Below are 72089 nucleotides of genomic sequence, written 5' to 3' on the forward strand. Positions count from 1 at the left end.
GCCTAAGAATTTCATAAATTAGTTGTTTTTAATAGCTGAGTAGTACTCGATTGTGTAAATATAACATGTTTTCTATATCCATCCCTCAGTTAAGGGACATCTGGGTTCTGTTCAACTTCTGGCTATTATAAATAAGGCTTCTATGAACATAGTGGAGCATGTGTTATTACCAGTTGGAACATATTCTGGACATATGCCCACGAAAGGTATTGCTGGATCTTATGGTAGTACTATGTCCAATTTTCTGAGGAACCACAAGTCTGATTTCCAGAGTGGTTGTACAAGCTTTCAATCCCACCAACAAGAGAAGAGTGTTCCTCTTTCTCTACATCCTCACCAGCATCTGCTGTCACCTCAATTTTTGATCCTAGCATTTCTGACTGGTGTGAGGTGGAATCTCAGGGTTGTTTTGATTTGCATTTTCCTGATGAATAAGGATGTTGAACATTTTTTCAGGATGTTGAACATTTTTCAGGTGCATCTCAGCCATTCGGTATTCCCCAGTTGAGAATTCTTTGTTTAGCCCTGTGCCCTATTTTTTAATGGGGTTATTAGATTTTCTGAAGTCCAGTTTTGTATATAAATTTGTATGTAAATTAGTTACCTATTAGATTTAGGATTGGTAAAAATCCTTTCAAAATCTGTTGGTGTTCTTTTTGTCTTATTGACAGTGTCTTTTGCTTTACAGAAGCTTTGCAATTTTATGAGGTCCCATTTGTTGATTCTCCATCTTACAGCACAAGCCATTGCTCTTCTGTTCAGGAATTTTTCCCCTGTGCCCATATCTTCGAGGTTTTCCCCAAATTTCTCCTCAAGAACTTTCAGAATCTCTGGTTTTATGTGGAGTTCTTTGATCCACTTAGACTTGAGCTTTGTATAAGGAGATAAAAACGGATCAATTCGCATTCTTCTACACAATAGCCACCAGTTAAGCCAGCACCATTTTTTGAAAATGCTGTCTTTTTTCCACTGGATGTTTTTATCTCCTTTGTCAAAGATCAAGTGAACATAGGTGTGTGGGTTCATTTCTGGGTCTTCAGTTCTATTCCATTGATCTACCTGTTGCTGTACAAATATCATGAAGTTTTTATCACAATTGCTCTGTAGTACAGCTTGATTCCACCAGAGGATCTTTACTTGTTGAGAATAGTTTTTGCTATCCTAGGTTTTTTTGTTATTCCAGATGAATTTGCAAATTGCCCTTTCTAACTCAGTAAAGAATTGAGTTGGAATTTCGATGGAGATTGCATTGAATCTCTAAATTGCTTTTGGTAGGATAGCCATTTTTAGTATATAAATCTTGCCAATCCACGAGCATGGGAGATCTTTCCATCTTCTGAGATCTCCTTTGATTTCTTTCTTCAGAAACTTGAAGTTCTTATCATACAGGTCTTTTACTTCCTTACTTAGAGTCACACCCAGGTATTTTGTATTATTTGTGACTATTTTGAAGGGTATTGTTCCCCTAATTTCTGTCTCAGCCTGTTTATCCTTTGTGTAGAGAAAGGCTATTGATTTGTTTGATTTAATTTTACATCCAGCTACATCACTGAAGCTGTTTATCAGGTTTAGGAGTTCTCTGTTGGAAGTTTTAGGGTTACTTTTATATAGTATCATATCATTTGCAAATAGTGATATTCCGACTTCTTCCCTTTCAATTTGTATCCCCTTTATCTCCTTTTGTTGTCTAATTGCTCTGGCTAGGTCTTCAAGTACTATATTGACTAGTTAGGGACAAAGTGGGCACACTTGTCTTGTTCCTGATTTGAGTAGTATTGCTTCAGGTTTCTGTTCATTTAGTTTGATAATGGCTCCTGGTTTGCTGTACATTGCTTTTCTTATGTTTAGGTCTGGGTCTTGAATTCCTGATCTTTTCAAGACATTTTATCATGAATGGGCATTGGGTTTTGTCAAATACTTTCTCAGCATCTAATGAGATGATCACGTGGTTTTTGTCTATGAGTTTGTTTATATAGTGAATTACATTGATGGATTTCTGTATGTTAAACCATTCCTGCATCCCTGGGATGAAGTCTACTTGATCATGGTGGATGATCATTTTCGTGTGTTTTTGGATTCAGTTTGGGAGGTTTTTATTGAGTATTTTTGCATCAAAGTTCATAAGGGAAATTGGTCTGAAGTTCTCTTTCTTTTTTGGGTCTTTGTGTGGTGTAGTATCAGAGTAATTGTGGCTTCATAGAATGAATTGGGTCGAGTACTTTCTGTTTCTATTTTGTGGAATAGTTTCAGGAGAGTTTGGATTAGGTCTTAGTTGAAGGTCTGATAACACTCTGCACTAAACCCAACTGGTCATGTGCTTTTTTTGGTTGGAAGACTACTAATGACTGCTTCTATTTCTTTAGGAGATATGGGGCTGCTTAGATTTAACTTTGGTGCCTGGTATCTGTCTAGAAATTTGTCCATTTCATGCATGGTTTTCAGTTCTGTTGAGTATAGCCTTTTGTACTAGGATCTGATGATGTTTTGGATTTCCTCAGGTTCTGTTGTTATGTCTCCTTTTTCATTTCTGATTTTGTTAATTAAGATACTGTCTCTGTGCCCTCTAGTTAGCCTGGCTAAGGCTTTATCTATCTTGCTGATTTATCTCAAGGAATCTGTTCCTGGTTTGGTTGATTCTTTGTATAGTTCTTTTTGTTTCTACTTGATCTATTTCAGCCCTAAGTTTGATTAGTACCTGCTGTCTACTCCTCTTGGTGAATTTGCTTTCTTCTGTTCTAGGGTTTTTAGGTGTGCTGTTAAACTGTTAGTGTATGCTCTCTCTAGTTTCTTTTGGAGGCATTCAGGGCTATGAGTTTTCCTTTAGGACTGCTGCTTTCATTGTGTCCCATAAGTTTGGGTATGTTGTGGCTTCATTTTTATTAAACTCTAAAAAGTCTTTAGTTTCTTTCTTTATTTTTTCCTTGACCAAATTATCATTGATTAGAGTGTTTTTCAGCTTCCATGTCAATGTTGGATTTCTATTATTTATGATGTTATTGAAGATCAGCCTTAGTCTTTGGCGATCTGATAGGATGCATTGGATTATTTCAATATTTTTGTATCTGTTGAGGCCTGTTTTTTGACCAATTATATGGTCAATTTTCAAAAAGGTACCATGAGGTGCTAAGAAGTAGTTATATCTTTTTGTTTTAGGATAAAATGTTCTGTTGATATCTGTAAATCCATTTCTTTCTTAACTTCTGTTATTTGTACTGTGTCTTTGATTGGTTTCTCTTTCCAGGATCTGTCCATTGATGAGAGTGGGGTGTTAAAGTCTTCCACTATTAATGTGTGTGTTACAATGTGTGCTTTGAGCTTTACTAAAGTTTCTTTAATGAATGTGAATGCCCTTGCATTTGGAGAATAGATATTCAGAACTGTGAGTTCATCGTGGGATGACTTTACCCTATTAAAGGATGGGACAGGATATTAAATCAGCAAGAGTCCTATCATTATGAAGGAAAGTCCTCACCTGTGCAAATAATTGTGTATCACCTCTTAGATTTTTGAAAACAGTATCAGACTTACAGAATCTAAAACTGGGTGTGCTTCATTTGTCTTCACATGTCCTTAGTGTCAACTCTCCAGAAGTGGGACACAGGAATCCTTAATTCAAAGTTAGAATGGACTCCATACTGAGCACTGTAAATTATAACTAACCCTGCAACTTGTAAAGGAGGAAAATTGGGAGTTCCAGGTTACCTCTGGGACCCTGAACTTGTAGATCCTGTAATTCCAGTATTCACAAGGTGGAAGCAATAAGATCACGGGGGATTTGAAATTAGCCTGGACCAATAAAGTACCAATAAAGGCTTGGCAAGTAAGGGAGATTCTGTCTTACCACGAAATAGCAATAGAGACCAAGGAAAATGAAAAATGTTATCCTTAGTTACATATCAAGTTGAAGGACAACTTGTGCTACAAAAAACACTATCTCCAAAAATTAAATTCATTAGGAATAGTACCCATGATTTTTATCCCCGTATTCAATATGTAGGGACAAGTGGATCAGGAGTTTACATGGAAAATTGTAGGTTACTATGGGCTATAGAATTAAAGAAAGCAATAGACAAGGTTGGCATGGGACTTCTGTTACCAAGCATAAGGACCTGAGTTCAATCCCAGATACCCAAAATGTATTCTAATAATTGTTGTCAGACCTCTACATGATTTGATGTATACACACACGCACACACACACACACACACACACACATACACACACACACACACACACTCACACACACACACATACACACACACACACACACAAATTCAAAAGTCCCAACTAAGAAAATTAATAAATAAAAACAATAAAGAACGTTAATCTAAATAGGGTCAGATGATGAATCCAGTTTTAGTTTGTCTGTAGGAGTGTCTGGCAATGTGCTCAGGTTAGTGTGACCTGAACTCATAGTCTTCCTGCTTCTCCCTCCCCACTTCTGGGATGACTGGCTTGCAACAATTTGTTTTGTTTAAAAGAATAATCTTTCCTCTGTGTCTCTGTGTCTCTGTGTCTCTGTCTCTGTATCTCTCTCTCTCCCTCCCTCTACCCTCCCCTCCCCTCCCCTCTCTCTCTCTCTCTCTCTCTCTCTCTCTCTGTCTCTGTATCTCTCTCTCCCTCTCCCTCCCTCTACCCTCCTCTCTCTCTCTCTCTCTCTCTCTCTCTCTGTCTCTCTCTCTGTCTCTGTATCTCTCTCTCCCTCTCCCTCCCTCTACCCTCCTCTCTCTCTCTCTCTCTCTCTCTCTCTGTTTGTCTCCCTCCATCATTCCTTCCATGTCTCTCCCACTTCCCTCTCTTGCTCTCCTTCTCTCTCTCTCTCTCTCTCTCTCTCTCTCTCTCTCTCTCTCTCTCTCTCTCTCTCTCTCTCTGTGTTTGTCTCCATCCATCATTCCTTCCATGTTTCTCCCACTTCCCTCTCTTGCTCTCCTTCTCTCTCTCTCTCTCTCTCTCTCTCTCTCTCTCTCTCTCTCTCTCTCTCTCTCTCCCTTCTTCTGTCCTTGCACTTTGGCCCTATGTACCTACCCCTCTCTGCTCTCTCTTATACTCACACCAATTACTCTTCAGATGTGCTCACCATCCAAACTACCCATCTTGGTATAAAAGATTTTCACTTTCTATTTGTCCAAGCCAACTCTTATATGTTAGGCCATTTTTGCCTCCTTTGTCTCTCAGGCCATATCTGAATATGTGATGTCACCCTCACATATGTCAAAGTTCCACCATTCTCCACACTTCATATTACCTCATGGCTATTACTATAGTGACACTGTCACAATATAGGGACAGCTCTGAGCCACAGTCATCTCTGGGGTTCAGTGACTGCTGTTGCCCCTCTCAGGTCCTGTGACATCTAAAATTTATTCTCAACATAGCAATTAAAACAAAATGACACTTGTGGAAGAAGACATACAGGTTCTTATGCCTTTAATCATTATGCTTGATCCACTAGAGTCACTCTTCTTCCTTTCTACTGTCCACGGAATTTACTTGGCATGGATCCCTCTTCACTTTATCACAAGTGAAAAGAAAACTACAGGATGAAGCCAGAGAATATCAGGACAGACAACTGAGCTCAATCTTATTCTGAGAACCTTTTAAAGAAGATTTTATTTCAAGCAATTTTATAGCTAACACATCCAGTCCCATCAAGATCCCTAGGTTCTTTCCAGCTTATGGCTATTATAAATAAGATATCAATGAACAGAGTGGGGCTTGTGTCCTTACTACATCTTCTGGGTATATGTTGAGGAGTGGTATATCTGGGTCCTCAATTAGAACTATGCCCAATTTTTGCCATGTGGGTGGAATGAGTTGGGTGGTAAGTTTTAACCACTTACTTGGTTTGCCCCTCTCCCTACCCCCCTACTGCTATCATCTGGATTCAATTGCCAAAATCCACCCGCTTTTGACTGCAGAATAACAAGAGAGGTTTGAATAAACAGAAAATTAGCTTCTGATGCTGTACCCCACCTCAGTACCTGAATGTCATGGAGGACTTTGTCATCATGTCAAATGGTGATGTGAGCAATGGATACAGACATGGCAACTTTAAGAAGATAGAACCTGAACTGTGAGCTTGTAATAATTAGGACATAATTCACAGAGAAAAGTGACAACTGAGTCATGAACAGAGCTAAAGTAGACGAGGGAAGATACCATGTGGGTGTGTGGTCAAAGGAACAGTAGATGCAATGGCCCTAAGTCAGGCATATAAGTGTCCAGATCAGTTTACTTGGGCATAGGAAGAAAGGAAAGTGAGGGTGGACAAATGTTTGGGCATTTTAGGCTGGTGTAAGGACTTGGAATTGGACGAGGAACTTGCAAGGAGATGAGTAGCAGACTGCATACTTTACATAAGTGAAGAATTATTTTGAACATATAATTAAGTGCTTCTCAGCCATTTGGTATCTCTCTTTTGAGAATTCTTTGTTTAGCTCTGTACCCCCTTTTTTGTTTTCTGTTTTGTTTTGTTTTTGTTTTTTGGTTTTTTGAGACAAGGATAATCTGTACAGTCCTGGCTGTCCTGGAACTCACTTTGTAGAGCAGGCTGGCCTTGAACTCAGAAATCCACCTGCCTCTGCATCCTGAGTGCTGGAATTAAAGTCATGTGCCACCATGCATGGCTCTGTACCCCATTTTTAACAGGGTTATTTGATTCTCTAGAGTGTAACTTCTTGAGTTTTTTTTTTTTTTTTATTTCGATATAGTATGTTTCCTCATGGAAAACAAGTTCCCAAAGGAAGAAGTATTCATTTTGGTACAAACTGAGGTGGACCAGATATTGTGAGGTAACTGTATGGAGGACATGCTTGTACCTGGAAGATCTCTATTCAGATGTGAAAGAATGAAAGTATCACTCAGTTCTGCAGATAAAGACTGAGGTGGTATGAGATGCTTCATTCTGATGCCACAGCTTTTATGATTTTAACAAAGATTGCATAAACCCCAGCAGTGCACAGCTCTCCCTGAGTGTTCATCAGAGACACCTGGTTATATTCTCTTCAGGGCATAATGGTCCCAAAATACCAAATCTTTGCCATTACAATTCTGGCTTTGCAGATATGGAGATAAAGAAAGAGTGTTGCCCCTCTTGTATCCATCTACCCCTCACTCAACTATCTCATACAACTGGTAGCAATGGAAACTCTGATTGTGAATTCAGACTTGGTGGTGTCAAGGCATCATCACACCAGGACAGAAAACACACAGACAGGATCCACCAGGAGTCAGGCAACACCATCTTAGCTCAGTGACAGCAACAAGTTCTTGTATCTGTTGGAGGCAACTGGGTGGCTTGTAGGGACCAAGGTGGCAATGCCTCCACCCATGACACAACATGAATATTCTATGCAACAAAAGCATTGCTGACACAAATTATTCAGTACTGATCACAGACTAGAACCTGGTTTTCTGTCCTTTAACCTATCTTATGGAATGTTCTCATTTTATACATAAAGATATTGGGATACCAATTTAATTGTTTTCAAGAAATTGTACTGTGTGCCCTCTCTTAGAGGTGGAAAATTCTATGTTGCCAAGTGCCCTGCATACCTGCTTGACCAAGTTCTAGGAAACTCACTCATTGGTCTCCAACATTTACCTAAACTAAGTCAGTCAGTCAGTCAGTCAGTCTGTCTCTCTCTCTCTCTCTCTCTCTCTCTCTCTCTCTCTCTCTCTCTCTCTTCCTTGTATCTCTGTTTCCCTCTTCCTCTCTTCTATCTCTATCCATCTCTCTGTGTGTCCCTGACTGGCCTGAATCTAGGCATGTACACAGGCTTTCCTCAAAGGCATAGAGATACACCTACATCAGCTTCCTGAATTCTTGAATCACTCAGTAGATCATTAGCAATTGACACTTTAAAAGACTTTATATTTTGATCACTTATTAGCCTATGAAATGAGCTTCTTGTCTTTAACTTTACCCTGAATTTCTATATTCTCCCTGAAGCTGCAAAGAATTTCCTTTGCCCGTCTACTGATGATTAGCAGCCAACTGCAACAGCCAAAGCCTTTTCAATGACTCTAACAGAGGGAATATCCAGCTACAAGGTGTGTACTAGGTATGTCTTATTGTCTGCTTCATGCATCCTTCACAGAGCTTTGAACACTGGATGATTCTCCTCATTCTTATCACAAGCTCTTTAACCAGGTGTGTTACCCACAGTTCTCTGACTACTGAGTTTGTCTGTTTACCAAAACCTAAAAGTCCACATCTTTCCCTACTCTCCAGGCTACCAAGATACTCTCCACAATGAGACTTGACAAAATCCATTATTTTCCAGTACATGTTCTCTCTCTGACTTCCACAGATGCCTTAAACTTCCCTTCACCTCTCTTTCCTTGTTCTCTCTCCAGCTCAGATCTGCAGGTTAAAGCCTTCTTTTATAGCTCATTCACTCTGCTAACAACATTCCCATTCCTACATGCCTCAGAGTGCTCAAGTACATGGAACTTCTCAATAGCTGTATAGTATCATCTCCAGTTCCTCTTTAGGACCATCTCTGAACAAATTATCCTGTCCTCTGAATGCCTGCTTTGCACTCCATCCTTCTGCTAAAATCCTTCAAAATCTTTTTGAAAAATCTAGTCTCAACTGAGTGTGGTGGTTCATGGATTTTATCATAGCACTTGAAAGGCATAGGCATGTAACTCTGAGTTTCAGGCCATCCTGGTCTAAATAATGAGTTCTAAGATAAGCCAGCACTATAGAGAGAGACCCTATCTCCAAAAATACCAAAAGCAAACCAAGAATGAGTTGGGTTTAGTGGCCCTCTCTATAATGTCTGCATTTTCTTGGCAGAGGCAAGAGGAGCAAGAGTTGAAGGTGATGGACATCTGCAGAGATTTCCTAGACAACATGGGATGCTAAGATTTATTTGGTTCTTTTTTATTTTTTTTTTATTAGATATTTCTTTATTTACATTTCAAATGCTATCCCCAAAGCCCCCTTTTTTTCTTCCCGTATGGGTCTGCATTACCTCAGTCAGGCTTTGTGGAATGTTTTCTCAGTTATTGATGAGAGGCCAGGGATTGTTCCTGCCCTTTTCAAACTTGGCAATCTCATCACCTATGGATTGATTTAGTAGTCTTACATTTCACAAAACATATTCCCATGAGAACAGTGAATGTTTTAGAGAGCTGTCATCTGGAACTAGATGCAACTTTGGATCTTGCTTGTAATCAGAAAGTCAGTTGTCCCCAGCAGCAGAAAGTCACTGCTCCCCAATGCCTCCCACTCCAGCTTCCTGACCCTGGAATTCCCCTGTACTGGGGCATATAATCTTCACAGACAAAGGGCCTCTCCTTCCATAATGGTAAACTAAGCCATCCTCTGCTACATATGCAACTAGAGACACAAGCTCTGGGGATGGTACTGGTTAGTTTATATTGTTGTTCCTCCCATAGGGATGCAGAACCCTTTAGCTCCTTGGTTACTTTCTCTAGCTCCTACTTTAGGGGACCTGTTTTTCATCCAATAGATGACTGTGAGCTTCCACTTCTGTATTTTCCAGGCACTGGAATAGCCTTACAAGAGATAGCTATATCAGGGTTCTGTCAGCAAAATATTTCTGGCATATGTAATAGGGTCTGGGTTTGGTGACACAACATCTGTTCCAAAAAATCCAGAGGGTCTTGTGCTAGCAGAAACAGGTTCTTTTTTCAATTCCTCTCTACCTTATATCTTACATAGAGGCTCCCAGTAAACCCAGAATTTGGTCATTTGATAACACTGTCTAGCCATCAAGCCCCAGGGATCCCCTCTCTTTGCCTCTTCTGCACTAGGATTACAGGTTTACTTCCTACATGCGTGGATGTAGGGATCCAATTCAGGTTCTCAGGCTTAGGCAGAAAGTACTTAATGACAGAGCTACTTACCTCTGTGAAGCAGCTGGGCACTGTATATTTTAGGGCTCACTTTATGACCTCTTTAAGGATTCTACTTGTAAAACCAGTTACAATATGACGTTTTAGGATTAGGATTACAACATATAAACCTTGATAATACAGTGACTGAGAGGAATTCAGGTATGACAGCATGCTAGGCACAGACCATTTTATTGAGAAGATGTGTGAATGTTGGCGGTCAGGAACCTATTTTCCTTTTATTTGTTTTTATTACACTTTAAATTTTATTTATTTGTTGCTTTGTATTTGCAAGTTTGCATACATGTATGTATAAGCACCACATGAAAGCTTTATATCCACAAGGATAGAAGAGAGGGTTGGCTCTTCAAGAACTCAAGTTACAGATGGCTATGGGTTGTGGCAGTCAAAGTATTCTGGGAAAGCAATGACAGTGCTTGTCATGGTTTAAATATTCTTGGCCCAGAGAGTGACTATTGGATATGTGGTCATGTTGGAGTGGGTGAGTCACCATGATGTGGATTTAAGATCCTTGTCCTAACTGCCTGGAAGTAGGTATTCTTATAGAATCTTTCAGATGAAAATGTAGAAACCTCAGCTCCTCCTGCACCATGGCTCACAGGATGCTGCTGTCTTCCTGCCTTGATGATAATTGACTGAACCTCTGAATCTGTAAGCCAGCTTCAACTAAATACTGTCATTATAAGAGTTTCCTTGGTCATAGTGTCTGTTCAAGGCAGTAAAACTCTAACACAGTGCTTAGCCAATGAACCACCTCTTAGTCCTATATTTTTATTATATTTTATGTATTTATTTTGTGTGCATACGACCATGTGTGGGGCCGTGCATGTATCAGGGTAGATGTATTTGGTGAGAGGACAACATTCATGAGTAGGTTCAGTCTTCCTATAATCTCTCCAGAAAGGATGAGATTCAGGTCCTCAGGCTTGGCATCCATTTTCTTATCCCCTGATCCATTCCATTGTGCTGAACTGACCTCATAATTTTCTTTCTTTCTTAGTTTTTTCTTTTTTTGGTTTAGTTTTATGTTTGTTTATTTTTTCCTTGTTTGTTTGTTTACTTAGGGTTTATCTATGTAGACCAGACTGCCTCCAACTCACAGTGATCCACTTGCCTCTGCCTCATGGATAAAGCTGTATGCTATCCTTTGTGTGTATGTGTGTGTATATGTCATCTTTTATTTTGCATTAGATATTTTCATTATTTACATTTCAAATGTTGTCCTCTTTCCTTCTTTGCCTTCTGAAAATCCCCTATACACTCCCCCTCCCCCTGCTCAACAACCCATCCACAACTGCTTCCTGGCTCTGGAATTTCCCTACTCTAACTAGGGCATAGAACTTTCACAGGACCAAGAACCTCTCCTCCACTGATGAAAGACTAGGCCGTTCTCTGTTACATATACAGCTGGAGCCACGAAGCCCACCATGTGTACTTTTAGGTTGGTGATTTATTCCCTGGGAGCTTTGGGGTGTGTGCCATCCTGACAGGCCTTCACTACTTCCTTCCTTATAAAAGCTGTGTAGCAGGATCCCACTGTACCATGAATACATCCTCTTTGCAGATTCACTTAAATATCTTCAAGAAAAAAATGTGATTAGGTAACTGAAACAATGACTCTAGAATGAGAGAATCTGGCCACAAAATACACAATGTAATAAGGAGGTAAAGCATCGGGGACAAGAGTCTCTGGCTGTAAACCAGATTATAGTGTGCTTAAAAAGAAGCCATTTTTCCACTTGTCTCTGCTATACTTAAGATATGCTTGTCTATAATAGTCTGAAAACCCTGCCTGGATCTCTTATAAAATACCTTTTTCTTCTTCTTCTCCCTAGCTAAAGCTACATTCTTTGTAATTTCATCTTTACTCATTGGAATGCTATCTTCTCTTCAAGATACAGAGCAAAAACCCTTCCAGGACAGGTCCTAGAGGGAAATCCAGTCTTCTTTCCCCAGTTGCAATACAAGGTGGAGTCTTGTCTTCCTTCCACACAGCCTTTTCTTCTAAGTACAGCACAGTGCTGAAGACATGTTGTCTCTGTGGACCAGACCTAATGTCTCACATGGACATACCCTGAAATGAAAATGCTTAGTGATTTAAAAAGCACTATGTCCTGACTTAAATCCACAGAACTGTGAAATTTGAGAAGCCAGAAGAGGTGAGAAGTTAAGGTATCTGTTAAAGGATGAGGCTCTCTCAGCCTTTACCAGAGACTGCCAATCCTCCTCTGGAGAAAATGGTTGAAAACAGAGACGATTAGGACGTTCTAAGGAAATCTTCCAGACAAAAGACACTCATCACCTTACAAGCAAGAAGCTAGCCTCATGTTGGATGTCTGACTGGAAGACTTGAAATATGTTTAGTTTTTCTGGAACAAACTATGTAGAGAAAGCTATGGAGAAGATGGAAATGGAGAGAAAGAGGGAGGGATGTAGGAAAAGGCTGAGGGCAGAAGGGAAGGAAGGTGAGCAAGAGAAAAGGGGAAGCCAAGTGGATTGACTAGGGGGTAGGTGGATGAACAAGTTCAAAAAGTATTTGCAGTGTTACCCTAGCCAGAGCCAAGTAGTCTGCAGGAACAGGTCTTGGGCCCTAGGGAATTGGAAATCTTCTATAGAGAGGACTGACAGAAGGCTGAGCAGGAGAAAATAGGGTATGTTCAGATACAGGATTGAATTAACTCAGAAACACTTTAGGTGGGATCCAAAGGTTATCTGTAGATGCATTGCCACTGCACATGCTTCCTGGCATGCAAGAGCTTGATCCAAGCTCCTGCTCTGATATTGAATGACATGATAGGAAATCATATGGGAAAAGACACCAGGAAACTTTACTCAAAAAAATGTATGTAGGTTTATTTCAGAGAGCCTGATAAGAACTAAGCAAGCATGCCTCTCTTATAGACTAGGAACCTTTCCCAAGCTAGGAGCTGGGGAAAGCAGGAGAGGGGCTATGTGCATGAGCAGGAGACTAAAGAGTTCTTTGCAAACAGGTTTGGCTTTTTGCAGTCAGATTTTGTCTGATGAGTACAAAATGGGTGCAGAGCATGCCTTGTTCTTGATGTTTGCACAAATTATGGGTTCGTATAGAGAGTTTTTTTTATTTAGGTATTTATTTCATTTACATTTCCAATGCTATCACAAATTTCCCCCACCCACTCCTCCACCCACTCCCCCACCCTCCCACACCCACTTCTTGGCCCTGGCGTTCCCCTGTACTGAGGCATATAATGTTTGCACGACCAATGAGCCTCTCTTTCCACAGATGGCCGACTAGGCCATCTTCTGATACATATGCAGTTAGAAACATGAGCTCCGGAGGGTACTGGTTAGTTCATACTGTTGTTCCACTTATAGGGATGCTGATTCCCCACAGCGCCTTGGGTCCTTTCTCTAGCTCCTCCATTGGGGACCCTGTGATCCATCCAATAGCTGACTGTGAGCATCCACTTATGTGTTTGCTAGGCCCCAGCTTAGTTTCACAAGGGACAGCTATATCTGGGTCCTTTCAGCAAAATCTTGCTAGTGTATGCAATGGTGTCAGCATTTGGAAGCTGATTGTGGGATGGATCCACGGATATAGCAGTATCTAGATGGTCCATCCTTTCATCTCAGCTCCAAACTTTGTCTCTGTAACTCCTTCCATGGGTGTTTTGTTCCCAATTCTATGAAGGGTCAAAGTGTCCACACTTTGGTCTTCGTTCTTCTTGAGTTTCATGTGTTTGCAAATTGTATCTTATATCTTGGTTATTCTAAGTTTCTGAGCTAATATCCACTTATCAGTGAGTACATATCATTTGAGTTCTTTTGTGAATGGGTTACCTCACTCAGGATAATGCCCTCCAGGTCCAACCATTTGCCTAGGAATTTTATAAATCCATTCTTTTTAATAGCTGAGTCGTACTCCATTGTGTAAATGTACCACTTTTTTGTATCCATTCCTCTGTTGAGGGGCATCTGGGTTCTTTCCAGCTTCTGGCTATTACAAATAAGGCTGCTATGAAGAGAGTGGAGCATGTTTCTTTCTTACTAGTTGGAACATCTTCTGGATATATGCCCAGGAGAGGTATTGCAGGATCCTCAGGTAGTACCATGTCTAATTTACTGAGGAACCACCAGACAGATTTCCAGAGTGGTTGTACCAGCTGGCAATTCCACCAACAATGGAGGAGTGTTCCCATTTCTCCACATCCTCGCTAGCATCTGCTGTCACCTGATTTTTGATGTTAGCCATTCTGACTTGTGTGTGGTGGAATCTCAGGGTTGTTTTGATTTGCATTTCCCTGATGATTAAGGATGTTGAACATTTTTTCAGGTGCTTCTCAGCCATTTGGTATTCCTCAGGTGAGAATTCTTTGTTTAGCCCTAAGCCCCAATGTTTAATGGGGTTATTTAATTTTCTGGAGTCCACCTCCTTGAGTTCTTTATATATATTGGATATTAGTCCCCTATCTGATTTAATAGGTAAAGATCCTTTCCCAATCTGTTGGTGGCCTTTTTGTCTTATTGACAGTGTCCTTTGCCTTGCAGAAGCTTTGCAATTTTATGAAGTGCCATTTGTTGTTTCTCGATCTTACAGCACAAGCCACTGCTGATATATATATATATATATATATATATATATATATATATATATATATATATATATACATCTTTTCCTCAATTACATTTCCAATGCTATCCCAAAAGTCCCCCATACCTTCCCCCCCTACTTCCCTACCCACCCATTCCCATTTTTTTGGCCCCGGCGTTCCCCTGTACTGGGGCATATAAAGTTTGCGTGTTCAATGGGCCTTTCTTTCCAGTGATGGCCGACTACACCTCTTTTGATACATATGCAGCTAGAGTCAAGAGCTCCGGGGTACTGGTTAGTTCATATTGTTGTTCCACCCATAGGGTTGCGGATCCCTTCAGCTCCTTGGGTACTTTCTCCAGCTCCTCCATTGGGGGCCCTGTGATCCATTCACTAGCTGACTGGGAGCATCCACTTCTGTGTTTGCCAGGCCCCGGCATAGTCTCACAAGAGACAGCTATATCTCAGTCCTTTCAGCAAAATCTTGCTAGTGAATGCAATGGTGTCAGCGTTTGGATGCTGATCATGGGATGGATCTCTGGATATGGCAGTCTCTAGATGGCCCATCCTTTCGTCACAGCTCACTGCTGTTCTATTCAGGAATTTTTCCACTGTGCCCATATCTTCGAGATTTTTTCCTACATTCTCCTCTATAAATTTCAGTTTCTCTGGTTTTATGTGGAGTTACTTAATCCACTTAGATTTGACCTAAGTACAAGGAGATAGGAAAGGATTGACTCGCATTCTTCTACGTAATAACCACCAGTTGAGGGAGCACTGTTTGTTGAAAATGTTCCCCACACACACACTGGATGGTTTTAACTCCCTTGTAAAAGATCAAGTGACCATAGGTGTGTTAGTTCATTTCTGGGTCTTCAATCCTATTCCATTGGTCTACTTGTCTGTTGATATACCTGTACCATACACTTTTTATCACAATTGCTCTGTACTACAGCTTTAGGTCAGGCATGGTAATTTTGTTATTCCAGTTGAATTTGCAGCTTGCCCTTTGTAATTTGTTGAAGAATTGAGTGGGAAATTTGATGGAGATTGCATTGAATCTGTATATTGCTTTTGGCAAGATAACCATTTTTACTATATTTATCCTGCCAATCCATGAGCATGGGAGATCTTTCCATCTTCTGAGATCTTCTTTAATTTCTTTCTTCAGAGACTTGAAGTTCTTATCATACAGATCTTTCACTTCCTTAGTTAGAGTCACGCAAAGGTATTTTATATTATTTGTGACGATTGAGAACGGTGTTGTTTCCCTAATTTCTTTATCAGACTATTTATCCTTTGTGTACAGAAGGCCTTTGACTTGTTTGAGTTAATTTTATATACAGCTACTTCACCGAAACTGTTTATCAGGTTTAGGAGTTCTCTGGTGGAATTTTTAGGGTCACTTCTATATACTATCATATCATCTGCAAAAAGTGATATTTTGACTTCTTCCTTTCAAATTTGTATTCCCTTGATCTCCTTTGGTTGTTGAATTGCTCAGAATAGGACTTCAAGTACAATGTTGAATAGGTAGGGAGAAAGTGGGCAGCCTTGTCTAGTCCCTGATTTTAGTGGGATTGCTTCCAGCTTCTCACCATTACTTTGATGTTGGCTACTGGTTTGCTGTAGATTGCTTTTATCATGTTTAGGTATGGGCCTTGAATTCCTGATCTTTCCAAGACTTTTATCATGAATGGGTGTTGGATTTTGTCAAATGCTTTCTCAGCATCTAACGAGATGATCATGTGGTTTTTGTCTTTGAGTTTGTTTATATAGTGGATTACAATGATGGATTTCCCTATATTAAACCATCCCTTCATCCCTGGAATGAAAACTAATTGGTCAGGATATATGGTTGTTTTGATGTGTTCTTGAATTCGGTTAGCAAGAACTTTATTGAGTATTTCTGAGTCAATATTTATAAGGGAAATTGGTCTGAATTTCTCTATCTTTGTTGGTTCTTTCTATGGTTTAGGTATCAGAGTAATTGTGGCTTCATAGAATGAGTTGCGTAGAGTTTTGCTTCCATTTTGTAGAATAGTTTGTGAAGAACTACAATTACATCTTCTTTGAAGGTCTGATAGAACTCTGGACTAAACCCATCTGGTCCTGGGCTTTTGTTGGTTGGGAGACTACTAATGACTGGTTCTATTTCTTTAGGGTATATAGGACTGTTAAGATCATTAATCTGATCCTGATTTAACTTGATACCTGGTATTTGTCTACAAACTTGTACATTTCATCCAGGTTCTCCAGTTCTGTTGAGTATGCTCTTTGTAGAAGGGTCTGATGGTGTTTTGAATTTCTTCAGGATCTGTTGTTATATCTTCCTTATCATTTCTGATTTTGTTAATTAAGATGTTGTCCCTGTGCCCTCTAGTGAGTCTGGCGAAGGGTTTATCTATCTTGTTGATTTTTTCAAAGAACCAGTTCCTCCTTTGGTTGATTCTTTGAATACTTCTTGTTTCCACTTGGTTGATGTCGCCCCTGAGTTTGATTATTTCCTGCCGTCTACTCCTCTTGGGTGAATGTGCTTTGTTTTGTTCTAGAGCTTTTAGGTGTGCTGTCAAGCTGCTAGTGTGTGCTCTCTCTATTTTCTTTTTGGAGGCACTCAGAGCTATGAGTTTTTCTCTTAGAAATGCTTTCATTGTGTCCCATAGGTTCGGGTATGTTGTGACTTCATTTTCATTAAACTCTAAAAAGTCCTTAATTTCTTTCTTTATTTGTTCCTTGACCAAAGTATCATTGATAAGAGTGTTGTCCAGTTTCCATGTGAATGTTGGCTTTCTATAATTTATTTTGTCTTTGAAGATCAGCCTTAGTCCTTGATCTGATAGGATGCATGGGACAATATCAATATTTTTGTATCTGTTGAGGCTTGTTTTGTGACCAATTATATGGTCAATTTTGGAGAAACCATGAGGTGCTGAGAAGAAGGCATATCCTTTTGTTTTAGGATAAAATGTTTTGTAGATATCTGTTAGATCCATTTGTTTCATAACTTCTGTTAGTTTCACTGTGTCCCTATTTAGTTTCTGTTTCCATGATCTGTCCATTGATGAAAGTGGTGTGTTGAAGTCTCCCATTATTATTGTGTGGGGTGCAATGTGTACTTTTAGCTTTACTAAAGTTTCTTTAATGAATATGGCTGCCCTTGTATTTGGAGCATAGATATTCAGAATGGAGAGTTCCTTTTGGAAGGCTTTACCTTTGATGAATATGAAGTACTCCTCCTTGTATTTTTGTTAACTTTGTGTTGGAAGTCAATTTTATTAGATATTAGAATGGCTACTCCAGCTTGTTTCTTCAGACCATTTGCTTGGAAAATTGTTTTCCAGCCTTTCATTCTGAGGTAGTTTCTGTCTTTTTCCCTGAGATGTAAGCAGCAAAATGTTGGGTCCTGTTTGTGTAGCCAGTCCGTTAGTCTATGTCTTTTTATTGGGGAGTTGGGTCCATATATATTAAGAGATATAAAGGAAAAGTAATTGTTGCTTGCTGTTATTTTTGTTATTAAAGTTAGCATTCTGTTCTTGTGGCTGTCTTCTTGTAGGTTAGTTGAAGGATGATTACTTTCTGCTTTTTCTAGGGCTTTTTTTCTGTCATTGTATTTTTTTTTTGCTTGTTTGTTTGTTTGTTTTTTGGGTTTTTTTTTCTGTTATTATCCTTTGAAGGGCTGGATTAGTGGAAAGATAATGTGTGAATTTGGTTTTGTGGTGGAATACTATGGTTTCTCCATTTATGGTAACTGAAAGTTTAGCAGGCTATGGTAGCCTGTGCTGGCATTTCTGTTCTCTTAGTGTCTGTATAACATCTGTCCAGGATCTTCTACCTTTCATAGTCTCTGGTGAAAGATCTTGTATAATTCTGATAGGCCTGCCTTTATATGTTACTTGACCTTTTTCCCTTACTGCTTTTAGTATTATATCTTTATTTAGTGCATTTGTTGTTCTGATTATTATATGTCGGGATGAATTTCTTTTCTGGTCCAGTCTATTTGGAGTTCTATAGGCTTCTTGTATGTTCATGGACATCTTTTTCTTTAGGTTTGGGAAGTTTTCTTCTATAATTTTGTTGAAGATATTTGCTGGCCCTTCAAGTTGAAAATCTTCATTCTCATCTACTCCTATTATCTGTAGGTTTGGTCTTCTCATTGTGTCCTGGATTTCCTGGATGTTTTGAGTTAGGACCTTTTTGTATTTTGCATTTTCTTTGATTGTTGTGCCTATGTTCTCTATGGGATCTTCTGCACCTGAGATTTTCTCTTCCATCTCTTGTATTCTGTTGCTGATGCTCACATCTATGGTTCCAGATTTCTTTCCTAGGGTTTCTATCTCCAGCGTTGCCTCACTTTGGGTTTTCTTTATTGTGTCTACTTCCCTTTTTAGGTTTAGTATGGTTTTGTTCATTTCCATCACCTGTTTGAATGTGTTTTCCTGTTTTTCTTTAAGGACTTGCAACTCTTTAGCATTGTTCTCCTGTATTTCTTTAAGTGAGTTTTTAAAGTCCTTCTTGACGTCTTCTACCATCATCATGAGATATGCCTTTAAATCCGGGTCTAGGTTTTCAGGTGTGTTGGGGTGCCCAGGATTGGCTGAGGTGGGAGTGCTGGGTTCTGATGATGGTGAGTGATCTTAGTTTCTGTTAGTAAGATTCTTACATCTGCCTTTCACCATCTGGTAATCTCTAGAGTCAGTTGTTATAGTTGTCTCTGGTTAGAGCTTGTTCCTCTCATGATTCTTTTATTCTCTTCCAGCAGACCTGGGAGACTAGCTCTCTCCTGAGTTCCGGTGGTCAGAGTACTCTCTGCAGGCAGACTCTTCTCTTTCAGGGAAGGTGCACAGATATCTGGAGTTTGGACTTGCCTCCTGGCAGAAGATGAAGGCCCAAAACAGGATCTGTCCCAGAAGCTGTTAACTTCTGTAGTCTACACTTGCACCTGTACAGACTAGTCTCAGTGGGACCCAGTGACCAATATGGCTCCCTCAGGTACTCTGGCAAAGTCCTCCCAGGTAAGGCAGACACCTCTCGTCCAGCAGGGATGGTGTCTGGATGTCTGGAGCCCGAAAGGGGTCTGCCTCAGAAGGTCTGTGGCTCCTGCCTGTCCAAAAGCTGTTAGCTTTTTTGTCAACACTCTCACATGAGCAGACTAGTCTTGGTGGAATCCAGGAACCCAGATGTATCCCACAGATGCTCCGGCAACTCCCTCTGTGGCTGAACGGACACCTCTACTCTGGCAGGGAAGGTGCCTGGATGTCTGGAGCCCGAAATAGGCACTGTCTCAGAAGCTCTGTGGCTACTGCCTGTCCCAGAAGCTGTTTACTTCTGTAGTCCACACTCTCACCGGTGCAGACTAGTCTTGGTGGAATCCGGGAACCAAGATGTCTCCCACAGATCGTCTTGAGAGATTTTACTGGAATTACTGTTATATTGAGAAGACGTTGCATATCTCTGCAAGAGCGGTAAAGTACTATTAGACACTGAACCATCTGTCTATCCCACACTCTCTAGAACATCCAACCTCACCACATAAATTTTCTTTTAGGAATGGAACAAGGCCTCACTATATATTTCTGGTTGCTCGCGAACTCACCTTGTAACAGGCTGTCCTCAAACTCTCAGACCTATCTGGTCTGGCTGCCAGTATTGGGATTAAAGGTAAGTTTTCCTATACACTTTCAAACAATTTTTTTGTCAAATTCTTCATCCAGAAATTTCTAAACTATAGTTGTATTCTGAGTTTAGATTTGATCTTGAACTTCAGATCCTACTGGTTCCATCTCTTAAATGTCATGATTAAAGACAGTTGCCATCAGAGCCATTTTATATGCTTCTTTACTTTGATAAATACTGATAAGTATTGATGGATTACAATATGGGACTTTGCTTTAAAAAATACTCTGACACATGGATGAGATAATGGGAGAGACAGGATAAAATTGAGTGTGAATGTAGGTGCCAGGGCACATGTTCAGAGGCCAGAGACAACATTCTGGGGTTGGTCTCTTCTTCCACCAGGAATCTGACATTGTTATTCAGTTGATCAACTTCCCTGAAAACCATGTTTAATCCAGTGAGCATCTTTCCAGACCAAACCTAAGAATTGTTAACATTGGATAAATATGACTGCAGAGAAATCCACTCTGTTTTTCCTTACTTTTCTGTTTATTTAAATTTTTCCATAATAAAAGTTAAAGTAAATAAGATAGATGTATATATTGGGAACTTCTGAGTACATCCAGTGCTGTTTCCACTTCCAAATTCACACACATAATTTCAATGGCCTCAAGTACAGCTCTATTTTTTTTGCCATATCAAACTGTGCTTATAAATGAAAGCTACATCCTGTTCTTTCTCACCACAGTAAAACTACCTGTCTAAACAAGCATGTACAACCTCTGTTCTTCCGTAATGGTTCCTTGTCTCTGGAATGACAATATTATTCCATCAGTTGTTCATATTGATAATTTGGAAGTCATCCTTGACTCTTCTTTCTCTATCACATTCTGTCAACAAATACATTCTGAATGATGCCTTCTCAATGCCTTGCCAATAGCAGCTGGCCCTGACATTTTACTGTAAACTGTTACAAAAGCCTAGTCACTAGTTTCCTCAAATCTGTCTTTGTCCTTAGCATGTGTACTCTATAAGATCAGAATAGTTCATTCAAGATCATCACCTGGGATAAAGAGCTGGTACAGCAGGCAAAATAACCTGGTGCCAAGACAGATAACCCCAGTTCAGTCCCTGAGTTCCATATTGAAGAGAATCAAAACAGACTCCCTTGAGTAGTTCACTGACCTTCACAAATATAGCATGCCTCTTGTGTAACCACACAATAAGTAAATAAATGTAATGAAAATTAATTTTAGTTGCTGAAAGTTTGGCTTAGTAATTAATTTAATGTGCACTCTTCTTGTAGAGAGTCCATGCTGTGATCCAAATACCCACATCAGCTGCTTCAGAGATGTCTGTCCTCCAAGTTCATAGTATCTGATGATCTCTTCTTGCCTCCCAGAAACATGGAGCACACACACACACACACACACACACACACACACACTACACACACAAACACACACTACACACTACACACACCACACACACTACACACCCACACACTACACACCACACACACACACTACACACACACACTACACACACACTATACACACACACACTACACACATATACACACACACACAAACACCACAAACACAATTCTACTACCTGCTACACAGCTGGAACTATCTTAGTTCTATGTAAGCCTGTCAAATAAGTGAGAGAGAGAGAGAGAGAGAGCCACCAAATGATTCCCTGCCATAGATCTTTGCAATCCCTAGACACTTAATAATTCCTCATGAGTGATGGCTAATTTTTTACACTATGAATGAATGGAATTCAACAAGATTGGTTGACTTCATTAACAAATCAAATTACTAAGTTTCTTCTTTAAATGAGTGGGTTCTGAGTGGAATGGCACATGTTTATAATCCAACCATTACAATACTAAGGCAGAGGTTTTTCTAGATTTCAAGCCATCCTGGGATACAATATAAGTCCTATCTCAAAAAGAAAAGAGAAATTAAAAATATCAGGGAGATGCAGGTTAGGATAAGGACCAATTGATGTAAAGAGGTGAAAGTTGGAGATGGAGAAATACTCAGCTGCTGAGAGCTCAGATTGTGAAGTCAGGTAAGTGCCCCAGGTCTTCAGCTTGATTCCAAACACTGACTTGGCAGCTCACAAGTGTCTGTACATCTCATTCAAGAGAATCAGACATTCTCTTACACATACATGCAAGGAAACACCGATATACATAAAATAATAAAACCAACTATTTAAAAAGGCATAAGTTACCTTATTAAATTTCTAGCAGAAACTGAGACATATCTTTCAAGTAAGGGTCTGGGTTTCTCTGAGCAAATGTCTGTACTCCTGGAGAAATCAAAGGTGATTGTCAGCTCCGGTGGTCAGACTAGAATATATCAACAATCATGCCACAGGATAAGCTATTTAATATATCGTGGATCCACAAACCACAGAGTTTCAGAATCTGACTCCATAAGACATGATCCAAATCTTATTTCATAGAATATAAATCAATAGATGTTGAAGAGATGACTCAGTGTGTGAAGTGCCTGCTATGCAAGTATGAGGAACTGAACATAATGAATGCTTTCCCTTATTGATGAGACTTTTAGCTATGGTTTGCTGTAAGATATTGGCATGGTGCTCCTGAGAACCAGTACCAGTTGCCTCTCTTATGCATTCATTTATCAATGTCATAGTGCTTTCAATGGTCTGATTACTCTTTTACATCCAGTATTGCCATTTCCAAATGCCAAAGTCTCTATCAATGACTATATGGCTTCAGGTTCTGATATGGCTGTATTTAGAGATTAAACCCGATCTCTGAAAGAAATTGTTAAGTGCTTCTGTATGACTCTGCATTATCTTAATAAATGATGTGATTTTTATTGGATATTTTACGTATTTAAATTTCAAATGTTATCCACTTTCCCAGTTTCCCCTCCAGAACCCCCTCTATCTCATCCCTCTCCCCCTGCATCTATGAAGGTGGTCTTCCCCACACCTACTCACTCCTACTTCACCATCCTGGCAATCCCCTGCACTGGGGAATCAAACTCCTCAATCATATCCCAAGCTCTTATAGACACAACAGGACATTGTTCAATTACAACATTATCAGATTAGATTTGTTTTTGTAAATCAGCATAATACCCTTCACCAAGCAGCTGTTCTTTAGTAACATTTACTCCCCATGCTATACATTGTTCTATTTTGTGTATTTGGTTACAAATGTTTTTCATTGTAATTGTTGACCAGCTTCTAGCACCATTGACAGCAGTCCACTGATCCTTTCTAATCTTGCAGACCAGCTTAATACTGAGTAACCCAGCTACTTAACATTTTATTAAAAAATGGTGAGTGCAATCCAAACAATATGTTAGCCTCTTTAAAGTCCTTTATATGTAGCATTTTTATTGTACTTCATATCAACTCACTATAAGCATGACCACCATCATTAGCAGGTATATGCTACACAAAAACTGGGAAGGCTAGAGTTGCTTGTGTAGCATCAAGAAAATCCTCTGGCTGTACACTTGGATGAACACTGTACTCTTGTCCCTGTAACACCTTCTGCTTTCCCTGGACCCTTGTCTCACTGAGGTGCTCTGGGCACCTGGCAATGCAAGTGCATGAAATGGGGCAGGGCAGCAGTTTTCCTTGCAGCCTAATTTGCTTCCTTCTTTCATAGTGCAGTAAATTCTTAGTCTCAGATACCAAGCCTCAACACTGTTGTTCTCCTCCCACAGGATAATTCTGCTTTTGAAGCACTTGTTCCCGAATAGTATATGCTCTCTCTAGACAGCTTCCAGAAAAGCACCATGTGTCTGGACTCAGAAAAATATATTCTTACCTGTCTGCTTCAGCAAAACATACTTTCATAAGACAGTTTCCAGAATACAATTACATGACACATCAGAAAGAACACTTCTTGATCAGCTCTGTCTGTCAGGTGATAACAAGTTTCAGAGACTCTTCCGGTCAGAAAAGCACCGGGGCAGCTGGGGCGCAGGGTCGGCTGACACTCGCCAGCTACCCACAACACCCGCCACAGGATCTTAAGACTTCTGGTGAGTGGAGCACAGCTTCTGCTCCAATCCAATTGCGCGTGGGACCTGAGACTGCATTAGTTAGGGAAGCAGAAACCGGCCTGAGTAGGGCCACAGGCCTCATCCGGCCGGATCAGCGCTGGGGTAGCTGGAGCGCAGGGTTGCCTGACACCCGCCAGCTACCCACGACCCCCGCTGCAGGATTTTGGGACTGCTGGTGAGTGGAACACAGCTTCTGCTCCAGTCCAATCACGCGGGACCTGAGACTGCTCTGGTTGGGGAGAGAGAAACCCGGCCTACATAGGGCCACAAGCCTCTTCCGGTCAGAAAAGCACCGGGGCAGCTGTGGCGCAGGGTTGGCTGACACTCGCCAGCTACCCACAACACCCGCCACAGGATCTTAAGACTTCTGGAGAGTGGAACACAGCTTCTGCTCCAATCCAATTGCACACGGGACCAGAGACTGCATTAGTTAGGGAAGCAGAAAACCGGCCTGAGTAGGACCACAGGCCTCTTCCGGCTGGACCAGCACCGGGGTACCGTCAGCTACCCACGACCCCCGCCGCAGGATTTAGAGACTGCTGGTGAGTGGAACACAGCTTCTGCTCCAATCTTTAAACAGTGACAACGATAACAACTAACCCCAGAGATTACCAGATGGCGAAAGGTAAACGTAATAATCTTACTAACAGAAACCAAGACCACTCACCATCATCAGAACCCAGCACCCCCACTTCGCCCAGTCCAGGGCACCCCAACACACCGGAAAAGCTAGACACGGATTTAAAAGCATATCTCCTGATGATGATAGAGGACTTCAAGAAGGACTTTAATAACACACTTAAAGAAATGCAGGAGAACACTGCTAAACAGGCAGAAGACAATAAAGAGAAAGCACAAAAATCCCTTAAAGAATTGCAGGAGAACACTGCTAAAGAGTTACAAATCCTTAAAGAAAAACACGATAACATAATCAAACAGGTAGAAGTCCTTACAGAAAAACAGGAAAACACATCCAAACAGATGATGGAAATGAACAAAACCATACTAGACCTAAAAAGGGAAGTAGACACAATAAAGAAAACCCAAAATGAGGCAACACTGGAGACAGAAACCCTAGGAAAGAAATCTGGAACCATAGATACGAGCATCAGCAACAGAATACAAGAGATGGAAGAGAGAATCTCAGGTGCAGAAGATTCCATAGAGAACATCAGCACAACAATCAAGGAAAATGTAAAATGCAAAAAGATCCTAACTCAAAACATCCAAGAAATACAGGACACAATGAGAAGACCAAACCTACGGATAATAGGAGTGGATGAGAATGAAGATTTTCAACTCAAAGGACCAGCAAACATCTTCAACAAAATTATAGAAGAAAACTTCCCAAATCTAAAGAAAGAGATGCCCATGAACATACAAGAAGCCTACAGAACTCCAAATAGACTGGACCAGAAAAGAAATACCTCCCGACACATAATAATCAGAACAACAAATGCTCTAAATAAAGATAGAATACTAAAAGCAGTAAGAGAAAAAGGCCAAGTAACATATAAAGGCAAGCCTATCAGAATTACACCAGATTTTTCACCAGAGACTATGAAAGCCAGAAGATCCTGGACGGATGTTATACAGACACTAAAAGAACACAAATTCCAGCCCAGGCTACTATACCCAGCCAAATTCTCAATTAACATAGATGGAGAAACCAAAGTATTCCACGACAAAACCAAATTCACACATTATCTCTCCACGAATCCAGCCTTTCAAAGGATAATAACAGAAAAAAAAAAAACAATACAAGGACAAGAACCACGCCCTAGAAACAACAAGAAGGTAATCCCTCAACAAACCTAAAAGAAGACAGCCACAAGAACAAAATGCCAACTTTAACAACAAAAATAACAGGAAACAACAATTACTTTTCCTTAATATCTCTTAATATCAATGGACTCAACTCCCCGATAAAAAGACATAGACTAACAAACTGGCTACACAAACAAGACCCAACATTTTGCTGCTTACAGGAAACTCATCTCAGAGAAAAGGATAGACACTACCTCAGAATGAAAGGCTGGAAAACAATTTTCCAAGCAAATGGCATGAAGAAACAAGCTGGAGTAGCCATTCTAATATCTGATAAGATTGACTTCCAACCCAAAGTCATTAAAAAAGACAGGGAGGGACACTTCAGAAAATTGGACATAGTACTACTGGAGGATCCCGCAATACCTCTCCTGGGCATATATCCAGAAGATGTTCCAACCGGTAAAAAGGACACATGCTCCACTATGTTCATAGCAGCCCTATTTATAATAGCCAGAAGCTGGAAAGAACCCAGATGTCCCTCAACAGAGGAATGGATACAGAAATTATGGTACATTTACACAATGGAGTACTACTCAGCTATTAAAAAGAATGAATTTATGAAATTCCTAGCCAAATGGATGGACCTGGAGGGCATCGTCTTGAGTGAAGTAACACAATCACAAAAGAACTCACACAATATTTATTCATTGATAAGTCGATATTAGCCCAAAACTTAGGATACCCAAGATATAAGATACAATTTGCTAAACGCATGAAACTCAAGAAGAATGAAGACCAAAGTGTCGACACTGTGCACCTTCTTAGAATTGGGAACAAAACACCCAGGGAAGGAGTTACAGAGACAAAGTTCGTAGCTGTGATGAAAGGATGGACCATTTAGAGACTGCCGTATCCAGGGATCCATCCCATAAGCAGCTTCTAAACGCTGACACCATTGCATACACTAGCAAGATTTTGCTGAAAGGACCCAAATATAGCTGTCTCTTGTGAGACGATGCCGGGGCCTAGCAAACACAGGAGTGGATGTTCACAGCCAGCTATTGGATGTATCACAGGGCTCCCAATGGAGAAGCTAGAGAAAGTACCCAAGGAGCTAAAGGGATCTGCAACCCTATTGTTGGAACAACATGATGTACTAGGAGCTCTTGTCTCTAGCTGCACATGTATCGAAAGATGGCCTAGTCGGCCATCACTGGAAAGAGAGGCCCATTGGACTTGCAAACTTTATATGCTCCAATATAGGGGAATGCCAGGGCCAATAGAATGGGAAGGGGTGGGTAGGGAAGTGGGGGGCGCTATGGGGGACTTTTGGGATAGCATTGGAAATGTAATTGAGGAAAATATGTAATAAAAATATTAAAAATCAAAAAAAAAAAAAACAAGTTTCAGAGAGCCATGTGGGGATCAATAAGGTGGGTAACAATCTCCTGTAACTCAACTTGAGATGATGTGATTACCCTCCTCGAATCTCTGGGGACACTGAAACTCACACGCATTCATACCCACTCCAACACATACACATATATACACAAATAATTAATAAAAAAATTAAAAATAATCAGGGGCAGGTGGACTGTGTTACCAGACAGAACTGGCAATATTGAAACAGGTTTAAAACCCTGTAGATCTCATAATTGAGGAAAACAGGTATAACCCAGGTCTTAACCAAGCTGTACCTGTCTTGGGACACATGACCATGACATCCCATTAGGAGGACCATAACTACCAGTCATGTAGGACAACACCTGAAGTCCTTACCCTTGAAAATAAACCATCCCTAATATTTCAGACTGAGCCAACGGGATGCATCTACTCCTGGATCCCATTCCACTCCAAAAATATGTACATAGGGTCCCTCTTCACAAGGAATAAAGTGCACAAGCTATTTCACCAAGAATCATATGAGGGCTTTTCGCCAAGATGGCGCCGAAAGCGAAGAAGGAAGCTCCTGCCCCTCCCAAAGCCGAAGCCAAAGCGAAGGCCTTGAAAGCTAAGAAGGCAGTGCTGAAAGGCGTCCACAGCCACAAAAAGAAGAAGATCCGAACGTCACCCACTTTCCGGCGGCCCAAGACCCTGCGGCTCCGGAGGCAGCCAAAATATCCTCGGAAGAGTGCGCCCAGGAGAAACAAGTATGCTATCATCAAATTCCCACTGACCACTGAGTCAGCCATGAAGAAAATAGAGGACAACAACACTCTTGTGTTCATTGTGAATGTCAAGGTCAACAAACATCAGATCAAACAGGCTGTCAAGAAACTCTATGACATTGATGTGGCCAAAGTCAATACCCTGATAAGGCCTGACGGAGAGAAGAAGGCGTATGTTCGCTTGGCTCCTGATTATGATGCCCTAGATGTTGCCAACAAGATTGGGATCATCTAAACTGAGTCCCGATGGCTAATTCTAAATATACACTTTTTTTCACCATAAAAAAAAAAAGAATCATCTGAGGGTGCCTGTCTTATTGAGCTGAAACACTCCAGGGAAGAGTTTTCTCTCCTAAACCATTCATCCCTGGAACTGCCCAGCAGGCTGGGTGCAGCTTCTTGCTACTGTGGATATAAGAGGCTGTTATGGTTGACTATTTGATCACAGCCACCTCCCACCATTCCCCTTGTGGCTCTGGCTAAGGATTCTAACCACTCTCCACCATTAGCTCTGGGGCTGCAAAGGAAGCAGAGATCTGGAGGGACACCTGAATTGCCTCAGCTTCCCCTCAGAGAACTATAACACTTTAGTCATTAGCCAGAGGCCAACAGAATCTCTTGTCCCAGCCAGATTTGAGTTGCTCCAATTGTTTCCTGTCTCTACTGATCAGCTGGCTATCTGTGCTCTGGTATCTCAGTGCTGAGGCAGAAATGCAAACTGACAAAAATTTAATTTTCTTAAAAGAAAAGCTAGAGAGTAATTCAGGAAGACACTCAGAATTGACCTCTGACCTCTAAACTCATACTCACACATGAACATAGACATAAAGGAACACACACACACACACACATTGAGACACGTAGAAGTACAAATAAATTAATTTCCACAAAGCTTATAGGATATCTTCAGGATACTTTATTTTCACTGATATAGAGGAATCTCAAATTGATTTGAGTGAATTTATTTGAATAAAAGAAATGTTAATTCATTGAACTTGTTACCATGAAACATGACAAGGTAACTTTATTGCTTCAGAGACTGTATAACCAATATAGCCATGTCTCAACTCAGGATCTTTAGCAAGAATCTTATATACATGGGAGGTGACACATAAGTCTCTTTTCTCCACATCCTAAAAAAACAAGCAGTGACATAACAAAGAATGAAACTGTTGGTAATGGGAATGTTCCCCTTAGATTTGTGTATTTAAAAATATGGTTCCCCCATTGTGGTGCTGTTTGGGGATGTTATAGGTAGATGCAGGCTTGCTGGAAGAAGTATATCTTTGGGGTGGAATTTAGTGTTTCAAAACCTTGCCTAACTTCCAGTTTGGTCTTCCTGTTCCATGCTTGCATTTGAAACTGTGCTAAGGCATCTTCCTTCTTCTGCTGAGGCCCCATTCTGCCATTATGGACTTTTAATGTTGTGAAACCATGAGTCCGTATAAACACTACATAGGTTGCTTGTCATCATAGTGTTTTTTATCATAGTAACAGAAAAGTCACTCATACAAGCTAAGACACTCACATGTCCATTAGAGTTCATGAGTATGACTGCACATGCCTGTAATCCCAACATTCCAAAGGCTGGGGCAGGATGATCAGGTTCCAGGCAAGCCTGAGTTATAGAGCAAATTTCTACATACAACTCAAAACAAAATACAACACTTCGATGGTGAGATGGTATGTAAGCAGGAGCGTTCTCACAGCACTGCCTATGTAACCCCTCAGGAAACCTCTCAGGGAACAAGCTGGCATCTTACCTCCATGGCGTCCTTGTCAATGTCTAGAGAAAGGACATAAACACCAGGTTTTTCCATTTGATACTTAATTTCTGTGTCATCCACACTTAATGTTATGTCCAATTAACAAAATGATTGATAAAAATTCATAAATCAAAGCATTAATTTTTAAAGGTTTATACACACACACACATATATATGCATATATATATATATGCATATATATGGTCTTTGTGGGTTCTTTCTGCTTCCACCCTTTTTTATAACCTTTCATCCCCCTAACACCAGATATGAAAGAAAAAAAAAAGGTAGAGGGAAAAGAGGATAGCATTATTGTTAGACTCCTTCCTGTTGATTTAGGGATGTTTAGTTCCTTACAGACATTTTGATCTTCACCATCAAGATATCTAATTTTGTATTCTTTCATTTTGTATTTTTCATTTTGCAAAATGAAATAGCTACCAACAGCTAGTAATAGCGACCATCACCCTACAGAACTTCTGAATGCCTTGTTCTTGTTGTTGTTGCTGTTGTTTTCATTTTCCATTCATTTGCTTATTCACTTTTTATAACCTGTTAACTGCCCCCCAAACATTAAATAAAGTTCCAACCCCATTTTCCTCTCTGCTTCTCCTCTGAGAAGGAGAAGCTACGACCCTCCCTACATCACCCCCACTGAGGCACATGAAGTCTCTACAAGGCTTAGTTTTTGTATTACCTGAAAACTGTCCCAAGAATCCAGTAATGGACAAAATACCAGATAGTCTCTGCAGAGGAAAATATGACACCCCTGATAGAACAAGAAGTAATCACAGTCAGTTGCTATGGACAATCTGAAACAACAACATATCCTCCACCTGGGATAAATATGAAAACATATTCCCAGAACATTTCTGTGCTTTTCAAACAAACAAACAAACAAAAAAAAAACATTCTCACTATATATGGATATTTTCCCTTCATATATGCCTATGCACTGTTGTATACAGTAACCACAGATGCCACAAGAGCATCTCAGGTCACCTGGAACTGGAGGTACAAACTGCTATAAACTGCTATGCATTACTTGGAACTGAACCAAGGTTCTCACTTTACTTGATGACTAAACCAGCTGGCTAACCCCACCAACAGCAATTCATAAAATTTGACATTACATGACAGTATAACCAGAGGCATTAATTTGTATTTACACACTGAAGAAAATATTAAAAGACCTTGATTCTTATAATGACACCACTGTTTCTATAAGAACATAAATATTGTAGCCACAATAAAATATCCAGAGTTCATAACATACAATGGCCTGGAACAGAGGGTCTGAGGCAACATTTTTTGGTATCCCTGATGGGACAGCATGTACAATGAATGCACAGTACCAGTGTTTGGTGTTCAGAACCAGGGCTCCAATGGAGTGGAAGGTACACACAGAACCAGAACAAATCAATTCACTTCACTCTTGATTTTGAATTAATCTTTAATTGTACATTTAGAATACTGTTGCCATAGTTTTGTCAATCCCTACATTCAGTCTGATAACCTGCCATGGGATTTCAACTGACAATACAGGAGTCAAACACCCCCCTCTAGCTTCTTTGCACACTGCATGTACATGATGGACAAATATACATATATGTGAAGCCTAGAATGGTCGTGGTGGAGACAGAGTGACATGGTTCTTTCTCCTGAAACAGGACCCTGTTGTGAGCCCCCACAAGAGTCTAGGGCTGCTGTGGTCATGAGGCTTGTTTGTGTAATAATGTAAATATTTTCTTTACCCATTGCCAGTGGAGGACACTTTGTTTCTGAGGATGTCCACTCTGTTAACATTAATGACTTCATGATAATTTAAAAATAGCACAAGTCCAAGAGTTGAGGATGTGGCTATGTCTCAGCAAAGTGGTAAATATTGGAACCTTCAGGATAGCCCTTAAGTCTATGGGAAAGTATTCTAAATGCATGAGGGTTTTTTGTTTTGGTTTGGTTTGTTTTTTTTTCCAAAACAGGGTTTCTCTGAGCAGCCCTGGCTCTTCTGGAACTTACCCTATAGACCGGGCTGGTCTCGAACTCAGAAATCTGCCTGCCTCTGACTCCCAAGTGCTGGCATTAAAGGCATGCACCACTACTGCCCAGATATGCATGACTTTTAAAATATATACTATCTCAACTGTGCAAAAAATAAGAATGCAATATGAATTGTGTGAGGGGCTTCAGGAATCTAAAGGATCAAAGCCAGCTACACTAAGATCTAGGATGTCAAAACGATACAAAGACAGGCAGAAACAAATGCAGGTCAATTCTTGAGTTCAAGGTCATCCTGGGACATAGGGTGTCCATGCCAGGTGTGGTAGAAACAATAATTTCCAGACAAGGTCCCACCTTACTAGCTTTTTGTCTGTGCTACAATGCCAAAAACCCTCTTGGTCCCTTGTCTGTCTAGGACGGGGTCTCTGGTTGCAGATGGCAAGGAGTCTGTGAATGACAGAAAGACTCAACACCAGAAGTTGTGTAGAATCTGAATGTATTGTCACAAAGTAAACACCAGTCTTATATAATACAGAAAATGAAAGGGGTAGGATGTCACAGCAGGCAAAGTACATTGAAGTTATCTGAATCAAAACAAAGGAATGACTTCAAGAGGACTTACAGGAACCAGGTAATATTTGCAGTAAATATAAAACAGCTCTACTTAGGGTCAGCTAATGACAGGTAAGGATTTCACACCCTAGTCACAATTTGTGCTACTCTTTTGAGCCTTGTGAAAGGTAGCACCAGGAAGTTCTGCACTAGCAGACCTTCTCATGAATAAAGCAATAACACAACCCCCTATTTCCTAGGCCCTGATAAATTCTTGTATGGGTGTAACTTGGCTGTTCTTTTAAGTATCTGTGGAGAATCTCCATTTGTCAGCAGAATTCAAAAACTTGCTTCTAATATGCAATGTAGCCTGCTATACCTGGCTGTAGTAAAGATTCCTGTCTCAGTGGGATTCCCTAACTCTTACATGGTAAACCCACCTATTAGCTAGGTCAAGTTGAGTTCCCTGGTATGAGTGAGACTGGCTTCTGTCTTAAGTAATCACTCTGAAGACCAGCCCTGAGGTATTCTGGCTCCATTCTTTGTATTGCCTAATTAGTTTTACATATCTACTAGAAGTAAATGTGAATGTTACTGAATAGGTAACATTCTCACTGAATTCCAAGTTTGTTGGCTTCAAGGACTTTCTAGGACCTTGGAACACTGGCAAAGGCTTAGGTATGTCAGAATTCAATCTTAAAAGTCACTTTTAATGAAATAATACTAAAAGAGAGCACGTGGGTCCATACAACAGACTAACGTGGGGATAGGGTATGAGTATATGGGTGATTAGTGCACCTGGTTCCAGGAGGTTAAGTTTCAATGAAACTCTTTGCCTTGTGAGTACTTTGAGGCCTCTCCGCCTGCCAATCAGACTACACTGGAGTGTGCATAGCACTAAACAAAGGCAGAATGATCTCTGAATTTTTTTGAAATGTTAAGAAAAAAATTATGTGCTTGCTGTGTCCTAAGAATCAAAGGGCTGGGGCCATAGGATGCTGTTCCCTAAGATAATCAAAAGGAAACCAGGAGAAAATGTTTGGATTGATATGTAAAATAAAAGATTAGGTTAGTGTTCTGCAGAAGATTAGCTATCCATAGAATGTTTTCAGAAAAGAAAGAGAAAACTGCTTTGAGAACTAACACACACACAATCAAGTGGGGCATGGACAGAGAGCTCTCTTAGAATAGGAAGCAAACCGAATATAGACAGAGAAATCTCTAGAGATAAAACAGAACATTGGGAGAGACAGACTGGAAAGCTGGATCAAGCAGAACCCAGGTCACCAGCATGAATCCAAAATTTAAGTTTGAGTCATTCTTTTTGTTACTCCCAGGCACCCCTTTTCTCTGCTGACCTGTCCATGCTGAGGCTAATCCTTGGCTCACAGAAGCTAAATGCTCATACAAATATAATAATAAAAGAGTAAATCTCAAAAAGAACAAAATAAAAAATAAAATCATACGAAAGAAAATGGGAAAGGATGAAAGACATGCCTGCAAGAAGAACGGAATTGGCCAACAGCAGTATTGCCCATTACTGGAATGCAAGATAAAACAATAAAGTTCTGATTCATAACAAGACAGACTTCAAAGAAGAGAAAAACTAGGAACACTTGTTCCCTATTGGTGGAAATAGAGCAAAGTCCCCAGTGAAAAAGTAGGGCAATGACATAAATGAATGTAGTTATCAAATGCTCAAGCAAGTCCACTCCTACATTTTTTCCAGAGAAAACTTTACACAAAAGTTTGCAGTAAAATTGTTAGTAATGGGAAAAGGTAAAATCAACCCAAATGTCAGTTAATCAATATGTAAGCTGTGCTATATTAGTCCAATAAATTGCTATTCACCTATATAGCATGCTGAAACATGCCTCAACCAGGATGAACTTGAAAGCATCTTCCAAAAAAAACCCTCCACAAAAAACATCAATTATGGGATACCTTTTACATGTTGTATACAGAGTAAGACAACCCACAAGCATAGAACTTATCCTGGAGGTTAATAGTAGTGATGAAGAGAAAGGAAAAAAATAATTTAACCCATAGTGAGGGTTTCCTGGGTGCTAACATGTTCTGAAACTACACAAGAGATAAGATTCTCTCAGCTTGTGAACAGGCTCAACATCCCTGAATTGTGCACTGAAAATGGTAAAACTTTTCTGTACAAATTTCACTTCAACACTAACAGATTACAGAATGCTTCTTGCTCAGATCTGTCCAACAGGTACAAAAATGCTCCAGAAGGGCATGTTGGGCTGAAGAAGTATCTCTGCTAATAGAAGGCTTGTCTAGCATGAAATAAGCCCTGCATAGGACCTCAGGATAGTGGGCTACACAATGGGTGCACACATACGGGTCATAGCACTTGGAAGGCAAAATCAGAAGGATTAAAAGTCAAAGTTTTGCTTGGCTACTGGGTAAATTTAAAACACAAGAAAGAAATGAGAGAGCCTGGTGCAGTGATGCAAATCTGTAATGTCATCACTCAGAAGATTGAAGCAAGAGGTTTACCTGGGCCATGATGAGGTACATGAAGTGCCTTGTGCACACACAGGCAAAGGTTAAAAAATGAAAAACAAAATCCCCTGAGATTTGTATCCTTACAGAGTGACCTCTGATGCTTTACAAACAACTAGAGCTTAATGAGTGCAGGGCAATTTTATTGGCTTCATTCTTGAGTTTGAATTAATATATGACCATTTTGCATTTAGAATTTTGTTCCCACATTTGGCTCATGCCCACATTCAGTTCCACAACCCACATGACATCTCATCCCACAATATAGGAGGGTGAATGCTTGATCATGACACCAGCCTCCAGAATTCAGAATAAAGAAAAAAAAAGTAAAACATTTATGTAAGTTCAATCTCCAGAAGATATAAAAAAATTTTTACAACTTACCAAACAAATAGTATTCTTAGGAATTCTCATGTGTGTGTGTGTGTGTGTGTGTGTGTGTGTGTGTGTGTGTGTGTGTATGTGTGTGTGTGTGTGTGTGTGTATGTGTGTGTGTGTGTGTGTGTGTGTGTGTGTGTGTGTGTGTGTGTGTGTGTGTGTGTGATGGCATCTAGGAAGAATAAAGGAATGTTTAAGTGCTTAAGATTGTGTATTACATCTTGCCTGCAGTGGCACATGCCTTTAACACATGAAAATCTGTGAATCAAGACAAGTGTGGGCTACAAACTGATTTCAAGAACAACCAGGACTGTTTCAAAGAGAAACCATATGTAATAACAAAGAAACAAGCAAAAACCCAACCAAACAAAATGAAAGCATGTTGATTATTTCTTCTTGCCTCTGTGGCAAACTGTACATAAGAAATTCACACAAACACATACTCATAAATGAATTTTATTTTTTTTTTCATTTTATATGTGTGTGTGTTGCCTGCATGAATGTGTGTGCACTACCTGTGTTCCTGGTGCTTGAAAAGTCAGGGATAGTTTGCTGAATCCTCTGAAGATGACAGGACAGTAGTTGTAATCTGAGTGTTAGAGCTGGAAAAATACCCTGCATTCTCTATAAGAGCATCTAAAATTTATAACCACTCTGTCATCTCTCCAGCCCGTTAAAAGACTAAAAGAATTCAATCTTACCAACTCATAGCTTTATTTCTTCCCTCATTTGGGAGGCAGAGAAAGAGAGGGTGGAAGGTCTCTATAATTCAAGGCCATACATATTGAGTTCAGGTCAATGCTGGGCTAGATAGAGAGACACTGTCTCGAAATAAATAAATAGGGCTATATAAACAGGTTCACAGTTAAAAGCAAAGACTGCTCTTCTCAGCACCCATATGGTCACTCACAAGTCTCCATAACTGGAGTTCCAGGGGACCAAATAATCTACTTTGCCTTATGTGAGTTCTGCATGCACATGACTCAGTGATACACATACAGGCAAGGAACTCATACAGACAAAATACGTATCAAATAAATTCTAAAACATCAAAATTACTGAATAAGATCATTAAAAAGGAAATGGGAAAGATGAAAAGACATGTCTCCAAAAAGGTGGGAAATGGCCAACAACACCATTGGTCTTTACTGAAATGAAAGGTAAAACAACATTGTTATGACTATAACCCGGACAGACATTGAGGACATGGAGAAATAGGAATATTTGTGTCCTATTGCCTGCCAAAACACCCGCATATAAAAGTATGCCAGTGCTGAAAATCATGTATGCAATTATAAGATAACCCAGCAAATCCACTTCTATATTTACACCCAAGAAAAATTAAAATACACATCTAGATAAAAGCTCCCACAAATGTTTATAGTAGTGTTGATGGTAATAACAAAAGGTTTAAAAAAGAAGGCAAATGTCCATAACTGGATAAATAGCCTGTGATATATTCATACAATGGAACAATATAAACCCATAAAAAGGATGGCAGTGAAAAACATGCTATTGCCTGTATGAAATTCAAAGTAATTCTGTAAAATAACACTTCACAAAAGAAATAAGTTATTAAAAGCATTTTGCTTGTTACATACAGTATAAGATACCCCACAAACATAGAATAGGAGGGAGGTTAACAGGAGTGAGGCACGGGAATGATATAGTAACTCAAGTGGAGGGTTTCCTGGGTCCTGACATGTTCTGAAACAAGAGAGGAGTTGTGGTTGCCTCAGCTTGTGCACAGGCTCAACATCAGCAAATTGTGCACAGAAAACTGAACCTGATGTGACCTGGATTTCACCTCAACAGTAATACACAGGAGAACTCTTCTTTCTTCGCTCTGTGAATCAGGCATTAACAAACTTCAGAAGGAGATGTGGAAGTAGTCCTACTGATAAGAGTTTTTGTCCAGAATGTACCAGACCCTGAGTAGTACCCCAGGAGTGTGTAATTTAGACAAGGGTTGTACACACAAGGATCTAGAGCTTAGGAAGGCAGATGGAGGGGGATTAGATACTCAAGGTTATTCCTGATACAAATTTTATTGGATATTTTCTTTCTTTACATTTCAAATGTTATCCCCTTTCCTGGTTTCTCCCGGGAGTCACCCTGTCACATTTCTCCTCCCCCCACCCCCTTCTATGAGGGTTTTCCCCAACCCACAAACTCACCTAATCCTGCCTTGATTAGGTGAGCATTGAGCCTTCACAGGACTAATCTCCCATTGATGCCCTACAAGGCCATTTCTGCTATATATGCAGCTGGAGTTACGAGTTCCTCCATATGTACTATTTGGTTGGCAGTTTAGTACCTGGGAGCTCTGGGGCGTCTGGTTGGTTGATATTGTTGTTCTCCCTATTGGGTTCTAAACCCCTTCAGCTCCTTCAGTCCTTTCTCTAATACTTCTATTGGGGACCCTGTGCTCAGTCCCATTGTTCCGTGTGAGAATCTGCCTCTGTATTTGTCAGGCTCTTGGAGAGCCTCTCAGAAGACAGCAATATTAAAACATAGGGAGATGTGTACCATGACAGATATCTGCAACATAATCACTGGGGACTGAAGCAAGAGGATTTCCAGGACCAGGATGAGGTACATGAAGTGCCTGAAACACACACAAGCAAAGGCTAAAAATGAGAAACAAAATCCCCTGGTTTTATATTCTGACTGAGTGAGCTATTGTGTATTACAATCAACTAGAGCTTACAGAACCTATTCCCATAGCATCTAGTCTCATGGAGGACAGGTATGGTTATATGAGTCACTGTTTAAAAAATTCTGCACTCCACTCCCCCATCTGCTCAAATCAATGCACAGAACGCAAGTTGAAGCAAGGGTATGTACCTTAACTGTATTGCAAATGTCCCACTCCTGTTGGAATCCAATTCTCTCTCTCAAAGAATAAGTATAATGTGTTACTGTCCAACATACCTACTCTCCATTAAAAATTTTACGTCAGTTTATGTCTGGTGAAGTTTTTTACTTCTGTACTAGGAGCTGAACATTCCCAGAACAACACAAATTTGTAGGTCACAACATCTATTTCACATCATCTATGAGCCTACCCTAGTAACTCTGGTATCTGAAAAAGACTTGAAAAAGCTGTCTATATTCACAGACTCTAATTCTACTTTAATTCCAGTCTATGATTTCCTTAAGCCACTCCAAAAAATCAGCCTCAACCTGCTTTTTTTTTTTTTTTTTTTTTTTTTTTTTTTACACTCAAACACATGACTAAGTCTAATGGTCAATTACCAGTTGTCTTTAAAAGACCAATCAATCTAGATAAGTTGTGAAGACATACTTGAGAGTAGCATCAAGGTATTAGATATTGCTTGAGAGACAAAGGAGTCAAAAATGATGTCAGAGGTTTTGACATGGACAATTAGAAAGGGATTCTTTTTTTAACAGATGGAGTATATTGGAGAGGGAGCATATCTAAAGTATACTTGATATGTATGTTGGGAGTCAGAACATGAAGAGGTCAGAGGACAATATTAGGGACAAATTTCTTTTGTTCTCATATGTGGGTTCCTGGGATCAAACTCATGCAATTATGATTGGCAACAGGTACATTTTTCCCATAGTATACCATAACACTTTTTTCTATTGCCTCCCTTTAATTCCATGTAGCCAGTGTTAACCTAGAATTTTCTATGTAGCTATGGATTTCCTTAAACTCCTTATCTTCTTGCATCTACATGCTAATTATTGGGTTGACAGTCATGTGTACTATGCCAGATTACTTTCATTATTTGAGATAGTATCTAATGGAGCCAAGTTTATCTTGATATGTATATAGGGATGAATTTTTTTCTTCAATTTCCTTTGTCTCCATTTCATTTTTTGTTGTTATTATATTTTAATACAGGATTTGTCACACTGTGTATCCAAGTCAGTGTTGGTGTTCACTATGTAGTCAAGTTTAACCTCAAATTTCCAATGATCCTTTTGCCTCCACCTTCTGAGTGCTGGGATTACAGGATCCACAAGTCCAGAGTTAAAAATAAATCTACAACTTCTTATTTTTCTTCAACTTTCGAAGCTCTAGGGTTTCATATAATTCACAATGCTCAGTATGGAGTCCTTGCTGACTTTGAACTCAGTATCCCTGTGTCCCACCTCTGGAGGGATGAAATTATAAGCAGGTTTGGATTTTGTAAATCTGATATTGTTTTAACACAACTGGGAATTGCTATAGATGTGTTTACGCAGATGAGGATGTTAGGTCAGAACTACTTGTCTCATTATGACAGTAATGGGGACATCTCATCTTCTGGAGGTGGATTGGATAACCAGGAAAGAGCCCAAGAGAGGCAATGAGAGATCATCCTGAGGGGTGGAGTGAGGTCAGGAGAGTTCAGTGTCCTGGATGCCACTAAAGAAAATGTTCCTTTCTAAAGGAAAGAAGATGTGATGGGTGGCAGCTGCAAACCCAGGGCTGGGGAGGCTGAGGAAGGTAGATGGCTGCAAGTTCAAGGTCAGGATGGTTTATCTAGTCACTAGTGAGATTATAGTGAATTTCTGCACAATCTTGATTAATAGCCCAATTCAAAGCAATACCCTCACACAACCACAACAAAAGGAAGATAGCAGGTCATCAGACAAACTGTACATAGGTCTTTTATGAGCAACATAGACCCTGTCATTGGAATTAGACAAGTGAAGACTGGAATCCATCTTGACAACACAGTTTGAAGCTGAATTTTTGACAGTTGGTTCAAGAAAACCACAATGAGAAATCAAAGTGAATATTGACTTCACTTTGGAGTTGGCCTCAGCTACCAGGGCTACAAGAGCAAGGCTCAAGGAGGATGTCAGATAGCTGCTGCACTCACCAGTTCTCAGGCTGTTGCTCACAATGTTATGTTGTGCTGGGAATGACCAGCTCCTAGTGCAGGAGTTAAAGAAGTCACCAGACTAGAAGTGACATAAATGTTTTGCTGAAGAATAGGCACTGTGGACAGAAACACAGCAAGCTGCTTCTTAGAGAGAGAGAGAGAGAGAGAGAGAGAGAGAGAGAGACCTACACCCCACAGGCATGGGGCACTTGTACCACTATTAAGAAAACCTTTCTGGCCTTGCTTAATTTTTCATTTTGTGTACTTGTTTGTACAGAGAGAACAGTTCGCTATGTATTAAGAAGCATTTATCTGCTTTGAGACTGGCCATTTTGGGTGCAGGCTCTTTAAGATCTAGCTGCTTGCAAACCATGACTGGTCACTCTGCTGGGATTTGAAAAGCAGGGTATTTTGGTTTTCGTTTTTAGCCTTTGTTTGCTCAGGCACTTCATGTTCCTCATTCTGTTCCTGGTAATCCTTCTACTTCAGTATTTCTGGTTATGTGATTTCAGATTTATGTTACTGCACCTGGCTTCCATAACACCACTACTTTGTTTTGATTAACGAGTCAATAATAACCTTGAATGTTTATTCCTCATCCCTTTGTTGTCTCAGTGCTGGGATCATATTCATATTTATTTCCATATTCATTTATTTTGATGTTTTTGAGATATGTTTGTTACTTATTTTGTCTGTAAGCATGCTGTGCTTATATGTATGCCTATGCATATTGAGCCTGCAGTGCCCACATAAGGCACAGGAGGGTGTTTGATCCCTTCAAACTATAGTTCCAGGGAGCTGTGAGCCACCTTGTGGGTCCTGAGAAGACCAGTCATCGCTTTAACTGTGGACCCATTTTTCCAGCCCTATTCATTTATTTTTAGGTATGTTCTCACTATCTCACCCTAACTGGACTGGAACTCAATAAGTAGATCAGGTTGGCCTGGAATTACAGAGATGTCCATCACTTCTTCTCTGTCTCCAGAATGTTGGAAGAAAGGCATCTATGACCAGGCAAGATTGAATTATTTTATTTATTTTGCTAGGGCTAGAGATATTGAGTGGTTATGAGCATTAGATTCTATTGCAGAGAATCCAGGGTAGGATTTCAGATCCTTAAGTCAGCTTACAATTGTGTGTGCCTTCTTCACCTTCAGATGATTCACTACACTCTCCTTGACTTTTCAGTCTGCAGGCACACAGGTAGTGTACACACATTTATGAAGACAACACACACGTATATAAAATGAAAAAAAATAATTAAATTTATTTATGTGCGTGCATTTGTGTGAATGTGTGCAGGTGCTACAGAGGCCAGAAGAAATTGTTGAATCCTCAGATTTGGAAATACAGTGGTTGTGAGTCACCAAGCATTAGTGACTAGACTTGGGTCTCCTGCAAAATCACCATACACTTTTGTTTGATGGGTTTTTGTTGTTGTTTGTTGTTACATAGGGTTTCTCTGTGTAACATTCCTGGTTGTTGTGGAACTCAGGTTGTAGACCAGGTTGGATTGAACTTACAGATATTTGCTTGTTAAAGACATGTTCCATGCAGGCCAGATACAATAAACACCTTTAACCACTTAACTATGTCTTCAGTCTCCCTATGTAATACACATGAGCATGCACACACACACACACACACACACACACAATGTCTTCTGGACATTTAGCTCACATACATGTTTTACAAATATTGTCCTTTATTCTGGAGGCTGGACTCATCATCTAGCTTCCAGCTTCTTATACTGTGGATCGAGACCCCATTAGGGCTGTGGAACTGAATATCTAGTGTGAGCCAAATGTGGCAAGAGCATTCTGAACACAAGGACAAATTTTAAGAATGAATTTATGAAATTCCTAGCCAAATGGATGGACCTGGAGGGCATCATCTTGAGTGAAGTAACACAATCACAAAAGAACTCACACAATATGTATTCACTGATAAGTGGATATTAGCCCAAAACTTAGGATACCCAAGATATAAGATACAATTTACTAAACGCATGAAACTCAAGAAGAATGAAGACCAAAGTGTCGACACTGTGCACCTTCTTAGAATTGGGAACAAAACACCCAGGGAAGGAGTTACAGAGACAAAGTTCGTAGCTGTGATGAAAGGATGGACCATTTAGAGACTGCCGTATCCAGGGATCCATCCCATAAGCAGCTTCTAAACGCTGACACCATTGCATACACTAGCAAGATTTTGCTGAAAGGACCCAAATATAGCTGTCTCTTGTGAGACGATGCCGGGGCCTAGCAAACACAGGAGTGGATGTTCACAGTCAGCTATTGGATGTATCACAGGGCTCCCAATGGAGAAGCTAGAGAAAGTACCCAAGGAGCTAAAGGGATCTGCAACCCTATTGTTGGAACAACATGATGTACTAACCAGAACCCCGGAGCTCTTGTCTCTAGCTGCATATGTATCGAAAGATGGCCTAGTCGGCCATCACTGGAAAGAGAGGCCCATTGGACTTGCAAACTTTATATGCCCCAATATAGGGGAATGCCAGGGCCAAAAGAATGGGAATGGGTGGGTAGGGAAGTGGGGGGCGCTATGGGGGACTTTTGGGATAGCATTGGAAATGTAACTGAGGAAAATATGTAATAAAAATATTAAACATTAAAAAAAATAAAAATAAAAAAAAATAAAAAAATAAAAAAGAAAGTGATTTATTTTTAGCAGATGGGGTAGATTGTTGAGATAGCATATCTAAAGTATACTTTGTGGGGAGGGGTGCGTGGGAGATCAGCACATGGAGAGGTCAGAGTTTGACAATATTTGGGATACATTTCTTTTGTTCTCCTATGTGAATTCCTGGGATCAAACTCACACCATTATGCTTGGCAGCAAGTACATTTTCCCACAGCAGTAGCATAACAATTTTTTCTATTGCCTTCCTTAATCCCATTTAGGCAAAGGTAGCCTAGAATTTTCCATGTAGCTATGGATTTCCTTGTACTACTTATCTTCTTGCCACTACCTGCTAAGTACTGGTTTTGACAGTCATGTTTACTATGCCAGATTATTTTCATTATTCGAGATAGTGTCTAATGGAGCTAAGTTTATCTTGATATGTAGATAGGGATGAACTTTTTTACAATTTCCTTTGGATCTATTTCTTTTTGTTTGTTTGTTTGTTTGTTTGTTTGTTATTTTATTTTAAGACAGGATCTCTCACACTGTGTATCCAATTCAGTGTTGGTGCTCTCACTATGTAGTCAAGGCTAACCTCAAATTCCCAATGATCCTTTTGCCTCCACCTTCTGAGTGCTTGGGTTACAGGATCCACAAGTCTAGAGTTTCAAAATAAATCTACAAGTTCTTATTTTTCTTCAACTTTTGAAGCTCTAGGGTTACATAAAGTTTACAGTGTTCAGTATGGAGTCCTCAGTATCTCTGTGTCCATCTCTAGAGGGATGAAATTACAAGCAGGTTTGTATTCTGTAAATTTGTTTGTTTGTTTGTTTGTGTGTGATAAAAATTGCATGGTACTGGTACAACGACCTACAATTAGATCAATGGGATAGAATTGAAGACCCAGAAATGAACCCACACACCTATGATCATTTGATCTTTGACGAGGGAGCTAAAACCATCCAGTGGAAAAAAGACAGCATTTTCAACAAATGGTGATGGCACAACTGGCATTATCAAGTAGAAGCATGGGAATTGATCCATTCTGATCTCCTTCTACTAAGGTCAAGTCTATGTGGATCAAGGATTGACAGTGGAACTGATTTGGTCTCAGTAGTCCAGATTGTCCTGGAACTCTATGTAAGTGTGGATGACTTGAATTCTTATACACTCCTGACTCTGCCTGGAAAAGGATCATGTTTACAGACCTAGGACAACATAAGCAGCTCAGTTCTTCCTTTATAAATTGCTGCATTATTGTATTTTTACATCAAGAATACATAGCGATGTGCCCCATCTCTGTATCCCTTTCTCTCTGTGTTTATCTCTATCTCTGTCTCTCTGTCTCTCTGTCTCTCTCTATCTCTCTCTCTCTGTCTCTGTCTCTCTCTGTGTGTCTCTGTTTCTCTCTGTCTCTCTGTCTCTCTCTCTCTCTCTCTCTCTCTCTCTCTCTCTCTCTCTCTCTCTCTCTCTGTGTGTGTGTGTGTGTGTGTGTGTGTGACTTCATTTGGGAGTATAGGATCTCCTCAGATGTCATTCCCCGGGAGGCGTCCACCTATATATTTTTTTTAGTCAGGGTATCACATTGGCCTGATTGGCCTGGAAATAGACAAACATCCTAGGCTTGTTGGCCATAGATCTTCAGGGACCTGCCTGTCTCGATCTGCCCAATGATAGCATTATAAACACTCACCACCATGCCTGGAAATTTTACTGGGGTTCTGATGATCAAATGCTGGCCCTAGAACTTATAAGTCAAGTACCTTAGTGACTGACTTTTCTGGGCTGGTCAGTCTATCTACCATCTCTCTCTCTCTCTCTCTCTCTCTCTCTCTCTCTCTCTCTCTCTCTCTCTATCTATGTAATAATAATATGAATGGGTGCTTTCTCTGTAAGTATGTTTCTGTACTACATGAATATCTGATGCCCATAGAATCCATAGGAAGTTATCAGATCCCTTGAACCAGGAGTTATATACATTTATGGTCCACCCTGTTGAACCTGGTCCTGTTGGATGAGCAGTTAGTACTCTTAAATGCTGAGCCATATACTCAGGATCTCCACAGTACTTTAACTTTTAAAACAAGAATCTCATTATAGAGTGCTTGATGAACTGGAAATAGCTTTGTGAACCGAAGTCATTTAGAACTTGTAAATTTGCTAGCTCTGCATCTCAATTTGAGAATACCAAACATGTGCCACCATGCCTGCATTTGAAACATAACTTTACAATGTAGAATAAAATGATATAAACACATCAAACATTTCATGTAAAATGATGCACTATCTGCCACTTATGGTAGCCCATGTCTTTAATACAAGTACTTGGAGGAAGAATAATGTGAATCTCTTGAGTTCAGGCCAGACAGGGCTGCATAGTTACTCCTCCTGTAAAGCAATACTTGGTCAGCCAGAACAGAGAGTAGTTCTGTTAACAAGCAAGGAGGAAGGTAGCACTACCTTCCATGAGGGTGGTTTTTGCAATCACCTTACACCCTAAATTAAGTCTAGACCATGTTCCTTCATAAAATAGTTCTATCACTTCCAGAACTAACAGAGGTGAACACAGCAATGACAGCAATGTATGGTATGAACACATATATATACATTCACTAACTAACTAACTGACTAACTGACTAACTAACTAACTAATTCTAAGGGCTGGAGAGATGGTGTTCCAGTTAAGAAAACACAATGATTTCCTCCTGAAATTTGAGTTCAAAGCACACTCATTGCTTGACTCACAATTCCCTGCAACTACAGCTCTGAGATCTGAGACCCTCTTATGCTCTGCATAGGAACCTAGGCTCAGATGCACATACATCATCCCAGGATATTGTTTAATAAATCATTTTAAACTTTCAAAAACTTGATTTAGGGCTGGGAAGAAGGTTCATAAGTTCAGAACTTTAGATGATCTTGCTGAAGCCCCAGGTTTACTTCCCTACTCTGGAATAATAGCTCAGAATTGTCCCTGAAGTTCAAACCGATTCCACACAATCTTCTGAACTCCTTGGGCACTCGGTGTGCATACGATTTACAGACATGTGTGTAGGCAAATCGCCTAACATGAAGCAAAAATAAAAAATAATCAATTGAAAAAGAAAATGGTATTCTGACCAGGCCTTTGCTGCACCTCACTAATGGAAGCACTAAGGTGATAGAAGCAAGATGTTTAACAATTCAGGGCCATCCTGGCTATATAGCAAGATGTTGTGGGAAGTAGGAAGAAAGAGACCAACACAGTAAAAGTATACATTCCAGGCCAAGAGTTCTGTTTGAAGTTACCAGTAAGTTCCCACGTGTCCTTTTTGTTTGATTCATCTGTACTGGATGGGCTTGATCACATGTGGGTGTGAATTACTTAAGCAGGAAATACAGTGGGATGTAAACTTGCCCCTCATTGGATATAGATGGAAAATACTAAACTGGCAATAGGGCAGGATGTAAGCTTGGCCTCGATTGGATGTAGGCAGAACATAAGAGGCTGGAAATACTTTAGGATGTAGGCTTGCCTCTGATTAGTCCTGATGGGAAATGAGAAGAGTTATGGACTGTGCATTTTAAGCCCCTGCAAATGATGACTTCTGGCCATCTTCTGGGTACCCATATGTGGACCTGGCCAGTATTTAATGAAAGTTTGCTTCAAATTTGATTTAAATTGTGGCAGTGTTCTTATTTTCCACAGGTGGGATTAACAGAATGAGCCTGAGATTCTGATTTACACCAGTCACAATGGCAAAAAAAAAAAAAAAAAAAAAAAAAAAAATCCCTCAATCAACAGCACATACTGGAATGGTTGTGGAGAAATAGGAACACTTCTGGTGGGTTTACAACCACTCCAGAAGTCAATCTGTTGGTTTCTCAGACAATTGGAAATAGTTCTACCTGAAGACCCACTTCTCAGCATATACCATAAAAGACACTCCACCATACCACCAGGACACATGCTTCATTATGTTCATAGCAGCTTTATTTTTACTTGCAAGAACTGAGAACAACTCAACTCTTGCATAAGGTCATGCACTCTTATGGAAGACTTGGAGGAAAAATTAAAGGAACTAAAGGGGATAGGAACACCACAGGAAAACCAACATAGTTAACAAAGATCGACTTTTAGGAGCTTTCAGAGACTGAAATACCAAAAGAAGCACACACAGGATCAACCAAGCTCTCTGGTTGATACACACACACACACACACACACACACAGACACACACACACACACACACCATATGTGCAGCTCTGGCTCCATGTGGGTACCACAATAACTGGATTCAGGGATGTCCCTAAAGGGCTGTTGCCTATCTGTGGAATTTGTTCCCCTACAGGCCTGACTTGCCTGGCTTCACTGGGAAAGAAAATGACTAATCCTTTAGAAACCTGATGCTCCAGGGATGTGGTGGGGGCATGCCCTCTCTGAACAGAAGGTGAGGATGAATTGGGGAGGGACCCTGTGAAGGAGGGACCATCAGTGGAGCAATTATTGGAATATTTAAAAAAATAACAGAAGGAAAGAAGCTAATTTTGTCTCATGGGAATTCCATAACGAATCCCAAAAGATTCCCTTGGTATTTCTGCCCAACTATACTTCTAAAGAATCTACAAGGCTCATCCCATCTTTCTTATTCTAAAGATAGTACAGTTTTAGTAGAGAAGAAGGACATATTTACCTTCAGCTGGGTATTAGGAGGAGAGCTAAAGCATTGTGGCCACAGACTGCCATGGTGGGGACTTAAAAGGGAAAAGCCATCAGTTTGGAAACAGAGGGGGTTTCTGGTTTCTGGCTCTTTCAGGTTTCCTAGAATTGAGAAATTCTTTGTGTCTTAGTCAGGGTTTCTATTTCTGCACAAACATCATGACCAAGAAGCAAGTTGGAAATGAATGGGTTTATTCAACTTATACTTTCCACATTACTGTTGACCACAAAGGATGTCAGGACTGGAACTAAAAAAGTTCAGGAAGCAGGAGCTGATGCAGAGGCCATGGAGGGATGTTACTGGTTTACTCAGCTTGCTTTATTGTAACCAGCCCAGAGATGGTATCACCCACAATAGGCCCTCCCCCATTAATCACTAATTGAGAAAATGTACCACAGCTGGATCTCATGGAGGCACTTCCTTGATGAAGCTCCTTTCTCTGTGATAACTCCAGCCTTTGTCAAGTTGACACATAAAACCAGCCAGTACAATTGACCCCTTGTTAACTTGACACATAAACACATCACTATTAAGCCTCAACCCTTAGTTTCTTATTCAACCCCAAGATCTAAATAACTTTAAGAGTTCCACAGTCTTGTATATTAAAGTTCAATCCCTTTAAAATGCCCAATATCTTCTAAATCCAGTCTCTTAAATGTGGGCTTCACTAAAATACTTTCTTCCTTCAAGAGGGAAAAATATCAGGGCACAGTTACAATCAAAAGCAAAAATTAATCTCCAACCATCCAATCTCTAGGATCCAACTCATGATCTTCTGGGCTCCTCCAAGGGCTTGGGTCACTTTGCCAGCCATGTCCTTTGTAGAACTCATGTTGTTTTCTAGGCTCCAGCTGCCTGTACTCCACTGATGCTGCTGTTCTTGGTGGTCATCTCATGGTACTGGCATCTCCAAAACACTGCATGACCTCTTCCTGGGCCATCAATTGAACTGAGGCTGAACCTTCTTCACCAATGGCCTTCTATGGCCTCTCACAGTGCTGAGTCTCATCTGCTCTGAGTGACTGTTTCATGTCTTTAAACCAGTACCACCTGGATGACTCTTAAACATTACCAAGTCCTACTGCAGCCAGAGGTACAATCTTGGCTATCTCTGGAACACAGCCTCTTTGTGCTTTCAGAAAACACTTCCCAGAAGATGTCGCCTCAACAACACTGGCCTCTTCTTAATCACTGCTAATTTCATAGCTCCAGCTAATCAGCATCAATAGTGCCAGTAATGCACAGTTTTTGCTTTAGTACTTCTGGTATCTTGTTAAACAGCTGATTTTTCATCTCCAGCACACCAGAACCACAGAATGTTCACAATCAAAAAAGCAACGGTCCTGAAAAGGGTCTTTAATCTTCCCTCTGGATTTTCAAAACCCAGGCCTCCATCTTCTGCACTGTTCTCAACATTATCTAACACCATCCTACACAACATCCCATAAATCTTTAATCCAAATTTCCAAAGTCCTTCCACAAAACTCCTCAAAACATAGTCAGGTTGTCACAGGATACCCAACTATGCTGATACCAATTTGTCTTAGTCAGGGTTTCTATTCCTCCACAAACATCATGATAAAGAAGCAAGTTGGAAAGGAAAGATTTTATCCAGCTTATACTTTCTTTCCTTTTTTCTTTTCTTTTTCTATAAGTTTTATTTTTATTTTTTAATTTTTAAGAATTTTTATTATATAGTTTATTCATTAACAATTCAAATGCTATCCCAAAAAAATCCCTATACACTCTACCACCCTGCTCCCCTAGGCACTCACTCCCACTTCTTGGCCCTGGCATTCCCCTGTACTGGGGCGTATAAAGTTTGCAAGACCAAGGGCCTCTCTTCCCAATGATGGCTGACTAGGCCATCTTCTGATACAAATGCAGCTAGAGACACAAGCTCTGGGGGTACTGATTAGTTCATATTGTTGTTCCACCTATAGGGTTGCAGACCCCTTCAGCTCCTTGGGTACGTTCTCTAGCTCCTCCTTGGGAGGCCCTTTGTTCCATCATATAGCTGTATGTGAGCATCCACTTCTGTTTTGCCAGGCACTGGCATAGCCTCACTTGAAACAACTATATGAGGGTCCTTTCCGCAAAATATTGCTGGCATAGGCAATAGTGTCTGCATTTGGTGGCTGATTATGGGATGGACCCCAGGGTGAGGCCATCTCTGGATGGTCCATCCTTTTGTCTTAGCTCCAAACGTTGTCTCTGCAACTCCTTCCATGGGTATTTTATTCCCTAATCTAGGGAGGAATGAAGTATCCATTCGTTGGTCTTCCTTTTTCTTGAATTTCTTGTGATTTAAAAATTGTATCTTGGGTATTCTAGGTTTCTGGGCTAATATCCACTTATCAGTGAGTGCATATCAAGTGACTTCTTTTGTGATTGGATTACCTCACTCAGGAAGATATTCTCCAGGTACGTGCATTTGCCTAAGAATTTCATAAATTCATTGTTTTTAATAGCTGAGTAGTACTCCATTGTTTAATTGTATCACATTTTCTGTATCCATTCCTCTGTTGAGGGACATCTGGGTTCTTTCCAGATTCTGACTATTATAAATAAGGCTGCTATGAACATAGTGGAGCACGTATCCTTATTACCAGTTGGAACATCTGAGTATAACCCCAGGAGAATTATTGCTATATCTACCAGTAGTACTATGTCCAGGTTTCTGAGGAACCACCAGACTGATTTCCAGAGTGGTTGTACAAGCATGCACTCCCACCAGAAATGGAGGCATGTTCCTCTTTCTCCACATCCTTGAGGCATCTGCTGTCACCTGAATTTTGACCCTAGCCATTCTGACTGGTGTGATGTGGAATCTCAGGGTTGTTTTGATTTGCATTTCCCTGATGATTAAGGATGTTGAACATTTTTTCAAGTGCTTCTCAGCCCTTAATTTTTCCTCAGTTGAAAATTCTTTGTTTAGCTCTGTACCCCATTTTATAATGGAGTTATTTAAATTTCTGGAGTTCAGCTTCTTAAGCTCTTTGTATATAGTGGATATTAGTCCCCTATCAGATTTAGGATAGGTAAAAATTCTTTCCCAATCTGTTGGTAGCATTTTTGTCTTATTGACAGTATCTTGTGCCCTACAGAAGCTTTGCAATTTTATGAAGTCCCATTTGTCAATTCTTGATCTTACAGCACAGGCCATTGCTGTTCTGTTTAGAAACTTTTCCTCTGTGCCCATATCTTCAAGGTTTTCCCCACTTTCTCCTCTATACGTTTTAGTGTCTCTTGTTTTATATGGAGTTCTTTGAAACCACATAGACTTGAGCTTTGTACAAGGACATAAGCATAGATCAATTCACATTCTTCTACATGATAACCGTCAGTTGTGCCAGCACCATTTGTTGAAAATGCTGGCTAGGACTTCAAGTACTACATTAAATAGGTAGGGAGAAAGTGGGCAGCCTTGACTATTCCCTGATTTTAGTGGGATTGCTTCAAGCTTTTCTCCATTTACTTTGATGTTGGCTACTGGTTGCTGTAGATTGCTTGTATTATGATTAGGTATGGGCCTTGAATTCCTGATCTTTCCATGGCTTTTATCATGAAGGGGTATTGGATTTTGTCAAATACTTTCTTAGCATCTAACGAGATAATCATGTGACTTTTGTCTTTGACTTTTTTATATCATGGATTATGTTGATGGATTTCCATATATTAAACCATCGCTGCATCCCAGGGATGAAACCTACTTGGTCAGGATGGACGATTGTTTTGATGTGTTCTCGGATTTTCTTTGTGACGATTTTATTGAGTAATTTTGCATCCATTTTCATAAGGGAAAATGGTCTGAAATTCTCTTTCTTTGTTGGATCTTTGTGTGGTTTAGGTATCAGAGCAATTGTGGCTTCATAGAATCAATTGGGTAGAGAACTTTCTGTTTCTACTTTGTAGAATAGTTTGAGGAGAGTTGGAATTAGGTCTTCTGAGAAAGTCTGATAGAACTCTGCACTAAACCCATCTGGTCCTGGGCTTTTTTTGGTTAGAAGACTTATTAATGACTGCTTCTATTTCCTTAGGGGAATGGGACTGTTAAGATCGCTAATCTGCTCCTGATTTAACTTTGGTACTTGGTATCTGTCTAGGAAGTTGTCCATTTCATCCAGGTTTTCTAGTTTTATTGAGTATAGCCTTTTGTAGTAGGATCTGATGATGTTTTCTATTTCCTCAGGATCTGTTGTTATGTCTCTTTTTCATTTCTGATTTTGTTAATTAGGATAGTGTTCCTGTGTCCTCTAGTTAGTCTGGCTAAGGGTTTGTCTATCTCGTTGATTTTCTCAAAGAACCAGCTCCTGATTTGGTTGATTCTTTGAATATTCTTTTTGTTTCCATTTGGTTGATTTCAGCCCTATGTTTGGTTATTTCCTGCCATCTACTCCTCTTGGGTGAATTTGGTTCCTTTCATTCTAGAGCTTCTAGGTGTGCTGTCAGACTGCTAGTATATGCTTTCTCTAGTTTCTGTTTGGAGACACTCAGGGCTATGAGTTTTCCTCTTAGGACTGCCATCATTGTGTACCATAAATTTGAGTATGTTGTGGTTTCATTTTCATTAAACAATAAAAAGTCTTTCATTTCTTTCTTTATTTCTTCCTTAACCACATATCATTGAGTAGAGTGTTGTTCAGTTTCCAAGTGAATGTTGGCTTTCTATTATTAATGTTGTTATTGAAGATCTGCCTTAGTCCATGGTGATTTGATAGGATGCATGGGGCAATTTCAATATATTTGTATCTGTTGAGACCTGTTTTGTGACCAATTATGTGGTCAATTTTGGAGGAGGTACCATGAGATGCTTAGAAGAAGTTATATCCTTTTGTTTTAGGATAAAATTTCTGGAGATATCTGTTAAATCCATTTGTTTCATAACTTCTGTTAGTGTCTGTCTTAATCGGGGTTTCTATTCCTGCACAAACCTCATGACCAAGAAGCACTTGAGGAGGAAAGGGTTTATTCAGCTTAATCTTCCACATTGCTGGTCATCACCAAAGGAAGTCAGGACTGGAACTCAAACAGGTCAGAAAGCAGGAGCTGATGCAGAGGCCATGGAGGGATGTTCTTTATTGGCTTGCTTCTACTGGCTTGCTTAGCTTGCTTTCTTATAGAACCCAAGACTATGAGCCCAGATATGGAACCCCCCCACAAAGTGCCCTCCCCACTTGATCACTAATTGAGAAAAGGCCCAACATCTAGATTTCATGGAGGCACTTCCCAGCTAAACCTCTATTCTTGGTAATAAATCCAGCCTGTGTCAAGTTGACATGCAAAACCAGCCACTACATTGTCCATGTGTCTCTGCTTAATTTCCATTTCCAGGATCTGTCCATTGCTGAGAGTGGGGTGTTGAAGTCTTCCAGTATTATTGAGTGAGGTGCAATGTGTGCTTTGAGCTTTCCTAAAGTTTCTTTAATGAATGGGGCTGCCCTTGCATTTGGAGCATAGATATTTAGAATTGAGAGTTCATCTTGGTAGATTTTACCTTTCATGAGTATGAGGTGCCCCTCCTTTTCTTTTTTGATAGCTTTGGTTTGGAATTCAATTTTATTCAATATTAGAATGGCTACTCCAGCTTGTTTCTTTGGACCATTTGCTTGGAAAAAATGTTTTCCAACCTTTTACTCTTAGGAACTGTCTGTCTTTATCCCTGAAGTGGGTTTCTTGTAAGCAGCAAAATGTTGGGTCCTGTTTGTGTAGTCAGTCTATTAGTCTATGTCTTTTTATTGGGGAATTGAGTCAATTGATGTTAAGAGAAATCAAAAAAAAAGTAACTGTTACTTATGTCATTTCTGTTTCTAAAGTTGGGATTCTGTTCTTGTGGCTGTCTTCTTTTAGTTTTTTGAAGGATTACATTCTTGCTTTCTCTACCCCGTTGTTTCCATTTCTTTTCTTTTCTTTTCTTTTCTTTTCTTTTTTTTTGTAGTATTGGTGTTTTCTCTTCATTTTTCTTTGAAGGGCTGTAATCGTGTAAAGATATTGTGTGAATTTGGTTTTGTCATGGAATACTTTGGTTTCTCCATCTATGATAATTGTGGGGTTTACTGAGTATATTAGCCTGGGCTGGCATTAGTATCTCCTAGGGTCTGTATAACATCTATCCAGGATCTTCTGGCTTTCTTAGCCACTGGTGAGAAATCTGGAGTACTTCTAATAGGCCTGCCTTTATATGTTACTTGACCTTTTTCCCTTGCTGCTTTTAATATTTTGTCTTTGTTTAGTGCATTTGTTGTTCTGATTATTATGTGTCAGGAGGAATTTTTTGTGGTCCAGTCTATTTGGTGTTCTGGAGCCTTCTTGTATGTTCATGGGCATCTCTTCCTTAGGTATAGGAAGTTTTCTTCTATAATTTTGTTGAAGATATTTGCTGGCCCTTTAAGTTGAAAATCTTCATCCTCATCTACTCCTATTATCCTTAGGTTTGGTCTTCTCATTCTGTCCTGGATTTCCTGGATGTTTTCAGTTAGGATCTTTTTGGATTTTTTCATTGTCCTTGATTGTTATGTCCATGTTCCCTATGGAATCTTCTGCACCTGAGATTCTCTCTTCCATGTCTTCTATTCTGTTGCTGATGCTCACATCTATGGTTCCAGGTTTCTTTCCTAAGGTTTCTATCTCCAGAGTTGTCTCCCTTTGGGTTTTCTCCATTGTTTCTACTTCCATTTTTAGATCTTGGATGGTTTGGTTCAGTTCCACCCCCTCTGTGGTTGTGTTTTCCTGAAATTCTTTAAGGGATTTTTGTGTTTCTTCTTTAAGGATTTCTACCTGTTTAGCAGTGTTCTCCTTTAATTCATTGAGGGATTTTTGTGGTTCTTCTTTCAGGGATTCTACCTGTTTAGCAGTGTTCTCCTGTAATTTTTTGAGGGATATTTGTGCTTCCTCTTTAAGGGCTTCTACCTATTTAGCAGTGTTCTCCTGAATTTCTTTAAGTGCATTATTAATGCTCTTCTTAACATCTTCTACCACCATCATAAGATATGATTTTAATTTGTGTCTTGCTTTTCGGGTGTGTTGGGGTATCCAGGATTCGCTGTGGTGGGCATACTGAGTTCGGATGATGCCCGGTGCTCTTGGTTTCTGTTAGTTAGATTCTTACATTTGCTCTTTGCAATCTGGAAATCTCTAGTGTTAATGTTCAAGCTGTCTCTGGCTAGAGCTTGATCCTCCTGTGATTCTGTTATACTTTGTCAGTACTCCTGGGAGTCAAACTCTCACCTGAGTTCCAGTGGTCAGAGCACTCTCTGCAGGCAAGCTCTCCTCTTGCAAGGCAGGTGTCCAGAAGTCTGGATCTCTGATCCACCTCCTGAGTTCTGGGTTCAGAGCCCTCCCTGTAGGCCGACTCTCCTCTGGCAAGAAAGGCGCCCAGGGTTCTTGGTCTGAGCTCTGCCTCCTGGCTGAGGATGAAGGCCCGATGGGAACCTGTCCGAGAAGCTCTGTTGCTTCTGTCACCCATGTGCTCTCAGGTGATCAGGAGGTCCTGGGTATGCTCTTGGTCATGAGGTTTGGAGAATCCTCTGGGACCCTAGACAATCTCAGCCAGGGTGGTGTCCTTTTGTCCCTGTTCCTGTTGGCACAAGACCCTCCACAATTCTTTGGAGCTGATGTTGTGTTCCATTCACCCATGATCCTGACGTGATCTTGAGGTCCTGTGGCATGGAGAGTACTCTGTAGCCATTAATGGCCTCCACTGGATTCACAGCTTATACTTTCCGCATTGCTGTTGATCATAAAAGGATGTCAGGACTGGAACTCAAGCAGGTTGGGAATCAGGAGCTGATGCTGAGGCCATGGAGGCATGATAATTACTGGCTTGCTTCCCCTGGCTTCCTCAGCTTGCTTTCTTATAGAACCCAAGGCTACCAGTCCAGAGATGGTACCACTCACAAGGGACACTCCCTGCTTGATCACTAATAGAGAAAATGCACCATCGATGGATCTCATGGAGGCACTTCCCCAGTTGAAGCTCCTTTCTCTGTGATAACTCCAGCCTGTGTCAAGTTGACATAAAACCAGCCAGTAGACAATGCTATATGACTTCTTTTTATAAGCCATGAAAGAACAGGTTAAAGAACACAGTTATATATAAATTCATATCCAACTGGAAGGTAGGTTTGTGTCTAGCAGTTTGAAGAGAGGAAATTATTCTGAGCTGCTAAGGATAAGATGGATACCTTTAATGAGAAATAATTGTTTAAATTCACGTACTGCATGCAATGTTTGAGTATAACAAATTTAAAATGAAGAAAGAAAGGAGTGCTAATTAGCTAAGGTTCAAGAGGCTAAGATTTATTGCTTAGGTGAAAACCTCCATGGAAATATGGAACCACACACCATGCACAGACTTTTTGTTACTGTTTTGATGTTGTTTGTTCTAAAGATTTGTTTAAATATTAAGGTATTTTCATCATGGATGATGTTGCTGTTTTGTTATAAACATTTACTTACTTTTATGTGTAGGAGTGTTTTCTCTGTATAAATGCAAATTGTACTACAGGTATGCCTGGCACCAGCATAGGCCAGAAGATGGAATTGCAACCCTGAAACTGCATTTAGGGCTATGAATTGAAACCAGAGCCTCATCCATGCTAAGGAAGTAGTATACCATCGAGCTATGCCCCAAGGCCTAACATTTTTGTTCACTTATTTTGTTTGAGACAGGGTTATTCAGGGAAATCCTGGCTGTCCCTAAACTCCTTATGCAGACCATGCTGACCTATACATCACATCTACCTACTTCCACCCCCAAAGTGGTCATATTAAAGGTGTGCACCACCACACTCAGCTGAGACAAGGGGTTTCCATGAAGGTTTTGAAGAATAGGCTTTAAAGCAGGATGAGATGAAGAGTAGGGATTCAGATAAGAGGTCAGTCTGCAGAGAGGTTCATAGAGGAAACGTGAAACAGATTGCAGACAACTGTGGAAAAGTTCCATGTACTTGACAGCTGTGAAGCTGGTAGGTATGGGAATGATACAGTAGATTAAGTGAGCTATAAGAGGGTGGCAGCCTGCAGATATGGGATGCAGAAAGAAATAAAAGTTAAGGGAAGTTCAAGGCTTCTGTGGAAATCAGAGACAGAGCATGTGCTGGAAAGAAGTAGGTTCAGTGGAATCTCATTGCAGAGAGTACCCTGTCAAACAGGAAAGTAGGAAAAGCTCTGGAATTTTTGATTTGGGCCAACAGACAGACCAGCAGTCAGAAGCATGTGAGAAATTTGCCCTACTAAAGAGCCTATTGTAAGACTGAAGAGAAACATTCAGCACAAGAGGGATGCATGAGAGAGACAGTGAGATCTATCCAGCTGTCTGTGGAGGTGTTTTGGATACTCCAGCTGGTGGAGCAGATTTAAAGATGTTGGTTTTTCTAGTGGGTTGCAAGATGGAAAAGAAAATGGGAGAATACATGGATTCAGTGTAATGCTTAAAAACAAGAGCCCAGTTATTATGTGAGAAGTAGCTAAAATGTAAGATGTTTTAAAGTGTCAAATGAGAAGGCCGGTGTAGTACAGATGCAAGCACTCAGGAAGCTGATGCAGTTTTGGGGAGGTTGTGGTTGTCTGTGAATATGATCACTTTTGACTCAGCTAAATCCACAGAAAAGAGACCCTCACAACACACACACACACACAAACACACACACACATGCATACCCAGAGAGAGACAGAGACAGACAGAGGGGGGATGGAGAAGATGAAAGGAGGGAGGGAGAGATGGGAGAAAGAGAAAGATGTTGAAGCTATGCTTCACATCATTTAGTCACCTCTTGATCATCTGAGGTTTCTAGAAAAAAATTCATTACATCTGTGACACAGTTGTCAAAAAGAGAACATTATTCTCTTCTAAGACATAGCTAAGAGAGGAACCACAGTTGAATTATTTCTTTTAAATTTTTTACTGATTATTTATTTATTTACATTTCTAATATCATACCCCTTCCAAGTTTCCCCTCCAAAGCCCCCCTATCCCCCTCCCTTTCCCTGCCTTTATGAGGGTGCTTCCCCAACTGCCCACCCACTCCTGCCTCAGTGTCCTAGCATTCCCCTAAGCTGGGTCATTAAGCCTCCACAGGACCAAGGGGCTTCACTCCCATTAATGCCAGATAAGGTAATCCTTTGCTACACATGTGTACTCTTTTATTGGTGTTTTAGTCCCTGGGAGATTTGCCGGGGTGGGGTATGATTGGTTGTTGTTCCTATGGGGTTGAAAAACCATTCAGCTTTTTCAGTCCTTGCTCTAATTCCACTATTGAGGCTGCCACACTCAGTCTGATGTTTGGCTGCATGGATCCCCATCTGTATTGGTCAGACTCTGGCAGAGCCTCTCAGGGGACAATTATACCAGGATCCTGTCAGCAAGCACTTCTTGGCATCAGCATTACCACTCATAGGCATATACCCAAAAGATGCTCCAACATATAACAAGAACATATGCTCCACTATGTTCATAGCAGCAGAGTCTGTAGGAAAGGGCATCCAGACTATGTCCCGCCTAGGGATCCAATCCATATGCAGTTCTTTCCAGAAACTAACATTGTCACCTAATTGTACTTATGTATAAAATGGGAGCATTGCGTAAGATATGTTAAAGGCTGAAAATGAACTAAGATAAGTGCTGATAAGTGGACATTAGCCAAGTGACAAGTCAGCAATGTCAGGTTGTGTCACCAGACAGGGGTGTGGTCACTTGAGTCACTGCAAAGCACCGAGATTGCCACACAGAAATGCAAGCACTTGTTTTTGTCACTGAACTAAGATGGTATTGCCTGGCTTCTGGTGGCTTCTGTCTGTCTGTCTTCTGTTCTGGTGTTGTGATGCCAGGTCACTAGGGAGTCAGATCAACAGTCATAATAGCCCCAACTACGACTTGTGTGATTGTCCCGACAAGGTAAGTGATCAGTAGATGGGCACAGGCTAGGTGGTCACTGTGCCATTGCCATCTAGGTTCACATCAGCAAAGTAAGAGCTGTAAGGCAAGGATTTGGGATTTTAGAGCTGATCTGCATTGGAGGGAAGGCAGTCCTGTGTCTTCAGTGAGCTCTTAGGAAGAACTTTACATACTGGGCATTATGCTGTCTTTGTTAAAATCATAGCAAGGTGGGCTCAGCCTGCAGCAGCTCACTGTCAGGCCAGCCTACTCCTGCAGAACTGGGCAGCACACTCAGGCATTCATACCTTCACAAAGCTACCTCACAGCACTCACTACACCTGAGTGTGAAGTACACTGACTTCTTCACACTTATAGAATTTGATTTCCAGTGTGGAGTCATAGTATAATGAAATAAGGAAAACATGTTGGCAGAAGCCATTTAGCAAAGGTTGTGCAAACAAGTGAGTTTTCTGGAGATAGCCCACCATTTTGCATAGCTTTTTATGGGTTTGCTCTCTGAGGCAAGGACTCCAGAGACTTCATTACAGGATTGCTTCTTGATGCCGATAAGCCATTCCTGCCAAGATTATATAGCCTAATTATTCTTGAGCATCAGACCACTCTATGTGGCAAATTAACTGCCAATCAATATGAAGAATCACTTACATATAACAATGCGTTGTAGATACATTAATAACTATAGAATTGCTGATTTGACTCAAATAATTTTACAAAATCTAAGCAAATAGTTTGAGGAGATGGTTGTAAATATTTTTCCAGCAAGATATAATAAGCTGGAATCAAGAATAGAATGTACCTACTCCTTATAGAATATTAAGTAAAGGCTACATTATGAGGAGTACACGGAGCTTCCATAAATTGCACTAAGAAGAGAAATAGGCTTAGCACAGATCTGTGACCAAGGAAAATCATTCATTCCAAGTCAGATCGAAGGATGAGGCTGCAATTTTGCAGTATGATACAGCAAGTTCATATGAAACTGAAACAGTTGCTTGGATCATATAACAATCTTATAGAATGAAATGCCACTTTTAACTTACTACTGACATCCATCATTATCTCGGTTTTGTGTACCATTTTATCTGTGATGAGATTTTATGACAATTTGTCTATGAAGTTATAAGAAGACTCAGAGAAAAGAATAAAGCATGGTTGTTGGGGCTCTGCTCTATCTTCCACGTGTGCGTGTGTGTGTGTGTGTGTGTGTGTGTTCATATTGTCTGTGCAATATGTATATAGGTATATATATATATATATATACATATATATATATGTGTGTGTGTGTGTGTGTGTGTATATATATACAAACATATGATTATGTAAATTAGTATGTATGTGCCATTGTGAAATTGATGAAAGAGGTAGTGGGGTCCAGCTGTGTGTGTGTGTGTGTGTGTGCGTGTGTGTGTGTGTGTGTGTGTGTGTGTGTGTGTGTGTGTATTTATGACTTTTTCTTTCTCTCTGGTTTAGTTAAAGGTATGTAAGGAATAAAGAGTCCAAGTACCTAAATTTCTTTTCTTAATCCCCTACTGCCATCTGCTGGATTCAATTGCCAGAAACTACTAGCTTTTGGCTGCAGAATAACCAGAGAGTGTTAAATTGACAGAGGAATCCGTTTCTTACGCTGCATTCTACCTCAGCACCTGAATGTTGTGGCAGGACCCTGGCAACATGTTAAATTGTGATGTGTGCACTGGAGACAGGCATGACATGTGTAAGAAGATGGATCCTGAAGTGTGAGCTTATGCATATAGTTAATTATGACAGAATTCACCCAGAAACTTACAACTGAATCATGAACAGAGCTGAAGAGGATGAGGAAAGATATCATATGGATGTGTGGTCAAAAAACATGAGATACAAGGACACTGAGTCAGTCATAGAAGAGTCCAGATCAGTGTAGCAGGAGCAGATAGAGAAAGGAAAGTGAGGCTGGACACATGTTAGGACTTTTAGGCCTAGTGTAAGGACTTGTAAAGGATTGTTCTGAGCCCACTGTGGTAGAGCCCGTAGAGAATTAGTTCATGGAAGTAATTCCCCAATATATAGGAGACAAAGGAAGGAAGATGTCTGCAAGCTTGAAACCTGCCTGATATAAACGGCAAGTTTCAGATCAGCCAGAGCGACATGGGGAGACCCATAAATAACAATATGATTTTGTTAAAATTTAGTATGAAGTGAATGAACCTTTCTGTGACATTCGATGGTCATGAAGACTCTTCAAGTGGTTAGTGAAACAAAAGCTGTGGCTGTCATTAGCAAGAAGGGGATTGAGGAACAGAGGCATAGGATTACAAGGACGGTAGGCGGCTTATCAACAGAAACAAAACCAGGTATTTTCCTCAGGACCTTGATGGGAATAAATTTATTAGCTGTAAAGTTTCATTTTCATGAAAAATCTTCTTTAAATTTTTCTATGTAAGATTGAGCTCATTGGTCTGTTCTATTACTATCTGTCTTCATCCTGTAGCTAACTTGTTTCCTCCTCTTGTGATAAAGTGAAGATGGACCAGGGCCAAGTAAGGTCCATGGACAGTAGGTTATCATGCATTATGATGAAAGGCATGAGGACCTTTCTGTCTTGTCCACCAAGGTCCTTTTTTGTCTTAGTTAGGATTTTATTGCTATGGGAGGCACCATGACCATGGCAATTTTGTTTTAATTGCTGTGCTGATAATAAATTCTAGATTTCACTGAAGCTGAAAAGTTAAAATTGAGGTAATAAACACCAGAGATGCTTTGTCTCAGAGCTGTTACTGTAGTGACACTAGTGTCACTATAGTAACAGCTGTGTGGTAACATGAAGTGTGGAGAAGCGGTGGAACTTTGAACTTTGACACTTTTGAGTGTGACACCACAGATTTCAATATGTCCTGAGAGACCAAGAAGGCAGAGATGAAAGTGCAGTTGGGGCCTTAGACAAATAGAAAGTGAATTTGTGTTTTGTTTTGTTTGTTTTGTTTTGTTTTGTTTTGTTTTTGTTTGTTTTGTTTGTTTTGTTTTTGTTTGTTTTTTGCGTTTTGGTTTTTTTTTTTTTCTTTTGACCAAGATAGGTACTTTGCAGGGGGAGCAAATCTGAAGAGTACTTGGTATGTGTATTTGAGATGGGGGAGAGGCGAAGGGAGGGAGGTAGAAAGTGTGAGGATAGAAGGAGGGACAGAGAAAGGGAAAGAGAGAGAGAGGGGGACAAGCATAAACACAGTGAAAGGAGAGAGAGAGAGAGAGAGCGAGAGAGAGAGAGAGATTATTCTTTTAAACAAATAAAATTCTCACAAACCAGTCATTGTACTGGGGAAGGAAAAGTAGGAAGATCATGAGATGAGTTCAGACCAGCCAACCTGAAGACATTGCCAGTCCCCTATCACAGACAAATTAAAATTTGATTCAGCATTTGACCCTACTTAAATTAAGGTTCTTTATTGTTGTTTAGTTGTTGATTTTGTTAGTTTAGACTTTTGAATTTGTGTGTGTGGGAGGGGGGGTCAAAACATGTAGAGGTGTGACAAGAATTTTTGGAACACATTCCTTTTCTGCCCCTTTATGGGTCTCAGGGATTAAACTCAGGTCCTTATGATTGGCAGCTGAAGTCCCATGACAACCTTGCCTATCACATTCACTAATCCCATAGTCCACAGTAACCTACAATTTTCTGTGTAAACTTCTCTAATCCTCTTTCCTCTGCATTTTAAGTACTTGGATTAAAGTCATGGACACCTTATTATTTTGATTTTTGGAGATAGTGTCTCATGTAGAAAAGTTTGTCCTTCATCTTGATATGTAGCCAAGGATAACCTTTTTCATTTTTCTTTGTCTCTATTTGTTTTATCTATCTATATATCTATCTGTCTGTCTGTCTATCTGTCTATCTGTCTGTATTTATTTATTTATTTATTTATTTGTTTTGTTTTTTCAAGACAGGGTTTCTCTCTGTAGCTCTGGCTGCCTGGCTGTCCTGGAACTCACCCTGTAGACCAGGATGGCTTCAAACTCAGAAATATGCCTGCCTCTGCCTCCCAGGTGCTATTTCATTTTTCTTTCTTTGTTATATTCTGTTAAGACAGAATCTCCTTCATTGTGTAGCCAAGGCCGTGTTGGTATATATATATATATATATATATATATATATATATATATATATATGTTGGTATTGATATATATGTAGTCTATAGTTTAGCCAAAAATCCCCAGTGATCCTTTCATCTCCACCTTGTGAGTACTGGGATTACAGGAGCCACAAGTCCAGGGCCCCAGAGGTAACCTTGAATTCCTGATTTTTCTGCTTTCCAAGTTGCACGGTCATATTACAGTTTCCAGAGCTCAGTATGGACTCCATACTGACTTTGAATTAAGGATGTTGTATCCCACTTCTGGAGGGTTGAGATTACTGACATGTGAGGACATGTGAGGCACACCCAGTTTTTGATTCTGTAAATATAACACTGTTTTCAAACACTGGGAAGTGATACATAATTATTTACTAGTAGTACAAGTAAGGACTGTAGTTCAGAGTGCTTGAAATCTTGATACTTTAATGTCCTGTCCTGCCCTGTAAAAGGATAAAGTCACCCCGGGAGTAACTATGCCAGGAGTGGGAATATCTCAGCTCCTGGGGTGGATTGGCAATCAAGGAATCAAACAAGCAGAGACAGTGAGAAAACATTCTGAGGGGTAGAAGAAGTCAGGAGATTTCAGTGTCCTGAAAGCCACTGAAGAAAATATTTCCTGAAGAAGAAAGCAAGCAACGAATATTTTATCATGCCTGCAACTACAGGGCTGATGCGTTCCAGGACTTTAAATGGCAGCAGGTTGGAAGGCAGGTGCAATTATGTAGTCAGTACTGAGTAAATCCCTCCATACTCTTGAATGGTACTCCACCTAAAATTCAATCAATTAGACAAACAAATAACACAACAACAATAAACCAAGGCACCAGACACAACAGAAGAGCAGATAGGAGATCTTCAATCCTCACATAGATAGGTCTTTATGAGCAGACTGGGAATTGATCAGTAGACCCAGCCATGTGTATATTTGCCCTCAAAAACAGTTGGAGGCTGATTTTAATGTGGGTTAAAGAGAAACATAGAGGAATGAGGATCCATTAATATAAACAGGTCTTATGAGGCTGCTTCAGATCCCAGGGCTTCTAGAGCCAGGGTCATAGAGTATGAGGTAGATGCTGCCCTCTCTAGCACTAAGCTTGTTGCTCAAAAAGTGTGTTGTGTTGGGAATGGCAAACTCCGGGTGCAGGAGTAAAGCAATTTACCAGAGCAGAACTAAGATAAAAGTTTTAATGAAGAATAGACACTGTGGACAGAAACACAGCAGGCTGATTCTGTGAGATTTGCACCCCAGCAAGGAGTGGGGCACTTATACTGCAGTTAAGAGAAGCTTCCTTGCCTTGCTTCATTATGCCCTTTGTATTTGTGTTTGAAGAGACAGAGGGAGGCAGTTCACATTCTGTTAGGCAGTGAGTTAACAGCAATTGTCCTTTGTAAAACTGGACATTTAAGGAGCAGGCTCTTTAAGCACTACAACACAGGTCACTCTGTCAGGATGCAAAACCCAGCGTATATTGTTTTTCACTTTAGCCTTTTCCTGTGTGTGCTCAGGCACTTCAATGTCCTCATCCTGATCCAGGCAATTCTGCTTCAGTCTTCTGAGTGATGGCATTACAGATTTGCGTCACTTCACCTGGCCAACCCCTTTGTTTTTTGTGTTTTAAACTTACTATGTAGCCAAGCAAAACTTTGAACTTCTAATCCTTGTGCTTTTGCCTTCCAAGCCCAGGGACCATATGTGTGCACCCATTGACTAGGTTCTACCATCCTGAGGTCCTATGCAGGGCTTAATCCATTTTGGACAAGCCTTCTGTTAGCAGGAATACTTCTGCAGCCCCAAATGTCCTTCTGGAGCTTGTTAATATCTGTTGGACTGAGCTGAGCAAGAAGCATTCTGTAATCTGTTAGTGTTGAGGGAAAATTCAAAGAAACACATGTTTACAATTTTCAGTGCACAGTTCTGTAACATTGAGCCTGTTCACAAACTAAGAGAATCTTATCTCCTCTGTAGTTTCAGAACTTCTTAGCACTAAAAAAACCCTCCCTATTAGTTAAATCTTTTTTTTTTCCTTTCTCTTCCTCACTTCTGACAACCTCTAGGAAGTTTTCTATTCTGGTAGGATGTCTTACTCTGTATATAGCATGTAAAAGGTTTTCCTCAATTTATGTCTTTTGTAGATGGTTATTTTTTAGAACATGCTTTGAGGTTCATCCTGGTTGTCGCATGTTTCAGCATGCTATTTAAAGGGAATAGTGTTCCATTATACTAATATATCACAGCTTGTTTATCAATTAACAGACATTTGATTTTTTTTTACCTTTTGCCATTACTAACAATATTACTACAAACTTTTGTGCAAAGTTTTCTCTGGATTTTTATTTACTTTGTAAAAAGGAAGGAATGGAATTGCTTGAACATCTGATAACTACATTCATTTATGTCTGGAGCCATCATGCTCATGAAGTCTAATGGACATATGATGGTTTCTACCTGTATGGGTGACATTTCTGTTGCTGTGATAAAAACACCATGATGAGAAGCAACCTATGTAGTGGTTATATAGACTCAAGCTATCACAGGCATAAAAGTCCATAATGGCAGAAAGGAGCATGAGCAGCAGAAGAAAGATGCCTTAGCACAGCTTCAAATGCAAGCATGGAAGAGAAAGACCAAACTGGAAGTTAGGCAAGGTTGTGAAACCTTAAATTCCACCCCACTGATATACTTCTTCCAGCAATGCTGCACCTTCCTATAACATCCCGGAACAACACAACAATGGGGGACCACATTTTTAAATACACAATTCTAAGGGAGAGATTCTCCCTCAAACCTCCATACAACATAAATCAGCAAGACTCTTAGGGAAGTTCCCATTACCAATGGTCTCTTCCTTTTTATGTCACTGATTGTTTTTTAGAATGCGGAGAACAGAGTTTTACATGTCACCTCAAAAGTATGTAAGATTCTTGCTAAGGCTCCTGAGTTAAGACATGGCTACATTGTTTTTACAGTTTCTGAAGCACTAAAGTCTTCTGGTAACACATTCATAGAATTAACATTTCTTTTATTCAAATAAATTGACTGTAATCAATTTGAGATCCCTCTATATCAATGAAAATAAAGTACACTTAAGATATCCTGTAATATCCTGTAAACTTTGTGGAACTTAATTTACTTGTGCTTCTGTGTGTCTCAATGTGTGTGAGTGTGTGTGCATGTGCATGCGTGTGCGTGAGTGTGTGTGTTTTGCTTTGTGTCTATGTTCATGTGTGAGTATGAGTATGGAGATCATAGGTCAATGCTGAGTGTCTTCTTCAATTACTTTCTAGCTTTTCTTTTAAGAAAATTAATTTTTTTTCAGTCTGCATTTCTGCCTCACCACTCAGATACCAGAGCACACCCAGCCAGCTGCTCAGTAGAGACAGGGAGCAATTGGAGGATCTCAAATCCGGCTGGGACAAGAGATTCTGTGGGCCTCTGGCCTGGCAGAAATAGCTAAAATGTTACAGTTCTCTAAGGGGAAGCTGAGACAATTCAGGTGTCCCTCCAGATCTCTGCTTCCTTTGCAGCCCCAGAGCTAATGGTGGAGAGTGGTTAGAATCCTTAGCCAGAGCCACAAGGGGAATGGTGGGAGGTGGCTGTGATCAAATAGTCAACCATAACAGCATCTTGTAGCCACAGCAGCAAGAAGCTGAAGCCAGCCTTCTGGGAAGTTCCAGGGATGAATGGTTTAGGAGAGAAAACTCTTCCCTGGAGTGTTTCAGCTCAGTAAGACAGGCACCCTCAGATGATTCTTGGTTAAATAGCTTGTGCACTTTATTCATTGTAAACAGGGACCTTAGAAATATATTGATGTGATGGAATGGGAACCAGACGTAGATGGTTCTGTTTTCCCATTAGCTCAATCTGAGATATTGAGGATGCTTTATTTGTATGGGGAATGATTCAGGTGTTGTCCTACATGACTGGTAGTTATGGTCCTCCTAATGGGATGTCATGGTCATGTGTCCCATGACAGATACAGCCTGGATGGGAGTTGGTTTACAACTGACTTTCTCAATTATGAGATTTAAAGTGGTTTTGAATCTACTTCAACATTACCAGTTCTTCTGTCTGATGGCACAGTCCACTTGCCCTATATTTATTAAAAAGTAACTCTCTCTCTCTCTCTCTCTCTCTCTCTCTCTCTCTCTCTCTCTCTCTCTCTCTGTGTGTGTGTGTGTGTGTGTGTGTGTGTGTGTGTGTGTGTGTGTCTGTCTGTCTGTCTCTCTCTCTCTCTCTATCTATCTGTGTGTGTGTTGGAGTGTGCATGAATGCATGTGAGTTCAGTTCCCCCTAGGGCAAAGGGGAGGGCATTCTGTCACCTCAAGTTTGAGTTACAGGAGATTGTTAGCCAGCCATTGGGGATGCTAGGAATAGGACTTGAGTCCTTTGCATGAGAAGAAAACAGTCCTGACCCTAAGCTAACTCTACAGAGACACCCTGTCTGTAGCTCCCCAGTTCAGATTACTGCTGTACATGGAATTGTTTCTTTCCTTTTTTAAAAAGAAGGAGCATGCAATCCAGGCTCAGTTATACATACTTGCATTAAACAATTCAATGACTGAATTTTTCATCTCCTCAATCACTCTTGATTTTTATATTATACAAAAAAGATTTGTATTCAGACATTTGGGAGAGAAATCTTCTAACTCTTGTTTGAAACACATTACCTATTAAAAAGATTAATCTGTGAAGTGACTGTTATTATATTCTATTTTGATCACCAGAGCTGACAGCCACCTTTGATTTCTCCAGAAATGTAGTAGATCAGTGATGCACAATGCCTCACATGAAAAATATGTTCTGCTAGAAATTTAGTAAGGCAATATCTGCTTTTGTAAAAACTATTTTTATGGCTCTCTGCTCCTCCCTGTTCCAGACACAGCCGCATTTTCTTCTGCAGTGCCAGCCTCGTCCCAGAGAACAAATTGTGAAGATCGGTGTGTACGAATTTGGCCGTATTGGGCGCCTGGTCACCAGGGCCTGCCTTCTCTCAACATGGCAAAGTGGAGATTGCTGCCATCAACGACCCCTTCATTGACCTCAACTACATGGTCTACATGTTCCAGTATGACTCCACCCACAGCAAATTCAATGGCACAGTCAAGGCCGAGAATGGGAAGCTTGTCATCAACGGGAAGCCCATCACCATCTTCCAGGAGCGAGACCCCGCTAACATCAAATGGAGTGAGGCTGGTGCTGAGTATGTTGTGGAGTCTACTGGTGTCTTCACCACCTTGGAGAAGGCTGGGGCCCACTTGAAGGGTGGAGCCAAAAGGGTCATCATCTCCGCCCCTTCTGCTGATGCCTCCATGTTTGTGATGGGTGTGAACCACAAGAAATATGACAACTCACTCAAGATTGTCAGCAATGCATCCTGCACCACCAACTGCTTAGCCCCCCTGGCCAAGGTCATCCATGACAACTTTGGCATTGTGGAAGGGCTCATGACCACGGTCCATGCCATCACTGCCACACAGAAGACTGTGGATGGTCCCTCTGGAAAGCTGTGGTGTGATGGTCGTGGGGCTGCCCAGAACATCATCCATGCATCCACTGGTACTGCCAAGGCTGTGGGCAAGGTTATCCCAGAGCTGAACGGGAAGCTCACTGGCATGGCCTTCCGTGTTCCTACCCCCAATGTGTCCATCGTGGATCTGACTTGCTGCCTGGAGAAACCTGCCAAGTATGATGACATCAAGAAGGTGGTGAAGCAGGCATCTGAGGGCCCACTGAAGGGCATCTTGGGCTACACTGAGGACCAGGTTGTCTCCTGCGACTTCAACAGCAACTCCCACTCTTCCACCTTCGATGCCAGGGCTGGCATTGCTCTCAATGACAACTTTGTCAAGCTCATTTCTTGGTATGACAATGAATACGGCTACAGCAACAGAGTGGTGGACCTCATGGCCTACATGGACTCCAAGGAGTAAGAAACCCTGGACCACCCACCCCAGCAAGGACACTGAGAGCAAGAGAGAGGCCCTCGGTTGCTGAGGAGTCCCTATCCCAACTCGGCCCCCAACACTGAGCATCTCCCTCACAATTTCCATCCCAGACCCCCATAATAACAGGAGGGGCCTAGGGAGCCCTCCCTACTCTCTTGGATACCATCAATAAAGTTCGCTGCAACCCCCCCCCAAAAAAACCTATTTTTCTTACTTTGTATGTATGTGTATATATGTATCCTATATGCATCTTCAAGAGAATGTCTAAATCTCTGGAATTGTACTTATAGATAGTTGGAAGCTACCAAGTCAGTGCTTAGAATTGAACTGAAGCTCTGTGGAACTTAGTTAAATTTATCTCAGCTCTCAACAGTTCAGCTTCCCTCTAGTGCCAACTTTAACTTCTTTACCCCACTGTTCTCAATTCTAACCTGTATCCACCAGATATTTTGATTTTCTGTGTTCTCATTAAGATGTAGTCTTGGTTTATAGCCAAGGCTGGCCTCACACTCTATTGACATTCCTGGCTCAGCTTTCTTTGGACTGGATTATAAACATGTGACATCACACCCAGCACCCAAAAATTTAAAGAATAAACTTAGTAATTTGATTTCGACACTAAAGTAAGAGCCCTTGTCAAATTCTATTCCTTCACTGTACATAAAACCATTGACCACTAATGAGAAAATAGGTAGTTTCTTGGGATATCAATGTTCTGTGGCACAGGTGAATCAGTAGGTGGCCATCTCTCTCCAACACATTTGAGATAAGATGTTTCCAGACATGTGGCAGGTAGTATGGAAAGAGCATATGTGCCTATGCATGAATCAGCAGGTTTTGGAGAGACCAGAAGAGGGTTTCAGAGCTGGAGGACAAGCATCTGTGAACCAACTGATGATGTAGGTGCTAGGATTGTAACATGGATTTCTGTTAGAATTGTGCACACTCAGTTACTAGCCTAGTCTCCAGCCCTGAAAAATAATTTTCATTACATTCATTTATTGATTGTGTCTTGTCATACATGTAAATGGTGTTCTTGCGAAGGTCAGTCTTGACACCATCTGACTTTACCTGCTGTACCATACCAGGTGATGTTCTTAAAAGAACTTCTTGGATACTAGTAAAGGACAAGTGCAGAGGTCAAGCATAGAATCAAGGAGACTAGTGAGAAGGCATTGTAACAGCTCAGGTAGACTGACAGGGAAGGCTGCTCTCAGCAGGGTGGTGAGAAGTGGTGTATTGGTTGACTGAATATGATGGGGAGAAGACAGGAGTCAAGGATGACTCCCAAATTATCAGTGAACATCATGCTGAATAGTATTATCATTATAGAGACAGGGAGCTACTGGGGATGGTCAGAGGGTATGTGTGCTAGTTCGTTCAGGCAGGAAGATACCTGTGCTGAGAAGGGACAGGATGTAGAGTTCATATGCAAGCATACAACTAGGGATGTCATGCAATAGATATGTACTTCAGATGGTTGAAATGCGTATCTGCAGTTTGAGTGACAACAAGGCAGGGTGTACTCAGATGTCTGCATTATTAATCTTGTTCAATTTAACCTTTATTATGGGAAAATTAGTAATTAATACAAAAGCTGAGAGTAATAGAGTGAATATCTCTGTACTTACTCTCATCCCTTCTTTATATTTGTTCATTTCAATTAAACTTAAATTTAAATGTTCAGGTCACTGGTGGAAGGAGAAACGAACTCAAGAAGTTCATTTCTGAACTTCACACACGTGCCTGCACACCCATGATCACAGTCAATTTTATTCCATCTCTCTCACCTAATCCTCTCAGTATTCAGCGTATATTGTGACCAATAAATATTTGTCAACTAAAGAGAAGACAAACATAAATGGCTGTGGTGACACATGTCTTTAATACTGGCTCTCAGGAGATGTAGAATTTGAAAATCAAGATTAACCATGGCTATGAAGTGAATTTTAATATTAGCCTGGTATACAAATGCAATGGCCCCAAAACAAAATAAAATAAAACAAAACAAACAAACAAAAAACAAAAAAATAAACCAAGAACCTACAAGAACCTAATATGGGTTTGAATTTACTATTTATTTGACACCTAGATGCAACTGTTTGATCAAATTTTCTTCAGCAATAGTTGGAGAAGTAGAGTGTATTGACATGTGCCTTTACTCTCAGGACATGGAGAAGAGAGATAGGGAGAATTCTGCTTTTGAGGAAGGATTGGTCTAAAAATGATTTCCAGCAAAGTCAAGGTTACAGAGTGAAACCTTGTGTTAGGAGTGGTGACTGGAATTTGGGGAGGGGTTTAACTTTTAGAGATGTCTCAGAGCCCACTGGCAAAAAGACCCTAACTGCTCCTCCAGAGAACTCAAGCAACTAGTCCAGATATTGCAAACTCTCGCCCATGGTCACAAGACAATCTCTCAGCATCCTGAACATAGCAATGTTCTGCATCCATTTTTAACACTTGAGACACAACCTAACTGCAGAAGGCCAACCCTGACTACAAAGAATAGGGTAGTCTCCTGCTTATGCACATAGCCCCTCCCTTCCTCTCTTCTTCTCCTAGCTTAGGAAAGATTCCTAGTGTATATGCTTGCATAGTCTGAGCAATTTCCAAGGTCTTTGAAATAAACCTACCTGCACTTTGATTCCAGTCTCCTGACTTCTTTTTCCACATGATTTCCTAACATGATATGTGGGGAAGTGCAGGCTAGTCTCCAGTTGAGCTGAGGTCTGAACCCAAAAAAGGTTGATATTTCACCTTCATGACATGGTAGGCATTCCCTCTTGCTCCTAGAACTCTGGACCCTGCCTAAGTTACTGCCCCCTACAAAAAAGCATGGCTAAAAGTCATGTTGGCAATGGCCCAAGCTTCTGACTGTCAGTCTAAACTCCTCCCCAGATATCTAGCAACAATAAAGAGCATAAAAAGGGCTGTGCAGTCCCTGCTTGCTCTCTTACTTGTCTCTCTTACTCTCTCACTACTCTCCTCCTACTTCTTACCCCTCACTCTCACCTCCTCTCTCCTCTCTGTCTTCTCTCCTCTCTGTCTTCTCCTCTCCTCTCTCCTCTCTCCTCTCTTCTCCTTTCCTCTCTCCTCTCTCTTACTCTCTCTTTCTCTCTAGCCACCCCTCTCTTTCTTCTACCTTCTTTCTTTCTCCATGCCTTTCTACAATAAAGCTCTAAAACCATAGAATGTCTCTGCTCATCAAGGCTCACTGCACTTGGAGGATGGGACAGGCTTTCTCCTAAAAAGCTGTTTCTAATCTCCTGTTAGAAGGCCTTCCTGTGCTCCAGTCAAGATTCACTGAACTCACTCTTGTCAGTGTTGGGAACCACTCTTCCCCTTCCCCAGGGCATCCCCTGGGCCCCTCCCTTTCCCCAGGGCATCTCCAAGGCCCCCCTTTTAATTCCCAACAAGTGGTATCAGAGTGATGGTTTCCCCATCCATGCAAGACAGAACCAGCTGAAGAATGTTTCACACAGAGATGTACATCGGATCTCCAAGTTTCCCAAGACCATGAGTGATCAAGTTAAAAAAAAAAAAAAACCTTGGCTTTTTACTTTCTCTCCCTCCAAAGTGTTCCTGGCAAGTTCCTCCCTCTCCCCTCTCTCTTTCAAGTTTCAGCTACAAGCAGCTGGTTTTCCTACTCTGCAGCTC

General features: G+C 40.5%; 2 pseudogenes; both read left to right on the plus strand.

Moving 5' to 3' along the window:
* Positions 1-27845: 27845 nt before the first annotated feature.
* Positions 27846-28351, plus strand: LOC110293637 (large ribosomal subunit protein uL23 pseudogene; annotated as a pseudogene).
* A 39127-nt stretch (positions 28352-67478) lies between these two features.
* LOC110292290 (glyceraldehyde-3-phosphate dehydrogenase pseudogene) lies at positions 67479-68494 on the plus strand (annotated as a pseudogene).
* The last annotated feature ends 3595 nt before the right edge of the window (positions 68495-72089 follow it).

The sequence above is a fragment of the Mus caroli genome, unplaced genomic scaffold (genome assembly GCF_978045245.1).
Source record: "Mus caroli unplaced genomic scaffold, Mus_caroli_1 scaffold_6, whole genome shotgun sequence".
Lineage (NCBI taxonomy): Eukaryota > Metazoa > Chordata > Mammalia > Rodentia > Muridae > Mus > Mus caroli.